This window comes from Trachemys scripta, chromosome 12 (genome assembly GCF_013100865.1).
Source record: "Trachemys scripta elegans isolate TJP31775 chromosome 12, CAS_Tse_1.0, whole genome shotgun sequence".
In the NCBI taxonomy this organism is placed as follows: domain Eukaryota; kingdom Metazoa; phylum Chordata; order Testudines; family Emydidae; genus Trachemys; species Trachemys scripta.
The window spans coordinates 37,251,366-37,323,454 of NC_048309.1; the positions used below are offsets into that span (position 1 = coordinate 37,251,366).

General features: G+C 42.1%; 1 protein-coding gene across 1 annotated transcript; it reads right to left on the reverse strand.

The window, feature by feature from the left end:
• Positions 1 to 16,258: 16,258 nt before the first annotated feature.
• Positions 16,259 to 48,657, reverse strand: LOC117885848 (olfactory receptor 5A1-like). Its single transcript, XM_034787353.1, has 3 exons — positions 48,076 to 48,657; positions 25,836 to 26,746; positions 16,259 to 16,295 (listed from the first exon to the last, which is right to left on the reverse strand). The coding sequence occupies exons 1-3, from the start codon at positions 48,655 to 48,657 to the stop codon at positions 16,259 to 16,261; spliced, it is 1,530 nt and encodes a 509-aa protein (XP_034643244.1).
• Positions 48,658 to 72,089: the final 23,432 nt, after the last annotated feature.

The window sequence follows — 72,089 nt, forward strand, 5'->3', positions numbered from 1 at the left end:
CTGGCTAGATCGTCGGGCTCAACGGGTAGTGATCAAGGGCTCCATGTCTAGTTGGCAGCCGGTTTCAGGCGGAGTGTCTCAAGGGTCGGTCCTGGGGCCGGTTTTGTTTAATATCTTTATTAATGATCTGGAGGATGGTGTGGACTGCACTCTCAGCAAGTTTGCAGATGACACTAACCTAGGAGGCGTGGTAGATACACTAGTGGGTAGGGATCGGATACAGAGGGACCTAGACAAATTAGAGGATAGGGCCAAAAAAAACCTGATGAGGTTCAACAAGGACAAATGCAGAGTCCTGCACTTAGGATGGAAGAATCCCATGCACTGCTACAGACTAGGTACCGAATGGCTAGGTAGCAGTTCTGCAAAAAAGGACCTAGGGGTCACAGTGGACGAGAAGCTGGATATGAGTCAACAGTGTGCTCTTGTTGCCAAGAAGGCTAACAGCATTTTGGGCTGTATAAGTAGGGACATTGCAAGCAGATCGAGGGACGTGATCGTTCCCCTTTATTCGACATTGGTGAGGCCTCATCTGAAATACTGTGTCCAGTTTTGGTCCCCACACTACAAGAAGGATGTGGAAAAATTGGAAAGAGTCCAATGGAGGGCAACAAAAATGATTAGGGGTCTGGAACACATGACTTATGAGGAGAGGCTGAGGGAACTGGGATTGTTTAGTCTCCAGAAGAGAAGAATGAGGGGGGATTTGATAGCAGCCTTCAACTACCTGAAGGGGGGTTCCAAAGAGGATGGAGCTCGGCTGTTCTCAGTGGTGGCAGATGACAGAACAAGGAGCAATGGTCTCAAGTTGCAGTGGGGGAGGTCCAAGTTGGATATTAGGAAAAACTATTTCACTAGGAGGGTGGTGAAACACTGGAATGCGTTACCTAGGGAGGTGGTGGAATGTCCTTCCTTGGAGGTTTTTAAGGTCTGGCTTGACAAAGCCCTGTCTGGGATGATTTAGTTGGGAATTGGTCCTGCTTTGAGCAGGGGGTTGGACTAGATGACCTCTTGGGGTCCCTTCCAACCCTGATATTCTATGAGTCTATGATTCTATGAAAGAACTGACAGGAAGGGGATGCAATGCATGACAGTTCGTTAGCAAGAGTTAGGCTAACTGTAACCCTAATAACGTGAGATTTGTAGAAGCGAGGAATGTGTGAGGCAAGTGGGAAAGAACTGTGTGAGAAGTTATTGCGACCTTGTGTAGATAATATAATATGGAATATAGACTAAGAGTCTACATTAGTGAGCAAAACAAGATATCAGAATGACCTATGTATAAACAAAATGCAGTTGTTGTTCATTATTGTCTGTAACAAAAGGTATAAATGCTTGCTGTAATTGTTTACCTGATGAGAGACCGGTTTAGCTCTCTCCCTCTATGCAATTGATAGAGAGAAAATAAAGCATCTGACTTGCTGTACCCAAACAAAAAGTGAGAACTCTGTTATTCTCCGACAATTTTGGGGGCTCGTCGGGGATGGCAACGCCAGCAGAGGTACCGGCAGCTGCTACGGATCGTTCCCCTTCGAACCCCATGGCGCCACAATAGAGGTAGGAGACCTTTTGGTAGGTAGGAGACCTTTTGAAATCTCTATTGGGGTGTCAGAGGAGGACTGTCTGTGGGGCCGTCTGTCCCTGTTGGGCTCACGCCATCCGAACTTATTGACTGTGCATCAAGGTCAGATGCAGAGCGGTTTAGGGGAATTGTTTGCCGCCCCCTGTATGCATATGTGAGGTGCATAGGTATGCACTGGTGCTGAGGGGTTGTTACCACCTCAGGAGGGGTTGTTACTGCTTCGAGTGATGCATCGAGGTACTTGGGAATAGTACCTGGAATAGAGGCCTTGGTGTGTGTGTGTGTACACCAGTGTGAATTGAGAGTTACTGGAAGATGCCCAGAGTACTCTGTGAAGTCTTTTGGCTCGTGACCAGAACTACTCTAACGCAAGCCCGGTAACCAGAGGATCTTTTAGGAGATCTGACACACGGTGGGCTAACTCGGCCTGGCATTGTCCGGCGAGGAGGCTACCTGGGTCTAGGAGTGTGTGAACACATCTTCCCTCCCCTTTTCCTCTCTGTGTGAGCCACTGACAGTCTGATCATCTCACTGGATGCAACAGAGTAAGCGGCGCCATCTCTCAGAGACTAGCTGACGCTCTTTGCTGAAGGGAGGTGTAGGAGGGTCGTGGCCATCCTTGTTAGCCTCTCCTGTGTGAGTACCCTGTAGGGAGAGATCCTTCGTTTATGTGCTGCTAGAGCGGACAGGGCATCCTCCGTGTGTGTGTGATTGGAAAATGGGTGGGGGACAGTCTAAGGATTCCCTCTCACCCCGTAAGGGTATCCCAGCTTATTTCATGTACGTACATTATGGTCCTAAAACCTGCAGGTATTTAGAGAATTGGAATCATTACATGTGTGAAAATTCATCTAAACAATGCCCACTAGAAGGTACTTTCAATCTAGTTAAGATCATACATCTCAGAGGAGATTTTAATCACCAAAAAACCTCTGACACACAATGGAAGCAATTTGTCTATTGAGGAAAGGAACAGGTTAATTTGAAATTCAGCTTGGTCCAGATATAAAGAGAAAGTTAATCTGCGTTCAAGGTCAAGAATCAATGCAGACCAGGCTAAGTACAAAGAAAAACTGCTTTCGGCCCCAGCTGGCTGTGAAAAAATATAGACATAGTCAAACCAAAGGCAATACAAGTTATAGTGCTGAGATTACATTTGCAAAGCTTAACTGTCCAGTGAGATCCAACAGTCTGCCTTTGCGACCCTGTAGCCGGCGTGCTTTGGGGATGCTGAAGAAGCCACAGGCAGCCGGCCTGGACTGGAATCACTGAAAAGACGCCCCAGAAGACCTCAGGGTGTAAAAGAACTGCCCTCCCAAGAGAGGAAGCAAGTTGGAGATTGCACATCACCTTCTCTGAACGTTATACACAGACGTGGCCAGTCTGGATGTACGTGTGTGAGTACGAAAGTGTGCCTACTCTCAGCCGCAGTAAGTCTGAGAACAGGAGAGGGATTTAGCATTCCTCTCTCCACCCCGGTTGACCGGGAAGGGTGTCAGGTGGATCTACCCCAGTCGTAGCAGGCAATAGAGAAGTTGGAGAAAAGGGAAGAGTTGTGTACTTGATAACTAGAATTGAGCAATTAAGAGCATAGATCATGAACCAGGCAGTAACTCAAACCTACACCCAGGGCAAGTTGCAAGCCTTGAGACAGGACTTCCAGGCAGAAAAGGAAGCACTGGCTAAGCAAGTACCGGTCCTTCAGGGACTTGTCAGAATTTAACCATTTGTGTTTGAATATGCTGTAACAGCAGTGTGTTTGCCACAAGAGAAAATTGAATAGTTAAACACCAATGGGCCATGTATTTTGCCCAAGTGGCAAGCCTCACGAGGGAGGACTCAGGTAGCCTTGTGAGTAAGAATGTTTAAGGGAAGAGACCAGGAAGGGTGGGGACTAATTGAGAAGCCCACCCTCCTAGTTAAATTGGTAGTGAAAAAGCCGGTGCCCATGGAAGGGATGGTTCAGCGAGAAAAGCAGGATCGGGCCCAAGCTGGCAGGCAACACATAGAGAGATTGGAAAACAGGTTGGAAACTTTGAGGGCATAGTGGAAGGAAAGGAGTAAGTAATTATAAGCATGGGGATTTCAAGTCCCCAGGGTAATAATTGGAATGGTAAAATGTGTGCAAGACAGAGTCTTTGTACCAAGGTGCAAGGCTTTCCTTTCTTCTGCTGAATAAAGCAACTCTTCCTTATCCCTGTCTGGCTGTTATTGGCTCTCAGCTAGGTGGACCCGATGTTTCGGTGACAGTTACTGGTGACTCCGGTTAATGAATTTCTGTCTTATACATTTGGGCATTAGGTGTATGGACAGAACTGAGCCTCTCATTCGTAATTCCTCAGAGTGGAAGCCATCGCGTGCGATGAAGCTCTGAGGTCGAATTGGGATCCTTCTGTCCCGTCCCCTGTAGCGGTCAGTATTAGTAGAAATTCCTGTAATAGGATCCTATTAGGCCATAATTCCCTCTGTTCTCTGTGTAATTCTCTGTTAGAGTGTCAGCAGGCAGATGGGTGGGTCTCTGGTAAAACCCTCTAAGGATAGCCCTTTGAATTATGTGTTAAGTAAATGGCCTTTACCCGGTGTTCAGAAAAGAATGTCGAAGAGACGCTTGTTGCAGCTTTGCACCCAGGATTGGCCAGCCCTGGGCACTGATTGGCCCGAATCCGGATCTTTTGACATTCCGACTTACTTAACTCTCTTGCCCCTGGTACTGGAAAACCAGGCACCAGGACAAATAAATTATTGTTTTTTGTGGGATCTGTGTTTTATAAGTTTGAGATGAATTGGTATTGTTTAAAGTTGCAAAAACCGAGAATACTTTTGCCAGACACAGGAAACTAGTGTTGTTTAATATGGTATTTAGCATTTAATCCTTAAGGTGACTTAATGCTTTACAAGATTTAAAATGTTTTAACTAAAGACCAAAGGTTGTGGCTGCAACAGGGTAGTCAAAGCCAGGAGAATAAAAGATTTGAATTTGGTTTTGGGTAACAAAATAGCAGATAAAAGAGCTGGTAAAGAGAGAGAAGGACAGTGCCCCTGGCTCTGTGTGGTCGAGCTGTCACTTTACTAAGAGTGCATGGAGATTTTGTAAGCACAAAAGAAACAGTTACACCTTGTGTAGAAATTGATATGGCTAGTGTTGTGGAAATTGAATTGTGGATAGGATGTGCATTTTCCCCAGAACATGTGCAGTGTATATTGTAGCAGAGGTAAAAGAACTGCAAACCTACCAATATAGGTTGTGTTGTCTCTTTCAGATCACTGGGTGTTTGAAAGCAGAAGTTAGAAGTAGAAGGCAATCAAAAGTCTGGGAAAGTTAATTGTGTCCCTTTTTAAGTAAGAATCTTTAAGCTGTGGATAGCTTTGGATCTGGAAGCAAGCCAGAAAGCATCTGTATTAATGCAATTTTCTAACTAATAAGGTAGAAGCCACTGAAACCTGGGCTGCCTATGAAACAAATACAAGGAAATATGGGATAATTCCTCTGTTTTGTCTAAAATCAACAAGAGTACGTGTATATAAAGGAAATATATTAAGTAATGACTAACTACCCAGAAGGGGTAGACCTCTGTTGTTTTGTCTTTCAGATCATCAGAGAAAACGGATGCCAGCTGAACAGCATTCAATGTACCATGCATTTACTGGTACAATAGGAATTATTTTTGTATTCTATGTCCTGTCTTGTGGTGTTTGTCTTGTGGCCAGAATTGTTGTGTTTAATATTTTCATAAGACAGTCTAGTTCAAAATTAAATAGAAGGGTTAAATCAAAAAGCAGATACTTGTTTTATTCAACTTGGAATACAAAGTGTTTGGATAAATCAGGAAAATGTGATACACTAAAGTCTAATACATTTGCTTAAGTAAGAAAAAGAAACTTCATTGGCCAGATTTTTTTAATTGAAAAATTGTTGTTAAAATTTGCATACCAACAGTCTTTGGAAGCAAGGACATGGAAGGTTAACTCACTCCCCATATTGCCCATGGGATCCTTCTGGCTACCTCAGATTTCTAGCCAGAGGGCTGGGGAGAGAGGAAAGCTATTGGACACCAGAGGTTGTACCGAGTGGACTCCTCAAAATGGGTGTGCTTGTCCTGGTTTGTTGCTCCAAAGCTCTGTATAGAAGTTATTTTACTGGAAGTGTGTATATGACATATATTGAATAATAAGACTAATGTACTGTATAATGGCAATGTGTATGTGTTCATTGTTGGGAAAAGGTGTATAAGTGAAAAGTGGAAGTTTCCTTTGTAGGTTAAAAGAAACCAAGAAGGGAAAAAGGAAAAAGAACAGAACGAGTTAACTGGAAAAAATAGCTAGCAAGCTCAGTCCAAAGATAAGACGCTGGCCTCATCCAAGGACACTGCCCACAGCTAAGACTTGGCTGACAGCCAAGAAAAAGGCGGGGCCTGAATGTGCCCAAGCAACTATGAGATCTGAAAAACACTGCCAGGCATTAATGAAATGTGTTAGGTTTCTTTTCTCACAGATAAAAGAAATGCTACCCAAAGACCCTAGCAGCCCTGCCATTCATTGAAACAAGGAAACTGAGTCTATGTAAAGTCCATCAACGAAAAACTGCTTTGATTCCACACAGGAAAGGCCCTTTCCAAGTCCTGTTAACCACCAACATCACTGTGAAGTGCCAAGGACTACCTGCCTGGACCCATGCTTCTCACTGTAAAAAGACCCCTCCACCTCGGGAGAACTCTCCGAATGGTGATAAGCCTATTTCTCCTTCTAGCACTGCTGTGCCTTCTGGACAGCAGGAAAAAGGAAAAAAGACAAGGTGAAGTGCTAGTAACCTCTCCCTTGTCCACTGACAGACCTATTGTGCCTTTGGATTTTTCTATAAGAAGCAAAACCATTACTGGGTGATGTGCTAGTAACCTCTCCCCTGTATAATGCTAAATCACACTGTTTCAGGAAAAGAGAAGAAGGAACACTTGCTTCATTGAAACCACAAAGTCCAGGGATTCCTGACTACAAGAGACATTAAGAACTGACCCTGGTGAAGAAACAAAGAATTATATACTGGCAGGAAGAAACTTGTGGGACCTATGCTTGGGAACGTGGTATTGATTGGATTTTCGGGTTTATTCTACGGGCTGCACCCTGTGTTTTGGATAAGTCCTCCAGCATGTATTGCCCTCCCTAACTGGATTTTAAATTATAAGTACCAAAGGCACCTTGTTGCCATTGCCCCTGCCATCTCCTCCATTACACTATTACCCCTGTAACACATCCAAATACAGACAATGCCATATATTTGATAAAACCAATAACTAAGGCCTTCACACTTTAGTGATTTATTTAAATATTGTTTAAAAAAATATTTTTAAGGTTCAGGATATCCCATATAAGCGAACAATTGAATGGATCAGTGGAGATAAAAGTATATGATATCACTACCAGTGAACCCCAAGAATCTGTAATTACAATTGATGGGTTCTATAGCGAATGTTCCTGAAATTTGCACTGTGTTAAATGAGAGAGGCCCTTATTGTTATTTGGTCACCCAATTAGTGAACAATTAAACGAATACCCAGAGTTTGTTTTGCCACTGGAAATTTTACCTGCATAGAAATTATTCCAGTGACTAATAATGTGACCTGTACCTTATTGCAATACACCCCTTCTTATGCCATTAATATCAATGCCTCCCGGAAGTACTAAAGGTGTTCAACCAACAGATGTGGTATAGTACTACACCAAAGAGAGATGTATTAGGATATCAATGGACTGTGATTAACACTATACTAGGGACTGTTAAATTTTCATTGCCCTTATCCAGTTTCCAGATTACCTCTACATACCCAAATTGCTCACAGGAGGCTGCCATTAGATTAGCACAACAGAGGGCTTGGGTTATTTCTTCTAGGAAGAGAGACTTGAGCGGATCCCTGTGGGATGGGGCCAATAGTGCAGCAGCAGTTTGGAATATTTTTAAAAACCAAGAACATGATGAGAAATTGGGGCAACTAGAGAAGGCCATTGGCCTTGTTTCTGGAGCACAACTAACCCAGGTACAGGCTGGAGTTGGTGAGTTACCTGTTATTTCAGCCCTTAGTTCTATGACCCAGAAGTTGCTGACAGAGATGGTATTGAATATCACTGAAGCTGGGAAGGTATTGCAGTGGGATCTAGCATGTTCAGAAATTCAGGATTTCCTGAAAGACCAGCTAATGGCCATTCGGAATGATGTAGAGCATCAGGCTTGGCCCACTGCCCTTACAGACACATCAGGAGTACCATCTGATCTGTGGCCATGGAGACATACTTGGAGACTTTCTGGGTGGAAGTGCAGACATTCTCTGTGCTCCTTCCAAGCATATGGACCGGTTGGGGGGGGGGGGCTCCCACATACCGAATCCTGCCAGGTTCTCGGGGAGGATGCATGTGGGTAATTCACTGAGACATCTGGGAAATTAGACCTCCTGGTATGCCCAATCGATCTTTAGTCAGTGCTCCTAGGATTACATCTGACATTTGGATGGGGTTAAGGAGTCAATGGACGTTAGAACCCCCACAGCTTCAGTGTATCTATAAACTGAACCCAGGAGCAGTTGTTACTCTTCATGACTATGTTTGCTGGGAGGGTAGGGGACAAGGAACTACCCTGACAGGACACTTACTTTTTCAAGCTAATGATAGCTGTGTGTATGTTAAAGCCACCACACTGCAAGACATACATTCTAATCTCATTACCACTGCAGGCAATCATATTATTTACTGGCCTGCAAATAGAATTTTGCAAGTAGTCCTTAGGTTCCAGATACCCTTTAATTGGACTAGTTTAGGACCTGATCGATTTCAAAATTTGCTTTCACTGTTACTAGACGTTCAGAAAACCTCTGAAATACAAGGGCAAATTCACATGCTTCAATATATGTATATCAAGTTGAAAAGTATGCCTTTCAGACAGCTTATAGAGTGTCCACCTTATGTACTAAGTATGATGTATTTTGTTTTATGACTAAGACTGTACAACAACCCCATCATATTATCACTATGGGGATGTTATTGCTTGTGTTGTTGTTAAGAGTATGTTATTGTTGTTATAAAGAACATAATAATAGTAATACCTTTCATGTCCATGCTCATCATGCATTGTCATTATATCCAATCAAAACCCCTAAGGTTGAAGCATCTGATATAGAATCTGAATTCCAAGACTTAATGCAAATAGAGATTTGAAAATGTTTGTTGTACTAGTAGTACAAAAGGGGGGGTTGTGGAAACAGAGAAAGAACTGACAGGAAGGGGATGCAATGCATGACAGTTCGTTAGCAAGAGTTAGGCTAACTGTAACCCTAATAACGCAAGATTTGTAGAAGCGAGGAATGTGTGAGGCAAGTGGGAAAGAACTGTGTGAGAAGTTATTACGACCTTATGTAGATAATGTGTAGGTAATATGGAATGTAGACTAAAAGTCTACATTAGTGAGCAAAACAAGATATCAGAATGACCTATGTATAAACAAAATGCAGCTGTTGCTCATTATTGTCTGTAACAAAAGGTATAAATGCTTGCTGTAATTGTTTACCTGTTGAGAGACCTGTTTAGCTCTCTCCCTCTATGCAATTGATAGAGAGAAAATAAAACATCTGACTTGCTGTACCCCAACAAAAAGTGAGAGAACTCTGTTATTCTCCAACAGTACTTACCTGAGCACAACCATTACAGTAAATGCAGAGCTGGTTGGAAAATGGAATTTTCCACCTCCTAGGAAATTCCAATATTTCAATATTTCTTCTCATCCTGAATTGATATGAAAAGTTGAAAGAGTGAAAACCCTAATTTTGTTTCAGAAGAATCAAAATGAAATCAAATTGAAAATTAAAAACTGTCATCAACATCAACATTTTCTCATGAAAAACATCAGTGATGATAAAATCATTTTTTCAAATGAGATTTTAATTTTTTTATGTAAGTATTTATTTATTGGCTAACATTTGGACCAGCTCTAAATAAATTGAGTAATTTACTCACCATCATGAATAAGGTTTGTACAGATTTTTGTAGCTGGCAGTTGAGTCATATTTTCATAGCTGATTATGTTATCTCGATGCTCAAATTATACACAGGATAACATGAAAGCAACTAAAGAAACACACATTATGTGGAGGGAGGGTTGAGGTAAATTCAGCTAAAAGAGACCATCATTTAACTCTTGGGCACTAGGTGCAGAGTATGCTCAGTGGTGGGATCCTAGGTGTGAATTCTATTATTAGAAGAGATCAGACTGAGCCCACCCAACTGACTGCATTCAGAGCCACATCAAGAAACGACAAAATTTCCCATCAGATTCAATGGATGATGATGAGCTTTGGGGAACAGAGAGTAGTAAGGAGGAGATGAGGGAGAAGCAAGAAACAACAACAACAATAATAATAATAATAAATTAATAAAATCATGGCATGGCATAGATGATGATTATCTATCATTCTGCTAGGCACTGTGGAAATATGTAACCATATCTTCAGCTGGTGTTAATTAGCATAACTCCATTAGATGAAGACAGAATGATAGATTCATATACCAAGAAATCAGTTGGTATACAGATAGATAGATAGATAGATTAGATAGATGTGAACACATACACAGCCCATGTGCTCAGACTCACACTAAGGTTCTTCGTTCATGTATGGAAAATTCAAATGAAGAAACCAGTGACATGATCTTGCTCCCATTGCAGACTGGAGCACATCGTCCATGGACTTCAATGGGAGAATGACTGGAAGCTTAAGTTAATCATTCATAGCCTAACTTGTTTAAAAAGAGTAGTCCCCTCTCGTAGCTGAAAGCGCTAAATATGTTGAAGGAAGCAAAAGTGTTTATATTTATATTGCTTGTGGGACCTAGTCCCTGAAGGAAATTTCTTACAATATTCCTCAGAGGAAGAACAATACGATTTCAAACTACAACAAAATGAAATTCACTAGATCAATCATTTTATAGGAAGTTGTATAATCATCATCATTATCATCATGGTGTGTGTTTTTAGATGAAAGTCTTAATGTGATTTACTAACCGTTGTATAGTCGAATAAAGGCACTTCAGTGTCTAGAAAAACAGAAACATGAGGAGGAGGAATGACTTGTCCAAAACAATGCAAAGAGTCAGCAACAACACCCAAGGCTCATGACTCCATTCCCTGTTGTTCAGACTGTGTGCCCCACTCTTGTCTCCAAGCCACAATGAGAACCCAGGAGCTCTGACTCCCCGTCCCAACTGCTCTAAACATTAGACCTCACTCCCCTCCCAGAACTGGAAATGGGACCCAGGAGTCCTCATTCTCAGACTTCATTTCCATAACCTTAGAGCCCATTTCCCTCCTAGAAAAACAGATCCAAAGCCCACAGAAGTCAGTGCAACTATTCTCTTTGACTCCAGTAAGTTTGCAGCAGGACCAGAATCAGGATTGGTCCCCAGAAGTGATAGAGTTAACTCTGTGTGGAAGCAAAGTGTTGCTAGGGAATAGTGTGCTGCAGGGAATGGGATGATGGGCTCAGCTGGGAGCACTCTCATTTCTTAGACAGTGCTGACCCCATTACCCCATGGACATAGGGGGCTGTGCTACCAGGAGTGGGGTGGGAAGCTCAGTTTGAAGCACTATTTCCCCTTAGTCAGTGCTGCCTGCAATGCCTGAGCATGGCACTAAGGGGTGCTGAGGGTCAGGGATGGGCCTGGAGGCCTCTATAGGATGTCCTCAGGGTTGATCCCAATGTCCCAGCTCAGCAATAGGGGTTGCTGTACTTCAGGGAACAGGGTGTAAGACTCATTAGGGGACTAACCCCAGTGCTCCAGTGCAAAGAGCTGGGTGGGGCCTCACTTAGGGATGTCACCGAAATATCGGGTCCACCTAGCTGAGAGCCTATAACAGCCAGACAGGGATAAGGAAGAGTTGCTTTATTCTGCAGAAGAAAGGAGAGCTTTGCACCTTAGTACAAAAACTCTGTCTTACACACATTTTTCAGATCCTTTATACATATTCAGACAAAGGCCCTTGCCGTGTTAACACTTGATTGGTGGTTGTCAGACCCGTGCTTTTGCTATCTGGTCAGTGAAAACTGGTTTGGGACCAGCTCCAACTACCTTAAGGCCTTGGAAGGGAAGACACTTGAAAAGTTCAGGCTACTGTGTACTTGAGGTGTCTGCTTCCCCCTAATGGCTGCTGGCTGACATAACGGCTGCTAGCTGTTAAGGGGGGTCACTAGTAACTTTCACAGGGATCACTGTTCTCCCTTGGTCCATGATGAGCCCCTGTGCCTCAGTGTGGCACCAAGTGGCCCTGTGCCACAAGGAGCAGGGTGGGGGTCTTGGCAGTGGAAATGCTCCCATCAGAATCAGTGTTTGCCACAGTGCCCCAGCATGGCACCTGGGGATGCTGTGCTGCAGGGAGAGGGTAGGGTGGCTCAGTAGGGGGCAGTCTCCCCTCGGAGTTAGTGCAGACCCGCAGCAGCCCATCACTATGGTATGGAGTACTGTTTCTGGTGGACATTATATGTTTTGGATGAGCTATAAATGAAAGATCTTTCCTGACCATCTGTGGTCATCAAAGTGTCTGTGGGGCTGTTCACAAGTGCAGGGGTTAGCAGTGGCATGTACATATATACTGAGTGGGGCTCATTCCCTCCAGCAGGGGGTGACAGTCACACACACACACACACAGAGCAGTGTTCATTCTCTCCAGCAGCGGTGACAATCACACACACACAAAACGGACAAGGCTCATTCCCTCCATCTGGGGATGAGAGTCACATGCACACATGCACCCACTGAGCAGTGATTGTTCTCTCCAGCACGGGGTGACAATCACTCTCACACACACAGTTTGTATTTCACATAAGGTCTTCTTTCCTTCCTTTGTTAATCATCTGTTTAACAATGTTGCATTAGATTATATGCTGTGCACCCCATAGGTGCCTGCATTTCAGTGGTCAGTTACAGGGTCTACAAAGTATATTTCTTGTTTACATTCAGTTTCATTCATTGTTAAAGTGTTCTGTGTGCTCACGTTGTCTTGGGTTTCATATTGTCTGATGAAACCCAAGAGAATAGATAGAGGTGAGATAGGGGAGGCCAGACTAGATAATCTAATGTTCCCTTCTGGCCTTAAACTCTGACTCTTTGACAATACTAAATATATCAGTGATATGTGACTGTAAGTGTTTGGGATGAAGCAAGCACAAATATGGTGGAAGTGAATCTTAAAGACAAACAAACACAATCTCTTGAAGCCCCAGAAGAGCAGATACAAAACAGCACCAACTCTGTAGGAAAATGTCATTAGGAGACAGCTAAAGGCCATTGCATCATCCTTGTTGCTCTATGTGAAATGTTTTTTCAGGATCCTAGGATGGATAGGTTCTGTTCCCTCAGATTAATTCTTTGTGTCCTTATTCTCAAAACACTATTTAAACCCTCGGGTCTAATCTACAGCAACATTTGACTCCTGCATCTCCCACTGAAGTCAATGAGACCTCAGCACCTTGAAAATGATCAAGGATCATACGAGATCCAGTCATGTCTCCTACCCTGGTCACACTCACAAGTAGGGCAAAAAGCTCAACAAAACACACAGGGAGATTTTGTTTTAGCCATAGCAATATTTACACTGTTGCGCAGAATTAATGTTCTGGGCAGAATTTCCTTTTTCCCTGCAGAATTTGTGCTCAGAAGTACTGGACAGCACTTAGGCGGACCCCACAGAGCCTATCTCCCTGATTCCCAAATAGAAGACACTGCCGGCATGCTCTGAAGGAAGGAGGCAACATGAAGGAAACACCATACAAATCCGGGACCTAGCACCAGTCTGTTTCTTCCTCTGGATTACTGGGCTCTAAGGGTTGAGGGGGTGCATGTGAGTATCTGGGGGTGCCATGCAACTGGACTCTGGGGGGAGAGGGTCTGGGTATCTGGCCCTGTGTCTGGGCTCTGGGGGGTGGGAGGAGGCAGAGAAATAGGAACTGGGTTGTCATAGGGGTTTAATTAACTCTCTACTCCTGGCTGAATCTTTTCAGTTGTCTGTATTGTTACAGACATAGTTGTTGACTGTTATTTTGAAATAAATTACCAAAATAATTGAAACTGGTATTATTATATAAATGTTATTTTGACAAATAAAGTATGCAGAATTTTAAAATATTGTGCATAGAATTTTTATTTGTTTAGTGTAGAATTCCCCCAGGTGTATATAATGTCGATTACGAAGTAGAGCCACCCCCTTTTTAGTCTTTATCTGATGTTGTCTATTAGTATAAATTATAATTTCTCCTTATCTTTTACTGCCCCCTAGTGCCCATTGCACACTCAAGCTATCCCTTTCACATCCCTCACCCTGTTTTTCACCAAAAGCACATTATAATAGGGCTTCTGTTTTTTCAAAATTTCTTAATTTCATTTTTTGAGGTTTATCTTCAGCAACTTTTTATTTCTTTGCAGATGATCAAAAATGGGGGAATGCAGCTTTCTAGAAGAGATTAAGAAAGCTGTTAGCCAGATGAGTTCAGGGAAAGCTCCTGGAAAAGATGGGATACCAGCAGAGATATATAAAGCAGCAGGTCCAGCAGCACTAGCAGCATTCCACAGCATGATCCTCAACATCTGGGAGGATGAAAACATACCACAGGACCTTCACGATGCTACTATTGTCTCTCTTTTCAAGAACAAAGTCAGCAAAGCAGAATGTGGAAACTATAGAGGCATATCCTTCCTCTCTGTTGGAGGGAAGATCATTGCCCGCATCATCTTGAACCGCCTAATAGCCAGTATTTCCAAGGCAAATCTACCTGAAAGTCAATGTGATTTTTGACGTGGCCGGAGCACAGTCAACATGGTGTTTGCTGTCAGACAAATACAAATGCATTGAACAGAACATGCACCTGTATGCTGTCTTCATAGATCTGACAAAGGCATTTGATACCGTCAACAGAGAAGCCCTTTGGACCATTCTAACATGACTTGGCTGCCCAAGAAAATTTGTCCAGATTATACGCCTTTTTCATGACAGCATAACAAGTGAAGTATTGTCTGATGGAGCCATATCAGCCCCCTTTAACATCACCAATGGCATGAAACAAGGATGTGTTCTTGCTCCTGTCCTATTTAAGCTGTTTTTTGCATGTGTCCTTAACCATGCACTGAAAGATCTGGACCGAGGTATATACTTGAAATACCGGCACGATGGTTCACTTTTTCACCTCCGTCGCCTGAATGCAAAGACTAAGACAGTGCAGAAACTCCTTCTTGAGGCACTCTTCACTGACGACTGTGCCCTCATGGCTCACACTGAAAATGATCTTCAGCACATTGTCAACAAGTTTGCTGAGGCCTCGCAACTTTTCGGACTAACTATCAGCCTCGGAAAGACAGAAGTTCTCCATCAACCTGCACCCAGATCAAATGCTTCTGTCCCGAGTACCTCCATCGATAGCACTCAGCTGAAAGTAGTGGAGAACTTTAAATATCTGGGTAGTGTCATATCCAGTGATGGATCACTGGATAATGAGATCAATGCATGAATATCCAAAGCAAACCAGGCATTTGGCTGTCTGCGTGTCAAAGTTTTAAATCACCACAACATCTGGATGTCAACAAAACTGCTTGTGTACAGAGCTGTTGTTCTTTCATCTCTTTTGTACAGGTGTGAAACATGGACACTATATAGGCATCACATCAAGCAGCTCGAAGCATTTCACATGTGCTGCCTTCGCATCATCATGAAGATCCGCTGGCAAGACAAAGTGCCCAATCTCGAGGTCCTCGAGACAGCCCAGATGACAAGCATCGAAATGATGATCACGAAGTCACAGCTACATTAGACCAGTCATGTCAGCCACACGGATGCCAACAGAATCCCCTGCCAGCTTCTGTATGGTGAGTTCTCCCAGGGCATACGGCATATAGGTCATCCACGGAAACATTACAAGGGCACCATCAAAGCCAATCTACACTACACAGTATCAAACCTAGGGACCTTGAGGACACCGCCAGCGACAGAACACAGTGGCGTGCAACAGTCAGAAATACCTGCATTGCCTTTGAGGAAGACCGCTGTTGGCATCTACAAAAGGCACACGAATGACATCACAGAGCATCAGCAGTGCACAATCCACTGACCGCGAACTTCCCTTGCACCATCTGCAGCAAAATGTGAACTTCTAGAATTGGCTTGTACAGTCACCAGAGTGCATACCATAAGACCAACAACTGATGATCTGCTCAGATTTGTCATCATTGGATTCGATGGACTACCAAGATACAGTAATGAACAGAATATTGTGTGTGCACCAGCAGGACCTATTTAATAGATTTAGTAGATTTCAGAGATTCCAAGGCCAGAAGAGGGCATTGGGATAAATGGTCAATTTTCAGAATGGAGATAGGTAAATAGTGGTGTCTCCCAGTCCTATTCAACATATATATAAATGATCTGGAAAAAGGGATAAACAGTGTGGTGACGAAATTTGCAGATGATTCAAATCTACTCAGGATAGTTAAGTCCAAGGCAGACTACAAAAAACTACAAAAGGATCTCTCAAAATTAGGTGACTGGTCAACAAAATGGCAGATGAAATTCAGTGTTGATAAATGCAAAGTAATGCACATTGGAAAACATCATCCCAACTATACATATAAAATGATGGGGTCTAAATTAGCTGTTACCACTCAAGAAAGAGACCTTGAAGTCATTGTCGATAGTTCTCTGAAAACATCCACTCAATGTGCAGTGGCAGTCAAAAAAGGATGTTGTGAATCATTAAGAAAGGGATAGGAAATAAGACAGAAAATATCATACTGCCTTTATATAAATCCATGGTAAACCCACGACTTGAATACTGCATGCAGATGTGGTTGCCCCATCTCAAAAAAGATATATTGGAATTAGAAAAGGTACAGAAAAGGGCAAGAAAAAATATTAGGGGTATGGAACAGCTTCCATATGAGGAGAGAGTAATAAAACTGACACTTTTAAGCCTGGAAAAGAGACTACTAAGAGGGGATATGATAGAGGTCTATAAAATCATGACTGGTGTGGAGAAAGTAAATAAGGAAGTGTTATTTACTTCTTCTCATAACACAAGAACTAGGGGTCACCCAATGACATAAATAGGCAGCAGGTTCAAAAGAAACAAAAGGAAATATTTCTTCTTAAAAGACACAATCAACATGTGGAACTCTTTGCCAGATGATGTTGTGAAGGCCAAGACTATAACAGGGTTCAAAAAGGAACTAGACAAGTTCATGGAGGATAGGTCCACCAATGTCTACTAGTCAGGATGAGCAGGGATGGTGTCCCTAGCCTGTGTTTGCCAGAAGCTGGGAATGGGCAACAGGGGATGGATCACTTGTTGATTACCTTTTCTGTTCATTCCCTCTGAAGCACCTAGCATTGGCAAATGTCAGAAGACAGGATCCTGGGCTAGATGGACCTTTGCTCCGATCCAATATGGCCATTCTTATTGTGATCACCTAGTCTGACCTCATGTATAACAAAAGCCACAGAACTTCCCCTAAATAATTCCTAGAGCAGGTCTTTTAGGGAAAAAAAATCCAATCTTCATTTAAAAATTGTCAGTGATAGAGAAACCATCACGACCCTTGGTAAATTGTTCCAATGGTTAATTACTCTCACTGTTAAAATGTATGCCTAAATTTGTCTAGCTTCAACTTCCAGCCATTGGATAAGCAGCCCTTATAAATACATTTTCTATGTAGTCTATTATAGACTCCAATCTAGTCACTCAACTTCTTGTTAAGCTAAACAGACTGAGCTCTTTGAGTCTATCACTGTAAAGTAGGGTTTTTAAGCTTTTAATCATTCTTGTAGCTCTTCTTTGAACCCTCTCAAATTTATTAACATCCTTCTGGAATTGTGGACACCAGAAGTGGACAAAATATTGAAGCAGTGGTCAAACCAGTGCCAAATAAAATAACCTCTCTATCTATACTCGAGAAGCCCCAGTTTATGCATCCTAGGATCACATAAGCAATTTTGGCCACAATGTCACATTGGGAGCTCATGTTCAGATGATTATCCACCATTCCCCACCCCAATCTTTTTCAGAGTCACTGCTTTCCAGCATAGAGTCTCCCAGCCAACATTTTTTGTTTACAGGTGTTTACATTTAGCCATATTAAAACATGTATTGTTTGCTTGTGCCCAGGTTCCCAAATCAAACATCCAAAGTAAACTCTGATAGCAAATTATCAAAGTGTGTTGCATACACAGATTGCTTTGTATTAGTAACCTGTTCTATTCCTTATTTAACACTCCCACTTCTTTTTTTTTTTTTTTTTTTTGTCTTCTTCAAACTTTATCAGTGATTATTTTATGTTTTCTTCCAGGTCACTGATAAAAATATTAAATAGCATAAGGTAAATAATAGATCCCTGATGGACATCACTGGAAACAAACCCACTCTATGATAATGCCCTGTTTACAGTTACATTTTGAGACCTATCGGTTAGCCAGTTTTTAATCCATGTTAATTTTATATTGTTCTAGTTTTATTATATCAAAAAGTTTTGTGGTACCAAGTCAATCATCATAGAGAAGTCAAAGTGTATTACTTCCACACTTTTATCTTTATTAACCAAACTTGTAATTTCATCAAAAAATATCAATTTAGCTTGATAGAATCTTTTTTCCACAGTTTTAAGTTGATTGGCATTAATGACATTACTCTACTTTACTTCTTTATTAATGGAGTCCCATATCAGCCACTCCATTATTTTGTCAATATCATCCCGTTTAAACTTTCTAAAGGTTGGCACAACATTGGCTCTCTTTCAGTATTCTGGAACTTCCCCAGTGGGCCAAAACTTATTGAAAATCAATATTAACATTGAATGACCTCCTCAGCCAGCTGTTTTAAAACTTTTGGACGCAAGTTATCAGGACTTGCTCTTTTAGAAATGTAGCAGCAGTTTATCATCCTCCAGAGATACTAGTGGAATGGTAAGAGTGCTATCATCACCATATGATGAGACTACATAATCTGTTTTTCCCCTTTAAAAACAGAACAGACATATTTATTTAACATTTCTGCCTTTTCTGCATAATTATTGATAATTCTACCAACTAGTGTGTAACACATTGGGACACCTAAAAATCATGCCCCCATAATCCACATTATTGCTTCGGTGTAAGCAAGCCCTTAGATACAAGCCAGGGAGCTCAGATATTGCCTATATAAATAAATTGCATAAGGAAAAGAGGTAATGTCAACAAGAACTGAGTAACCATTTCTGGTGTTTTTCTTTTGTTCATTAAATAAACATAATTTTTTACTTTACTATATTTATCTGGTTTTGTATTGGGGACATTTTATTAGTGTTTATCAGTTAAAATCTAAAACCAGAAGCCCTAATTATATAGTATTGCCACCCCTTTCCCATCACTTACTCTCTGCTACCCCCTATGGCCCATTTTATGTATAGCCACTTCTTTCTTAATCCTTACCTTGTATCCCTCATACAAATCAATATACCCTATAGAAACTTGTGTCCCATCTCTCACTTTCTGTGACCACCTTGTGCACATTTAATACCTTTCTCATCACACACTCTGCTGTTGCCTTCCCCCCGTTATTTTATCTCTCACATCTACGGCTATTAAGTGTAATGCCAACATACCCCAGTTGTCAGGATCAAACTTGGGAGCTCTGGAGCTAAATGTATATGCCCCTACTGCATGAGCTAAACACCACATGCTCTTAGCTAAGGCTGTAGAAGACTCATTAATCTCTAAGTGGTATTGGTGCCACTAGATGGGACAGAGCGCCACACCCAGGAGGTGTGTGGGTTACACAAGCACCCATTAAAGACTATAGCTCCATATTCCCATCTCTCACCCTCTGCTTCTCCTAGTGCACGTTATACAGGATAACCACACCTTCCCCACCCTCTGCTGCCCCTAGTTCCCATTATACACTTTAGCTACCCCTTTCTAATTTTTAACCTCTGCTAGCGGCCCTTGTTTACTATAGCCATTCCTTTTCTGGTCCTGTCTCTCTGCTGTTCCCTAGTGCCTGCTATACTATATAGCTCCCTGTTCCCTGTCGTTCACCATCTACTGCCTTCTGCTGCCTATTGTTGATAAACTGAATAGTCAATTGATTGACCACACTTTGGTTCGGTATGAAATATATTCAGGAGATCAAATAAACAATGTCAGTCAGGTTTATTGCTAAAAGTCAATAATAATATAGTGCAGAATTAGTTCCGTGTAGTTCTGAACCTCGCCATCCTTACCTTTGTTTTCAACACAAGCATTCCAGGTACTGGTCTGTGAAGGCACCAAGCTTGTATGAATCAACCTTGATTTTGACAAGTTTCATATCTGCTTGTGCTAAATGCTCAGTTCTACTATTGCAGGGTAGTGTGAGCTGTAGCTTAGCATGAGTGACCAGAACTCTGGGGGGGGGGGGAAACATAGACCAATTCGGCTCTTATAACTGCCAAACATTTATATAATATGGTATGTACTAACGTAACCTGTATGTGCTGGCTAACAGGCCCCAATTGGTTGCTCTGATTATTATATTACCAGGGTGACACCTTTGCTAAAATAGTGAATGAAGCAGACATGAGGGAACTTATGTGGTACATATCCTGTTTTAGCAAATTGTGTAAGTGGCTGTTGAGAGTGTATAGTGGGAAACTGAGTCACATATCCACCCAATATAGGCTTAATCAATTTAGCCTTTATTTAATACAATTTCAGATAGAATTAATGTGACATAAAGTGTGGGCATACATTTATGCAAAACAAGGAATAACAGACAAGACAGAATAGGTAAGTGGGCCCAAGTTTCCACATTCCAGGACACTAAGAAGTCCTTCCTTCCTCAATGGTGGTCATCCTCCCAGGATCTCCTGGTCTGGTCTTTCAGTCTCATTGCTCAGTTTCTGATCTGGCATTTATCCAGCTTTGGGCCCATTTTTATATGTATTCTGATCCTTTTTTCACATTTTTCATTGCTTAATTTTCCTCCAGTCTGCATGCAATACATTATCCATTGGATTTTACATAACCCAGATATTACCCATGCACTAGCCTTAATCACCTAATGTCTTCAATTTTCTTGCTGAATTTACGGTTTCTAAGTCTTGTTGCCATGGGTCACGCTGCTTCCAAGTTTCCTAGAGAAAAGACTTTTGTTTATTACTACATATTTGTATTACTTACTTACATCTTCCAACAGGACACATTACTTACCTTGCCAACAGTATCATTTTAAACAAATCAGCAAATGATATCAGAGAGAAATGAACAGAAATAGCCTCATGCAAGGCAAATCCCTGGCCTGCATATTACCTTATCTATACTTCCTCAATATGCAATGTATTAAAAATATGGCTAGCAAAGCATTTAATCATCAGCAATTCTTTATTTCAATGTTATAGATCAGTTTGTATGTTTCATAAGTATCTTATCCTCCCCATTAATCCATTAAAAGGGGGAGTTTAGAGAGCACACTATTATTATTTAATGTCAACATTTCTTATCTTCTTCAAACACAAATTTGTCAGTTTATTATTATTATTATTTTCCTCAAAATCCAAAACGTTGTACTTTTGTGTAGTCAAATCTTATCCACGTTTTTCCTGATAAAGAAAGTTCTCTGTTTTTTAGGCCTGTGTTTTTATCCAATTTTAATGGGACCCCAACAAGGATATTCTGATGTGGGGCTCCCTAAGTCTCTCCTGTTGAAGCTGGTGAACTGTCACATATTATGTGATACTTGTTGATGAAATTGCTCACTCATCTTTTTTTTTCTAAGTGCAACTTTGTGGGACAGAAAACACTGCCTCAAAATATCTTATCTATTCAATTGTAGAAAAAATAAATATTCATTTTATATCATTTCCTAAAATGTCTTTTTTTATCAAATCCAATGTGCATTGAATTTTATGAAGCATTTCCTTTTGATTTAAATGGGAAATTTAGACCTTATCTACACACAAGTGTTGTACTGCTTTAATTATATTGGCATGGTGCCATTCTCAGAGAGATGAAGCACCTGTGAAGTTCAACATTGAGAGAATGCATGACTTTTCCTGTAAGCTCTCTCATTCCAGGTGATAATATGTGCTTATTGATGTTACAATTCCTCATTCTTCTTCTTCTTCTTCTACTACTACTACTACTACTACTATTACTACTACATCTTTGGGACACAGAACACTGTAGCATATTTGAACTGTAGAAAGGATAAGTGCTTAGTGTACACTATTTCCTCCATGTCTTCTTCTCAGATCCAATCCAATGGCCATTGAAGAAAATGGACACTTTCCCTTTGATTTCAAAGGGAAACTTACTCCTTGTCTGCTTTGGTATACCATCATAGTTAAAACAGTACAACCCCCATCCTGTCTCCAAGTGTGGATGCAGCTATACCAGAATAAATGTGTTTACACTATTAGTGCTATTGCATGCTGGAAGGGGAATAAAGACATGCTGATATAAATTGCCTTTCTACTGGAATAGCTGCATCCACTCTAGAGGTGGTACAGGTATGATTATATAATTAAAAACAGATCTCTAATCAACATAGTTATTCTGGTACTATAATATGATGAAGACCAGACCTTGAAGAGTATTGATTATTGGAGATAGTCAATGGTCTTCTAGCATTTTTAAAGGCATTTGGGCACACAGTAGGATGGGTGCTAGCTGCCAAGATGTTTTTGAAATCCCTTTGTGTACCTCAACACTTATAAAAAAATCTTCTGGTCTTTTTAATAAATTTGAAGTGCTGAAAACTAAACCTCCAAATATGAACCTTCCCAATCCCATCTGTTATAAAGGACCTGGTCCAACACCACTTCATTATCTCAGCTTTACACTATGAATTTCAGTGGAATTGCAAGGGTGGTCAGTCAGATCCATTGGTGCAGAACCTATAAAAGTGAGTAGTATTGCTGGAATCAAAAGGCTACTCTAGGAGAAATAAGAGAATTAATCTCACCCACAGTGAATTATTTGGGGTCAGGTTCTAGCCACAGTCACACTAGTGCAATGGTTCCCAGACTTTAACAACCTGTGAACCCCTTTCACTAAAATGTCAAGTCTCACAAACCACCTCTTAAAATTAACATTTCCAGGGATTTTCTCCTTTACCTGAGTATAAATTATAAAAGCAGTGATCTTGGAAATACACAATTTGTTTTTATGACATGCTTATTACACACTATTATTAATTATTATTTATCATTACAGTATTTTGATTACATTATGAAAATGGCAACACTCTTCCAAGATCTCACTTTCATAGCTTGTATCACTTTGAATAAGCCTGTTATAAGACAAGGCTCCTATGTTTCATCAAGGAATACCAGATGTGAAACAGCATGAAGGTATTTAAGAAGCCAACTCAAAGAGTTCCTCCTATACAAGCGTTCAGGTCTTGAGCAGTCCACGCAAACAATGCATGTTACAACAAAGCTTAAACTTGTTCTTCATAATCATTTTAAAAACAAGACTAGCTGCCTATTTAATTTTAAAAAACATCAAAAAATATCCACCTTCACGAACCCCAGTTCGGGAACCACTGCACTAGTGTAAACCTGGAGCAATTCCAATGAAAGGATAGAGTTAATCCATATACCTGAGGACAGCTAACAATGCTCTTTACTGAGGATGTTTGTTATTCAGAATTATTCTCTTACTAGTCTCCATCAGTAATTATGGGTACATGAATATGCTCTCACTTGCACTGCTATAAATCAGTAATAACTTCATTGGTGTCACTGAAGTAAATGAGATCACCACTGTTTGTGGCTAAAAGCCAGATGCTAGCCTCACACCAAATTAAGACCACATCTATCTGTCTACCTATCTCTTCATTATACAGAATCTGATGTGTTGGTTAATTTTGATTGAACAGAATTGTAACCATTCTTTTTGTTATCTAACTGAAAGAGTGTGATGCTTCAAATCTCTCTCTCTCTCTCTCTCTCTCTCTCTCTCTTTTAATTACACTTTCTTGCCACTTAATTTAATCATGGGATTAATTCTAGTAAGCCTTTGTGTAGTTTTCTTTGTGTTGACCCCATATATCACAGACTATGAAGCTATGGGGGTGGAAACACAATGACAATGGCCCATTTTGTTATCCTGGGCTTCCCAAGCCTCCTAAAGCCGCAGCTCTTGCTCTTCCTTGTGGGCTTATCTGGACACATCATCAAGATCACAATAGTTTGCATTGGCTCTTGCCACCACATCCCCATCTTCTTTGTCTTCAGTAACTTCTCATTCCTGGAGATCTGTTGCACCTCCAACACTATCTCTATGGTGTTGGAGGTCTTCCTGGCCAAGGACAAGTACATCTCATTTGTTGACTGCATCACCCAGCTGTACTTCCTCTATACCTTAGGGACTGCTGAGAGTTTTATCCTGGCCATAATGGCCCTCAGCTACTACTTAGACATCTGCAACACATTGCACTACCTGACCCTCATGAACAACAGGGTTTGCTGTTTGCAGGCCGTATGCTCTGGGGTAGGTGCCTACCTGGTCAAAGTTCCACCTTTGGTCTCACAGTGCAAGTAGCCATTCTGTGGAGCCAACAAAATCAGCCATTTATTCTGTAATACGCTAACCTGGCTGAAACTCTCCTGCATGGACCCAGATGAGGCAAAGAAAGTCTATTCATTATGTCCACCAGTGTAATTGTGAGCTCCTTCTTCCTGATCTTGGTCTTGTACCTCACCATCATCACAATCCTGCAGATGCCCCTAGGCCACAGGGCACCAGAAAAGCTTCTCCACCTGTGGATCCCACATGGCTATGGGATGACATGTTCCTGGACATGTGGATGACTTCCATGTGCTCCTTTGACTCAGTGTACTTCAACAAGGTGGTGTCCATGTTCTACAGGGTGGTGCCCCTCCTCCCCATGCAGAACCCCATCATATACTGCCTAAGGAACAAGGAGGTCAAAGAGGTACTGAAGAAAGTGATGAGAGTGGCTGGGAATTTCAAAGTCCCCTAACATCAAAAAGTAGGGTGACCAGATGTCCCGATTTTATAGGGACAGTCCCGATATTTGAGGCTTTTTCTTATATAGAAGCCTATTACCCCCACCCCCTGTCCTGATTTTTCACGCTTCCTGTCTGGTCACCTTATCAAAAAGTCAATTGAAAGTCAATTGGAACTGAACATTTCACTTCATTGCAGACCTCTCAGAGTCCTAGCCAATATCTGTATCTAAGTTACTGCATCTCCACTCTAATCACTCCTTCTCTGAAAAGATGTAGCTGAAATAGAAGAGGCCCATATGTATGTGAAATCGATGAATAGAGCCAAAGAAAGATTTCCATGTGAGGGGAAATTGAAATGTGTAAGCCTGTTTAGTATAGAGAGGAGATTGTTAAGAGGGGGCATCATAAAGGCACATAAAATAATGAATGATGTAGAAAGGTTAACTGCATGCTCTTATTTACAGTTTAATAGAAATCAAGCTCAAAGCAACGACTAGTGAAATTGAAAGGAAACACATGTATAAAATAAAATAAAAGGAAATATTTCCTTACACAACTCATAATACACCTATTAGAGACATTGTCTCAAAGTGGAATTCATCCAAGAACTCAGCAGGATTCCAAAAAGCATGATATGTGTATATGGCTGAGAACTTTCTCTGTTATGTTAGATAAGATGGAATTAAATATATAAGGGTTATAAACCCTCATGCTTCTAGGCATAAGGGAAGGGTTTTTCCAAAGCTGCTATAGGAGTTAGGCACCCAAATGTTGCTGTGCAATGGTTTGGGGTACCTAACTCACTTAGGTTAAGCATCTTAGCCCACGTGAATGAGGCTGGGATGATCATATGTCCCTTATAGGCATATAATTTTCCACCTTGAATTCATCAATATAGGATTTCTTACACTTTTCTGTGAGATACCTTCCTGTGAGGCATCCCATTAAGGTATTAAAACTATTTGGACCATTGGTCTGAAAGGTGTGACAATACCTATGTTACTAAAATGAACACTCAATCATTTACACAATATCAGGTTATCCAGTGTAATATTTATGCCATCAGGATTTAAAGCTGTGATTTTCAAAAGGGCTTACATCAATTAGACACCGTGATCCCATTAAAATTAAATGGTAATTGGGCAGCCAACTCCCTTAGCAACTTGGAAGATCTCAGCCCAGTTTTCTTCAATTCTACATGCTTTTACTAACATGCTATTTAAGGAGTTCTGACACTGAGAAACGTCTGACTTACCCTAAAAGTTTCCATGCAGCTGTTTTCACCTCCTTGTTTTTCAGTGTGTAGATGACAGGGTTTAACATGGGGGTTAAGATGCTGTACTGGATGGAGACCAGTCTTTCCAGATCTGATGAAGTCTTTGAGGTAGGCTTCATGTACCGAAAAAAGGCTGCTGAGTAGAACAAACCCACTACAATAAGGTGGGAGCTGCAGGTTGAAAAAGCTTTATACCGGCCTTCCACAGAGTGCATCTTCAGGATAGTGGAGATGATGTGAATGTAGGATATCAGAGTGAGGAGGAATGAGCTCAAGCCAAATAACACAGCAGAAGAAAGAAGCACCACCTTGTTGGTGAAAGTCTCAGTGCAGGAGAGCAGTAGAAGTGGAGGCAGCTCACAACTGAAATGATTGATCTCAGTAGGTCCACAGAAGTGTAACTTTATCATGGGAAGAGTGTTCACCAAGGAATATAAGAAGCCCATTGTCCATGCACCACCCACAAGGAGAATGCACACCTGCTTCTTCATAGTTACCAAGTAATGCAGTGGGTGGCATATGGCAGCAAATCGGTCATAAGCCATCGCTGAGAGCATGAAAACTTCTGCACAGCCTGACAAGAGAAAGAAGAAGAGCTGGACAATGCAGCCACCAACAGAAATGGTTTTCCATTTTGCTAGGAAGCTCACCAGCATCTTAGGCACTGTGACCGTGGAAAAACAGATATCAAGGAAGGATAAATTACTTAGAAAGAAATACATGGGGGTGTGGAGATGAGAATCAGCCCTTATCACCAGCATGATCAGCATGTTCCCCACCAGGGTAATAAGGTAAATGATTAAAAACACCACAAAAAGGAAAATCTGGAGCTGCGGATCACTTGAAAATCCCAAGAGAATAAACTCAGTCACAGTGGTTTGGTTTTCCAACTCCATGTATTTGGCAAATATTAACCTGAGGGGAAAAATTGCAATGAAATTACTGGAAATATAATACAGTTTATTAAAGGTTTAAGTAGTTATGTAAACTATATGCTATTTCATCATTATCATCATCCCAGGTTTCCCAGGCCCCATTTCACTACCCTATCACTACTTAAGTGACAACAGTAGGAGGCATACATTCGAAGGTGATATAGTGCTTATGAGCCTGAACAGATCTATTACATACTCTGTTATAGGTATAAAAGAAGTAACTGTTTCCAGGACTGGGATTCAAACTAAAACAATAATAATAATAAAAAAAACCTTGAAAAAAAATCACAGAAATTTCTCTAGGGTGAAGGAGACCTGGATTCTGGCCTTAGCTCTGCCACAAACCTGGGTGCAACTTTGTGGGACAGAAAACACTGCTTGGGTACAGTTTTCAAAGTGTGTGAATTAGGGGCCTAAATCCCATTGATTTTCAATGTGTTTTTGGCTCTTAAGTGCCATGGGGCCAGATCTGTAAAGCTATTGAAGTGCCTAAAATCTCAATAGAAGTTAGATACTTAAATGACCTTTAAGAATCTGGCCCTTAATTACTTTTGGAAATGAGATTAAGGCTCCTCAGCTCAGACCCTCAAAAGGATGTATGCAGCTAACTCCCTTTGAGGATCTGGGCCTTAAGCATACATCTACACAGCAAAAAACCCCAGGATAGCAAGTCTCGGAGCCTGGGTCAACTGATTTGGGCTTGCTGGGCTTAAACTACAGGGCCAAAAATAACAGTGTAGACATTGAGCTGGAGCCCAGGCTCTGAAACCTAGCAATGGGGTGGCTCTCAGAGCTCCGTACCCTTAGTCACTTAGGTGCTTTGGAAAATGTTACTCTCAGTCTCTCTGTGCCGTGGTTCCCCATCTGTAGAAAGAGGCTCATGCTTCCCATCCTCATAGGCATGTTGGACAAATAAATTCATTCAGTCACGTTTGTGAGATGCTCATATACAGTGGGAGTGCAGGAGGTTATATAGGCACATGAGCAGCTGTATAATCATAGACACTTTCCCAAGGTCAAACAGGAAATCTGTGGCAGAGATGGGACTAGGACAGAACTCCTGATTTTCCCTGCAGTGCCTTAACCAAAGGACTTTCAAAATATGCATTATGGAAGAAAGAAAATGGACAGCTATTGAAATTTTGGCCTGGGTTGGAAGCCAGTACCACTTGGATTTGTCTTAAGTGGAAGCAGGCTTCAGCTGCTCCCATTGAAGTTAATTGCACAATAGGCAGAGCGATATCAAGAAAAGGATAAAGCATAAATAAAGCACGAATGCAATTGGTGTGGCAGTACACTCTTTATCCTTTGCCTGGTGGAAAGATGAAAATGTAGGTCATTAGTATGAACTGATTCACAAAAAATATGTTTCAGATTTCTTTTGATTTTCATAGGATCAGGAATTATTGGGGTGGTATGAGATTGTATCTACCCAGATATTTTTAATATGGCTCCCGTCACCATATGATCAGAGAATCTCACAACTTTCAATGAATTAATACCTATATAGGACCCTTGAGGCAGGGAGGTATGACTGTCCCCTTTACACCAACGGGGAAGGAGAGACCAATGGAAATCAGCTAATGTAAGTAAATGAATGAATGAAACGTTCACAGAATTCCATTAAAATGTTGCTTTTGTACATTTTACAATAAAGAAAATAAAAGAAAATAAATTACTTTCCCATATGTCCAGCATTTATAAGGAGTGAAATAATGTAAAGGGGGCAGGGAAGCTAGAAAATAATGGAATCATGAACTGTATATGGCATTGTGAATGTAGAAAGTTTGAAACATGACAGCTAAAGCTGAGGCTTTCTGTAGACAAAATTAGAAAATTGGTGGTTGCATAGAATTCAGGAATACTTGATACTTATATGGATTAGTTACTTTGGAAATTGGAGAGAGAGAGAGAGAGAGAGAGAGAGAGAGAGAGATAGTGTCTCTGAGCTAAAAATTCTTTTCTAAGCACATGGATGAACCTCTAGATCTTACATTATGCAGCCAGGTAGCTAGAGTTAAGTGATTAGATAGATAGAAAGGTCTCTCAAGCGATGCATATGTTCTTAGCGAATGTATGATGTATGAATGGATAGGTAGACAGCCTCTCATGAGAGGGACAAAAAGGCAAAGAGTTAGACTAGATATAGATAAGAATAGTTAGATAGTTCTGAGTATAGCTTGACAGTAGATTTTAACATCAATAGCTAGATATATAGACTGAAATCCTGACTCCACAAAAATCAGTGGGAGTTTTTCCATTAGTCCTGAACATTTTCCTATTTGTTCCATCTGGCTAATTTGTTCCTATTTGTTCCATATGGCTAATTCATCATTTCAGTTGATGAAGTGCTAAGGAAACAAACACATTCTGTCCATTCTGATAAATGAATCAGATACTTACATGGATTTGCCAGAAGGCCAGAGACTGGGTCCACCAGCTTGGAAGACTCACTAACACCTCTGGTGGACAGAGTATCCTTTAAAGAGCTGATACGGTTTGTATTAAGAGCTCACTTCTATTTTCATCTCCTTCCTGATGTTCTTAGGGTTTAATTAGCAGAATCTCTCAGAGGACCCTGCGGCAAATACAGCACTAATTACAAGGACATGTCAGACCCTGCAAGGAAAGAGTTTAGATATGGATATTATCCTAGGGGATAATTACACCTTCTCTCTGGGCATTATATTCTTCAGAGCAATGATCTGAGGTCAGATCCCCTTTGCTGATGCTTATGGATCTATCAATGACATCTATCATCTTTAATCACTTCATTCATAAGGAAGGACCTGCATCTACACCACTGATCACTGAAGCAGGTCCTGCTTCTCCTGACCCACTTTCTCACTTCCCCACTGCAGCTTTTGTTGCCCATTCAGTGTATAAATTATACCCACTCACACTGGCTTATGCCAAAGTTTTGAGGTGTAGCTTGCTTCAACATCTATGCAGGTCCTGGCAAAAAAAAAAGATGGTGTTTCTAATCACTTGTCATTGTTTGCATTGTGACATAGAGCTGGTGGAAATTTTTAAGCTAAAACTGTTTTTTAAAGGAAATTTGTGTTTGGGACAATATTTTTAAATGTCTTCTTTCCATAGAAAATTTTGGCTTTTCATTGGAAAACTGAAAACTGAAGGTGTTTTGGCTGAAAATCTCCATTTTCACTTATTTATTTGTAACCTCTGCTTGTTCAAAGTGGAGCTCTGTCCTTCTCCAGTGGTGGCTAGTCCTCTGGAGATTGATGAGGCTACTACAGCCTTTGGTAAGAGAGTGGTATCTTTTAGCTCACACAGAAGCAGCAACTCATGGATAAGCCTCCAAAGGTCCCAGATTTGATCCCCACTGCCAACATTGTGTGTGTTGGCATTCCATATTTATTTATTTTTTAAAAGTCAAAATTTTCCATGGAAAATGTCAATGAAAACTTTTTTGTTTGTGTTCATTGAAGTTGTTTGGGGCGAGGAGTGGGGAGATCACACGTTCTGACTAGCTCTACTGATATATCTTTCCATGAGCTCTTTCCCATGCTACCATAAAGTAGATAAAGAGTTAACTCATTGTGTCCAGATGAAATTATTGGACACTTTGGGTGCTCAATAGCTCTAAAAATCTGGCCCATTGTTTGTTCTGTGTTGGAGCTGTCTGAAAATGTTCAGAAAAAAACAGTTTTAGCATCAGACAATACTGTTTGATGAAACCTTTTTCAGCAAAAGGAACTACTTCATTGTTATACAGGTCCTCATGGACCACAGAGGCTGATTTATGAGTGTCAGGGTCAGCTGCACTGGGAAAGTTCATGAGGCCAGAATTTTTTGCCTTTCGGGATTCTACATTCATGGACAGGCTGGGGCACTTCCCACAAAGTGACATGGTCATCAATGGAGTTATGGTTCCCATAGTTATTCTGGGGGACCCTCTTTTGCATTGTCTTATGAAACTGTACCTGGATTGCAGAGGCCTTGGTTTAATTACACTCTCAGCAGGTGCAGAAGGGTTGTGGAATGTGCTTTTGACAAATTGAAATCCAACTGGAGATGTCTACAGACCCAATTACAAATGGGTCTGTAGACATCTCCTATGGGATTTCAATTTGTCAGTGTCATTGAGCTGTCCGGATCATTGTGGTTCGCTGTGCTCTTCACAATCATTGTGAGGCCAGAGATGAGACATTTTCCCCTTAGCAGACCTGTGACATAGAGAGGCTACTGAATTGGTATACTCAGCCAGCCAGTGCACTGACCACTGCTGGAGTGTTGTGCACCCAGGTAACAGAAATTAGGTATGCTTTGTGCACCCACATTATAGATTTGCATGGCCCAATGAAAGAGGAGGAACAATACCTCTATGAATATGCTTGTGTGGGGCAGGTTCAGTTCTTGGCAGAGGCAGGGGTTTGATTACCACACCATGTATTTATGAATGACATGATTAATTATGAATTGGGGGTGGGGGTGAGGGATGATCCACAGTATGGATTCATATAAGGAAGTGACTAAAGTGTGGAGTGCTGCACCTAAATGTACAGAGGAATAGTGTTTCCTTAGTAATTGCAAATTGTTCCTGATCATGTGCTTAGCTTCTTTATTCCAAATCATGATTGAGCAATGAGACACAGTGATAGCAATAAGTTTTCTTAATAACATAAAGGGCTTTATTTTATTTATTAAAATTATACAACGGCCACCCATTGCCAGCCAGGCCAGCTGTCATGACAACACCAAACTCCAGTTACAAATGAATATTTTCCAAACCAAAACAACAACAAAAAAGTGCATGAACCAGTACAAACACAATAGAAATCCCCTACCACTGCATGTCCCCTGCCCCCTCTCTCTCCCCACACCTCTGGTTCTCCTTGCCTTCCTTTCCTTGTTTTCAATACATTTGGTACCAGGGCAGAGGAGTGGAAATATCCACAGTAGAGGAGATCAAGACACAGATATGCATGGGGTTTAGTTGCCCTGCCCAGATGCTCATGGGGCCTTATTGCATGGATCACCCAGACGTGGAGTTTTCCTAGCTGTTTCTGGACTGAGGGGATGCTTCAGGGGAACCAAGTCACGGTGTCGGAGAGGCACCAGGAACTGGTAATCTTGCAGCCATGACTGAGATAAGCCATTCAGACAGTTATCTCTCCTCCCTTAGCTGCCATTCCTGTCCCAGGATCAGTTCCAGGAACTTTGTTGCATGCATCTGTACCTGTGCTGAAACCAGTCCTCCAACTGCGTGTCAAGCCTCAGACTTTCCTCTGGCATCTCGGCATGCATTTTCTCCAGTCTTAAGTCCCTCTGCTTCTAGTACTGTACCTGCTTGTGGCCCTCTCAAGAACTTTGATCATAAGTTCATCATGGAAACATTTTCTCTTGGAACAGTCCATAAGGTTGGGCAAGGGTTGTACTGCACTGGGATTGAGCTGTGGAGGTACGGCAGATAGGGGAAGTCCAGGAACCTGCAATAGGACAAGACATACAGGATTATTATCTCAAATAGCTCAGTGGAGGAGCACAGAATTAATTCTTGTGGAATTTCAAGGACGTAAAATGTTACATTTCAACTATATTGTGAAAGGGATGATGTGATCTACAAATTCTTCCTGGACACAGTATGGTTAATCATATTTACAGTAATGCAGAAACAATGGTAAGTTAAAATTTCTAAGCTGTTTGTCTTACTTTTACCATAAAGCAACTTGACATTGATTGAAGTGGAGAGTTTGTCAATCCCAGTTAAGTTTATAAGCTGCTGTGTACTGTCTCTTTAAAGGAGCAGCAAAGTTGGTTCAGGTTTGTGAGTGCTATAGTAGGAGTGCCTGAATACAGTGTTAAGGCATTGTGGGGGAAAAATTTGCTAGGGCTTAAACTTTAGTTGGCTCGGGCCTGAACTTTGGGTCAGACCTGAACGTTAGTTAAGTTTATTGGAGAAGAGGGGTTCTTAGAGGCAGGATGAAGAAAAAGTACAAAAGCAGAACTATCTATAATCACAAGGTCTATGATTCATAATGGCTCACTAACAGTTTCGGGGGAAGCTTGGGAACCGCAAAGGGGCAGATTGTGAAAAACAGGAAAGCTTGCTAAGCTATATTCCCTTTTTGGGGAATGTATTCCAAATATGTCAATAATGTTGATAAGAAAGTATGCATTACCTAATTGTGGTTTCATGCTATGTAAGCTATTTGAAAATCTGTAGTCGGGGGGATTGCCAGTTCACTGGTACCCCCCGTGCATGCATGAAAATGAAGAGTCCTCAGACGATTCTGATCCAAACACAACATGTGGTCATTTTTCCACAACAGCATCTTTGGGGAGAACTCAGACCTCAGAAGGTGCTGGGATCACCCTAGCTTCCACAAGACAGGGTGAGGCCACTGTGCTGTGGGCAAACTGTTGGTGTTTATGGTTCTGAATCTAAGCGGCAAGGCATAGAGGCACCCAGTGTTTCAGGGCAGGAAGTGACAAAACCCCTTCTAGCCTGTGTGGAACCCCAGAATGTCACAGTCCCTAAGTATCTTAGGTGCATTTGAAGACCCAACCCAAGGAGTTGGATTTTTCAAAACACTTAGGGTGAGTTTTTCAAAGCCACCATAAGGCAGTTAGGCACCCAAATCCCATGGACTGCTTATGGGAATAGGGCACCTAACTGCCTAGTGCCCCTTTGAGACACTCCCCCTTCATATTGATGTAACTCTGATCCCCTTGAAGTCAATGGGAAGTATACCATTGGCTTCAAGGAGAGAAGAGTTAGGGCATCTCTTGTTGCTTTTGAAAACACCACCCAATAATTCTTCATAGCTGTCTACTGGGGTAAAGGATTTTGAGGGGATTAAAGAACCAGAATCCTGTAGAGTGAACAACACACTCTATTCCCCTAGGCTACCATACATCAAATTGCTTAAGCACATTCTTAACTTTAAGCATAAGAATACTCCCAATGACTACCCTTGTGCGAAAAGTGAGATACATCCAAAATTACCCAGCTGAATCAGGGCTTAAATTTTGAAGTCTTTGAGACTTAAGGATAAGATTTTCAAAGCCACTTGGGCTATGTGCACATCAAGGTCCTGTTGGACATCAATGGTGACTTTGAAAGACTCAGAGTAGAATTCCAGCTATTCTGCAGGTGTCTCTTGCCCTAGAGGGACAATTGCATTGGATATCCTTTGTATTTTGTCATCATCGTGGCAAATCCCAGAGGGATGTGGCCTCATAGAATCATAGAATTTGAGGGTTGGAAGAGACCTAAAGAGGTCATCTAGTCCAATCCCCTGCTCAAAGCAGGACCAACACCCTCTAAATCATCCCAGCAAGGGCTTTTTTCAAGCTGGGCCTTAAAAACCTCTAAGGAAGGAGATTCCACCACCTCCCTAGGTAATCCATTCCAGTGCTTCACCAACCTCCTAGTGAAATAGTGTTTACTAATATCCAACCTAGACCTCCCACACTGCAACTTGAGACCATTACTCCTTGTTCGGTCATCTGCCACCCCTGAGAACAGCAGAGCTCCATCCACTTTGGAATCCCCATTCAGATAGTTGAAGGCTGAAATCAAATCCCCTCTCACTCTTCTCTTCTGTAGACTAAATAACCCCAGTTCCCTCAAGTATCAGGGGGTAGCCATGTTAGTCTGTATCTACAAAAACAACAAGGAGTCTGGTGGCACCTTAAAGACTAACAGATTTATTTGGGCATAAGCTTTCGTGGGTAAAAACCTCACTTCTTCAGATACAACCAGTTCCCTCAGCCTCTCCTCGTAAGTCATGTGCCCCAGGTCCCTAATAATTTTTGTTGCCCTCTGCTGGACTCTCTCCAATTTGTCCATATCCCTTCTGTAGTGGGAGGGACCAAAACTGGATGCAATACTCCATATGTGGCCTCACCAGTGCCGAGTAGTGGGGAATAATCACTTCCCTTGATCTGCTGGCAATGCTGACAACAAGGGAACACTGCTGACTCATATCCAGCTTCTCGTCTACTGTAATCCCCAGGTCCTTTTCTGCAGAACTGCCTCCTTGCCGATCAAGCACCAAGATTGATCTCTGGCAAAGTGCTTACAGGGGTTTAGCTGTATATTCAGATTATGTCCATCACCAGCACATTCACATCATGAGGTGTCTATATTGAATCTGATTACCTGTGACAATCTGGTCAGTTGTCCTTATATCTGAAATGGCCAAGGGTTTCTATGCCTCTGAGCCTGAAAGTACCTTGAAAAAGGGTCATTGAATAACCTTGAGATAATGTAAAAATATAAACACATCCTCCACTGCATGAACTTCTAAGTGTTTTTCAAGCCCACTTAGGGTTTGTAATACTAAAATAGAGGATGATGTTTATGATTTCAGGACTATATCTTTGTCTTGAGGATTTTTTTGGTTCAATTGTTGTTTTCTATAATCAAGAATAGAATTTATCTAACATTAAAAAACAATAAATAAATAAATAAATAAGCCCCATACATACCTGTATGTAGAAATCACATCCCTCAATGAGGGACTGATACATAGCCTGTAATAGTCAGGGGAAAGGCTTCCATTGACTTCAGTTGGCTTCAGTTCAGACCCTTCGTGATTTTCACCTAGTCAGAATGTTAAGGATTTTAGTAATCTTAGAAACTGGGGAACTTTTTGGGAAGGAGGAGCCTATACAGGAAAGATGGGCTCCACCTAATCCAAAATGGAACCAGATGGCTGGCATGTCAAATTAAAAAGTTCAGAGAGGAGTTTTTAAATTAAGGGCTGGAGGAAAAGCGATGAGTGCAGAGATGAATGCATTTTGCATAGAGACTTTCCTTAGGGGAGGATTTATTAAATGGGATTCTCTATATCCTAGTAAACAGGAAAGGATAGAAAGTTGATAAGGTACAGGCAGGAACTGAAAAGAAACAGTGAAACAAAAAAGTCCCTTTCAAAAAGAATACATGATGGCAGACAACTAAATATTGACAAATTTGATAAGTGCTTGTATACAAATTATAGAAATCTAAATACTACGATGGGTGAACTTGAATACCTGATATTAAATGAGAATATTGATATAATAGGCATCACAGAAACTTAGTGGAATGATGATAATCAGTGGAACAGGGTTCAAAAAAAAGAAGTAGATGAATTAATAGAGAATCAGTGACTCTTAGCCAGGATGGGCAGGGATGATGTCCCTAGCCTCTGTTTGCCAGAAGCTGGTAATGGGTGACAGGGGATGGATCACTTCATGATTACCTGTTTTGTTCATTGCTTCTGAAGCATCTGGCATTGGTCACTGCTAGACGACAGGATACTGGACTAGATGTAACTTTGGTCTGACCGTTCTTATGTTCTTATGGTAATAGCAGGTTACAAAATATATACAAATGGCAGTGTAGGTCATTCTGGTGGGTGTGTGTCACTACAATTGAAATGATTAAATGTCTCAAACCGTACCATATAATCTCTATGGATAGAAATTCCATGCCTGAATAGAATCATAGAATCATAGAAAAAATATCGGAGTTGGAAGGGACCTCAGGAGGTCATCTAGTCCAACCCCCTGCTCAAAGCAGGATCAATCAACAACTAAATCATCCCAGCCAGGGCTTTGTCAAGCCTGTCCTTAAAAACCTCTAAGGAAGGAGATTCCACCACCTCCCTAGGTAACCCATTTCAATGCTTCACCACCCTCCTAGTGAAAAAAGTTTTTCCTAATATCCAACCTAAACCTCCTGCACTGCAACTTGAGACCATTATTCCTTGTTCTGTCATCTTCTACCACTGAGATCTGTCTAGATTCATCCTCTTTGGAACCCCCTTTCAGGTAGTTGAAAGCAGCTATCAAATCCCCCCTCATTCTTCTCTTCTGCAGACTAAACAATCCCAGTTCCCTCAGCCTCTCCTCATAAGTCATGTGGTCCAGCCCCCTAATCATTTTTGTTGCCCTCCGCTGGACTCTAATAATAAGAGAATAGCAGTAGGATGGTGAAAGAGATTGTGAAGTGCTCAGGGAGATTAGAGAGAACAGAAAATTCAACAATTATGCGTTATTTTAGCTATCCCCGTATTAACCAGGTACATGTCAGCTCAAGATGGAATGCAGAGATCAAATTTCTAGACACCATTATTGTCTTCTTCTTGGAGCAGCTAGTCCTGGAACCTTCAATGAAAGAGGCAATTCTTGATTTAGTACCAACTGGCACACAGGATCTGGTCCAAGAGATGAATATAACTGAACTGCTCTGTAATAGTGATCATAATGTAATTAAATATTACAACCCTTGTAGGAGGAAAATACTAACAAAACCAACCAAAGTAACATTTAACTTCCAAAAAGGGAACTACACAAAAAATAAGGAAGCTAGTTAAACCGAAATTGAAAGGAACCGTCATAAAAGTGAAATGCCTGCAAGCTGTGTGGAAACTTTTAAAAACACTGTAGTAGATATTCAAACTAAATGTATACACCAAATAAATAATAAAAAAACCACCAAGAGTATGAAAATGCCACCATGGCTAAACAACAGATTAAAAGATGTGATTTGAGGCAAGAAGACATCTTTAAAAATTGGAGGTCAAATCTGACTGAGGAAAATTGAAAGGAACATAAAGTGTAAAAGCATAATTAGGCAGGCCAAAAAAAGAATGTGAAGAGCAGCTAGAAAAAGACACAAAAACTAACAGCAATTTTTTTTATAAGTACATCAGAAGCAGGAAGCTTGCCAAACAATCAGTGGTGCCACGGGATGAATGAAGTAATAACGGCGCCCTCAAGGAAGACAAGAGCTTTGGCTGTCTGCTAGAATGAGTGTGGTCTACTCCATCTCCATCTTTGTGTATATGTGTCACTTACCCACTGCTGGAGGGAATGAGACCTGGTCCTGGTGCATGTTTTTGTAGTTTCCAAGGCTTGAAAGAACCATTGTGATCACTTAATCTGACCCTCATGTGTAGCACAGGTGAGACAACATCCCCAAAATAATTCCTAGAGAAGAACATTTAGAAAAACATCTAATCTTGGTTGAAAAATTGCCAGTGATGAAGAATCCAACATGACCCTTGGTAAATTGTTCTGATGGCTAATTACTCTCACAGTTAAAAATTTATATCTTGTTTCCAGTCTGAATTTATCTAGCCTCTACCTTCAGCCATTGGATCATGTTATACCTTTCTCTGCTAGACTGAAAAGGCCATTATTAAATATTTGTTCCCCATGCAATTTCCAATAGACTGTGATCAAGCTGTGACGTTGCATTCTATATGATTTTATGAAAATATGCTAACGTAACTGGAATATGCTTTATGCAAAAGGTCTCTTGTAAGGTATCATTAGAAAGCTTATAATCTAGAGTGTGATCATCCTATTTGTATAAATGAACCACTCTTATATCTGAAACTAGAAATATGAAATATAACTCTGAGGGCCTATTGTAATTATGCAAAGTGTGGGTCATTAATGGTGGTTTGAAATCTTGATGACTCCCATTAACCAGGACAATTGACTGCAGATGGCTCTGTTTTACCCTTAAATCTTCCTGTATACGTGTGCTGGCAAGTGGGTAATGAAGTCTTACAGTGACATGTGATCATGTCACCTGTACTGGAATCTATCTGGGATTCTGCCTGTTCCGAGGGAAGGGCAGCAAAGGGCTGATAGGATTGTGAGAATAAATAGTTGGCTAAGGGAGTGGTGCTATAAGGAGGGCTTTGGGATGTATGGCCACTGGGAGGCTTTCGGGGACAGACACTTGTTCTCGCGGGATGGGCTTCACCTGAGTAGGGAAGGAAATAGACTTCTGGGAGGGAGGCTGGCTCATCTTATCAAAAGAGCTTTAAACTAGGAAGTTTGGGGAGAAGGTTGGGAAATGCACAGTTAATCTCCACGCCAGATTCCAGTATTGAAAAGCTGAGTGAAATAAGAGGAGACATAGCCGGGGAGATGAGATTGGACATAGGAAGGACAGGGGGGACGGACACAAAGAGGTCCGCAACATACAGTGCTACTAATGGGAGACAGGCTAAACGACATACATTAGGGTGTTTGTACACCAATGCGAGAAGCCTAGGTAATAAAATGGAGGAATTGGAGCTCTTGGTCCGAGAATTGAAACCGGATATCGTAGGAATAACTGAAACGTGGTGGAATGGCAGTCACGACTGGAACACAGGTATGGAGGGGTATGCGCTGTTTAGGAAAGACCGGGATAAAGGTAAAGGTGGGCGGGTGGCATTGTATGTCAATAGTGAAATAAGCTGTAAAGAAATAATAGTGGATGGAATAGATAACACGGAGTCTGTCTGGGCAATACTCACACTGGGTAAAAGGACTACTAGAGCCTCTCCGGGGATAGTGCTTGGGGTGTGCTATAGACCGCCGGGATCGACCCAGGATATGGATAAGGAACTATTTAATGTATTAAGGGAAGTAAATACTAATAGAAACTGTGTAATTATGGGGGACTTTAACTTCCCGGATATAGATTGGGGAACAAACGCTAGTAGCAATAATAGGGCTCAGATGTTCCTAGATGTGCTTGCTGATCAATTCCTTCATCAAGTGGTAGCTGAACCGACGAGGGGGGAGGCCATTTTAGATTTGATTCTGGTAAGTAGTGAGGACCTCGTTGAGGAAGTGGTAGTGGGGGACAACTTGGGCTCCAGTGATCATGAGCTAATTCGGTTTAAACTAAATGGAAGGAGTAACAGAATTAAGTCAAAGACTAGGGTTTATAATTTTAAAAAGGCCAATTTTAACAAATTAAGGGGACTGGTAAGGGAAGTGGATTGGGCAAACGTATTAAGGGATCTAAAGGCAGAAGAAGCCTGGGATTACTTTAAGTTAAAGATGCATGAGCTGTCAGAGGCCTGTATCCCCAAAAAGGGAAAAAGATTACTAAGCAAAAGATTTAGACCGAGCTGGATGAGCGACCGACTCAAAGGGGCGATTAGGAAAAAAACAGAAAGCGTACAAAGAGTGGAAGAGGGGAGGGATCAGTAAGGAAACTTACCTTAGTGAAGTCAGAGAATGTAGAGATAGAGTGAGAAAGGCCAAAGGCCGTGTAGAGTTGGACCTAGCGAGGGGAATTAAAAGCAATAGTAAAAGGTTTTACAGCCATATAAATAGGAAGAAAGCAAAGAAAGAAGAAGTGGGACCGCTGAAGACTATAGCCGGAGAGGAGATTAAAGATAATCTAGGCATGGCACAATATCTCAATGAATATTTTGCATCGGTGTTTAATGAGGCCAATGAAGGTACTAGGGATACTAGCACCGTTACAGAGGGGCATACAGGATGGGGGATTACCGCATCCGAGGTAGAAACAAAACTTGAACGCCTTAATGGGACTAAGTCGGGAGGACCGGACGATCTTCACCCGAGAATATTGAAGGAATTGGCGCGGGAAATAGCAGGCCCATTAGCGATAATATTTAATGAATCTGTAAACTCGGGGGTGGTCCCGTTAGACTGGAGAATAGCCAACGTGGTTCCTATTTTCAAGAAAGGGAAAAAAAGTGATCCGGGTAACTACAGGCCTGTTAGTTTAACATCTGTAGTGTGCAAGGTGCTGGAGAAGATTCTGAAAGAGAAACTAGTTGAGGACCTAGAGGTTAATGGCAATTGTGATAAATTACAGCATGGTTTTACGAAGGGTAGATCATGCCAAACGAATCTGATCTCCTTCTTTGAGAAAGTAACGGACTTATTAGATAAGGGAAATGCGGTGGACCTAATATACCTGGATTTCAGTAAAGCGTTTGATACTGTACCCCATGAGGAATTATTGGTTAAACTGGAAAACATGGGGATCGATATGAAAATCCAGAGGTGGATAAGGAATTGGTTAATGGGGAGAATGCAGCGGGTCGTATTAAAGGGTGAACTGTCAGGTTGGAGGGAGGTTACTAGTGGAGTGCCTCAAGGTTCAGTTTTGGGACCCATTTTATTTAATCTATTTATAACTGACCTCGGAACCGATTGCAAGAGTGGGCTGATAAAGTTTGCAGATGATACGAAGGTGGGAGGAGTTGCAAATTCGGAGGAGGATAGGGATATTCTGCAGGGAGACTTGAAAGAGCTTGTGAATTGGAGTATCAGAAATAAGATGAAATTTAATAGTGAAAAGTGTAAGGTGATGCACTTGGGGATGACTAATAACAATTTTAGTTACAAGCTGGGGACGCATTGGTTAGAAGTAACGGAAGAGGAGAAGGACCTAGGGGTCCTTGTAGACCGCAGGATGACTATGAGTCGACAATGTGACGTGGCGGTGAAAAAAGCCAATGCGGTCTTGGGATGTATTAGGCGAGGTATATCTAGTAGGGATAAGGAGGTCCTGCTTCCGTTGTATAAGGCGCTGGTGAGACCTCATTTGGAGTACTGTGTGCAGTTCTGGTCTCCCATGTTTAAAAAAGATGAACTCAAACTGGAACGGGTGCAGAGAAGGGCGACTAGGATGATCAGAGGAATGGAAAACCTGTTGTATGAAAAGAGATTAGAGGAGCTTGGGTTGTTTAGTCTGACAAAACGAAGGCTGAGGGGGGATATGATTGCTATCTTTAAATATATCAGAGGGATAAATACAAGGGAGGGAGAGGAATTATTCCAGCTTAGTACTAATGTGGACACGAGAACAAATGGATATAAACTGGCCGTGGGGAAGTTCAGGCTTGAAATTAGACGAAGGTTTCTGACCGTCAGAGGGGTGAAATATTGGAACGGCCTTCCGAGGGAAATGGTGGGGGCGACGGACCTGTCTGGTTTTAAGATTAAGTTAGATAAGTTTATGGAGGGAATGGTTTAATGGTAAAACATAGTAGCCAAGGAAAACCAAGCAATGGTACGTAAATAGCATAATGGCCAACAAGGGTCAGGCTAGAGACTCTTGCCTACATGCTCGGGGTATTACTGATCGCCATATTTGGGGTCGGGAAGGAATTTTCCTCCAGGGTACATTGGCTGAGCCTCTGAAGGTTTTTCGACTTCCTCCGCAGCATGGGGCAGGGATCACTAGCAGGAGGGTCTCTGCCGATTGAAGTCACTAAAACACAGGATTGGGGACTTCAACGGCAGAGTCCAGGGAAGGGTCTTGTGGCCTGCAGCATGCAGGGGGTCAGACCAGATGATCATAATGGTCCCTTCTGACCTTAAAGTCTATGAGTCTATGAGTCTATTTAACCTAGGGCTTTTCCATTGGAGGGGTAGGGGAGGAACCCAGAGGGACAAAGGAAGTAAGTTTTGGCTAGTGCAATTAGGGAAACTGTCAAGATTAGGACAGATAGTGCTTTGTCAGAGCAGCAGATAGGGAGTTGCTCTGACAACCTGGACTGAAATGTTCCAAAGGAAGAGGATTGTCTAGGCCTAGTACAAACCTAAGACATGCCTTTGTACCCTTTGGTACCTGAAATACATGTTGTCAAAACAAAGAGATATGGGATACACCATGCTGCCAGAAGAACAAGGTAGAAAGCTGATTGGTTAAATGTAATTTCAGATTACTTACATAGTACCTTGTACTTGCAAATAGGTTGGGTATAAAAAGATGGCTTTAAGGGTACAACTTTGACAGTACAGCTTCTGCATAATGTGAATGTAACAGTGCTGTGTGATACGGCTTCCTGAGACTGGCATTGTATTGAACCTTTGTCCTGTACTTTATTATTATTGGTTTATAGCAATCAACCTGACTGGTGTTGCTGAGTTGGTCTCTTGAATATATTACATACCAAACTAAAGTGTGGTCAAGCAACTGAGTGAACAATTTATTCCCAGGCATTTATTTCCAGGCATTCAGAGTTGGAGGGTATGGGATAGGGGGTAGGGCTGGGACAGCAGGGTGTCTGTGGGTTGGGATTGAGGTGCAGCAGCAGAGCTGTGTGTGTTAGCCCAAAAATTGCATAGAAGGCAGGGGCTGCAAGTCAAGATTAATGGGCATCGGCAGAGCTTTAGGAGGCACAGAGGAGCACAGGACTGGGACAACAAGAGCCTGTGGGTTGGGATTGAGGGGAACTGGCAGAGCTATGGGGTGGGGGCTTTGCAGGGCTTTGACAGCTGGGGACTATAGGGTCAGGATTGAGGTGAGTGTGTATGTGCATGTGCACCACTCAGTGATGAATAGCATTAGGTGGAGGGGGCTGTGGGTTAGGACTGAGGGCACAACTGGGGTTCATGGTGGGCAGAACAGCAAAGCTTGTCACAGTCAGGCAGGTTTACTGATCTCTGTCACTGAGGCCTAGAATACTGGAATTGCCTTTCACTCACTGCACCTGGGCCTTTCTGCCTTGGCTAACCCAGTGGGAATCTCTGGTTTGTTTACATGTCATTTTCACAGCACTCCCTCCTCCCCGTGAATCCCCTCACTAGTGAGACTCTGGTGGAATTTCTGAAGGAAGGGATCACCTGTCACAGGAGCTGGCTTGACTCCTTTCACTTTACACATCAGGGGGCTATTTGACATAGGAACAAACCCTCCTCTACTTGAGCTACATTGATGACATCTTCATCATATGGACACACGGAAAGGAGGCCCTTGAAGAATTCCACCTGGACTTCAACAATTTCCACCCCACCATCAACCTCGGCCTGGACCAGTCCACACAAGAGATCCACTTCCTGGACACTACAGTGCAAATAAGTGATGGTCACATAAACACCACCCTATACCAGAAACCTACTGACCTCTATATGTACCTACATGCCTCCAGCTTCCATCCAAGACACATCACAGGATCCATTGTCTACAGCCAAGCCCTAAGATACAACCGAATTTGCTCCAACACCTCAGACAGAGACAAAAACCTTTATCAAGCATTCTTAAAACTACAATACCCACCTGGGGAAGTGAGGAAACAGATTGACAGAGCAAGATGGGTACCCAGAAATCACCTACTACAGGACAGGCCCAACAAGGACAATAACAGAACACCACTGGCCATCACATACAGCCCCCAGCTAAAACCTCTCCAGGGCATTATCCACGATCTACAACCTATCCTGGAAAATGATCCCTCATTCTCACAGACCTTGGGAGGCAGGCCAGTGCTCGTTTACAGACAACCCCCCAACCTGAAGCAAATACTCACCAGCAACTACACACCACACCACAGAAACACCAACCCAGGAACCAATCCCTTTAGCAAACCTCGTTGCCTACTCTGTCCCCATATCTACTCTGGCGACACTATCAGAGGACCCAACCACATCAGCCACACCATCAAGGGCTCATTCACCTGTATATTCACTAATGTTATATATGCCATCATGTGCCAGCAATGCCCCTCTGCCATGTACATTGGCCAAACTGGACAGTCCCTTCGCAAAAGAATAAATGGACACAAATCGGACATCAGGAATGGTAACATACAAAAGCCACTAAGTGAACACTTCAATCTCCCTGGTCATTCTATTACAGATTTAAAAGTCACTATCATTGAACAAAAAATCTTCAGAAACAGACTTCAAAGAGAAACAGCAGTACTAAAATTCATTTGCAAATGTAACACCATTAATCTGGGCTTGAATAGGGACTGGGAGTGGCTGGCTCATTACAGAAGCAGCTTTTCCTCTCCTGGAATTGACACCTCCTCATCTATTATTGGGAGTGGACTACATCCACCCTGATTGAATTGGCCCTGTCAACACTGGTTCTCCACTTGCAAAGTAACTTCCTGCTCTCCATGTGTCAGTATATAATGCCTGCATCTGTAACTTTCACTCTATGCATCTGAAGACGTGAGGTTTTTACCCACAAAAGCTTATGCCCAAATAAATCTGTAAGTCTTTAAGGTGCCACCAGACTCCTTGTTGTTTTTGTAGATACAGACTAACACGGCTACCCCCTGATACTTGACTCCCCTTCCTTTGTCTAACATTAATCAATGCCTCTGATTTTCCTTGCTAATCAATCCTGCTGGGACTGCCACTGCGACCTGAATTTTCCAACAGCATTTCCTGTCTAATGGCCCTCCACAGAACCCCTTAAAATGACTAGTAACTTTGCTTCTGCCACTGCCCCTTAATTCCTTGAGAGGTTTGACAAATCTCCAGGCAGTGCCCAGGTCTCAGCTGAGATTTCTCAGAGTGCAGATTAAGGCATGTGAAATTATAACAACCTGTGTGTTCTCTTATAAATCTCTACAGAGTTATGGCTGCTGCATGGCTGATTGGAGAGATTTCTTTTTGGTGGCTGTGTTACTAACAGGGTTGGTTTTAATGAGCACACAATGAAGCAAGGATTTAAAAAAAAATTATCCTAAGCAAGAGTCAGTGAAATTAACATGTTTCAAATGAAATTGATCAGGGTTCCTTCATGTTGCCAGCTGTCACTCCAGATCTGGGATCAGACATATAGAAACAGTGGCATCCTTAAGGTCAAGCACCTTACACCCTATGGACAGATTCTTCATTGCCACTTCTTTGATCAGCCAGCAGGGACCAAAATAACTGTTGTTAAAGTTTATCCCTTTGCCACAGTTGCCCTTAGCAGAGTGTTATAGTCATACTGAAAGCCTCTTGTCAGCTCCAATTCCCATATACTTTGACTGTGAAATTAGCTGCAAATGGATTGAGAAGGAATATATTTCACTTACCAAAAATCATGATATATTTTTCAATTGAATTTAATGTCTGTGACTCTGAAATGTACCCACTCAGTAGCCTCTGCCTACATAAGAACATAAGAAGGCCCATCTAGACCAGTATCTTGTCTTCCAACAGTGGCCAGTGCCAGATGGGTCAGAGGGACTTGAACAGAACAGAGACATCCAGCGCATGGGGTTGCATCACTGACCATCTTGGATAATAGCCATTGATGGTCCTATCCTCCATGAACTTATCTAATTATTTTTTGAACCCAGTTATACTTTTGGCCTTCATCACATTCCCTGGCAACAAGTTCCATGTGTTGGTTGTGCATTGTGTGAAAAAGTACTTCCTTTGTTTGTTGTAAATCTGCTGCCTATTAATTTAATTGGATGATCTCTGATTTTTTGTGTTATGTGCAGGGGTAAATAACACTTCCTGATTCACTTTCTTCTCATCATTCACAATTTTATAGATATCTATCATATCCCCCCATAGTAAGCTCTTTTCCAAGCTGAAAAGGCCCAGACTTTTTAATTTCTCCTCATATGGAAGCTCTTTCATACCCCTAATAATTTTTGTTTCCCATCTCTGTACCATTTCCTATTATATACTTTTTTTGATATGGGTGTGATACTGGCAGACCAGATGCCAGCTCGTGTCCAAGCCTAAGGTCAATTCACTTGTGTATTACTATAGATCAAAGTCATTGTTAAATGTATCAGAGTATTTGGTGTTTAAGCTTCATGAAAACTAAGGGGATGTTACATGCATTGTTTTCACTTATCTGAATCCTGTTATAATGTAGTAGTAAACATTTACACTGTGTATACCCCTGTAACTAAATAACCTATCTAGCAAGAAAGAACCCTTGTGGAATGCAAATGATGACCATTAATACAAAAGTGCTAATTTCCATTGTAGTCATTGTGTGTAATGATCGGAGGTCAAAGACTTAAAATGCATTCCTCAATCTCTGTTATCAGAGGAAAAGCCCACACTGTCACCTTCTTTTCTGTGAGAAGAAACTGTAAGAATGGATTAAAGGAAAGATCCTTCATCTCTGGCCTATTTGGATTCTAAAATGGCAGAATAACTGACTGAGAAAATGGAAATTATTCTGAGTAGTCCCGAGAACCTTTTTGGAAACTTGCAGATTACTACATCTCTGCTACCATTTGGAATTACAAACTGTGACTCACCTGTGCCTATATTTTACATGCTTTAACCACTCAATAATTCTCATTCTTTTTTCTTAGCTAGTAAACGTCTAGTTAGTTTACTATAGAGTTGGCTACCAGCATTGTCTTTGGTGTGATATCTAGAGAACCAACTGATCTGGGGTCTCTGACCTGTTTTCTGATAGTCTGCCCAGTGGTAGGTACTTGCACTTGTGAGCCAATCCAGACATTGTGACAATGGGGAAACCAGAACGGCACATAGTATTCAAGGTGATGGGGTATCATAGATTTGTATAGTGGCACTATAATATTTACTGTCTTATTATCTATCCCTTTCCTAATTGTTCTTAACATTCTTTTCAATTTTTTTTTTTACTGTTGTTGCACATTGAGCAGATGTTTTCAACGAACTATCCACAATGACTCCAAGTTCTCTTTCTTGACTGCCAGCCTAGCAACTGGCAGGCAAGCTGCCAGGAACAATACCTGTCTAGGTCCCAGGAAACTTGCTGAAAATTCAGCCTCACTGGCTCCACAGCACCCCACTTGGTGGGCAGACACTCCCCAACTCTCTGGACAGCTACCTCCTTGACTACCTGGGTAGCCATCAATTTGACTTCTTGGACTACCTAGACAGCTCAGTGACCCACTGGGAAATTTCCCCTTGGTTTTCCTGAAAAGGCATTTTTTGATACTTTCCCTCCTGTGAACACTTTTTGTCCCTGGTCCCTGTTGACTTGGGATGCAAATTTGTTCAAACAGCCACAGGAGGAAAGCTCTGTTTTCCAGGCAGTTCTAATCCCTGCCTTGTTCATTGCAGAAGCTGGAAAGAGTGTAATCAATGGTGCATAGGCCTACTGGAAGAGAAGGGATGGTCTGGTGGTGTCAGGCCAAGAAAATTGGTTTCCAGTCCTGGTTTTGCTACAGATTTCAGAATGTCTGCTGAGTCACTTCCATCAGAATTTTCCTGGGTGACCAGTAACTGTGTGCTCCTCATTGCCTAGGTACACAACAAAGAGAAGGGTTGAGTACTGATAACAACAGCAGAGGTCACTGGGAGTACCAGGCCATCCTCAGAAATCAAGCCCTAGGAGTCTCAGTTCAGTTACTAAGGCAGCCAAAACTAATGGGTGCTTCTGCAAATTCCCCCCACCCCACCCCCCAGCAGTGTGATTATTCAAAAGTCACATTCTTTGAGGCAGAACAGGCTGGAAAAGCTGCCACTCAGGGATAGCAGGGAACCATTTTGTGCCACATATGTCTCCTCAAGGCTGTTTGGATTTCCCTGTTCCTTAGGCTGTAGATAAAAGGATTCAACATGGCAGGCAAAACAGTGTAAAACAGGGAGAGAAGTTTACCACTGTCTGGAAACTCACTGGACCTGGGTTATAAATAAAGGATAATGCCAGAACCATAGAATAAAGCCACAACGATGAGGTGGGAGGAGCAGGTGGAGAAGATTTTCCTCTTGCCCTCAGCTGATGTCATCTTGATGATGGTGGCAATGATCCGGATGTAGGACAAGAGAATCAGGGCAAAGGGCACCATTCCAAAGAAAGTGACCACCATGTAAGTCAAGGTTTCATTCATGGATGTGTCAGCACAGGCCAGCAACAGCAGAGGGGCTGAGTCACAGAAGAAATGGTTGATCTTTTTGGAGCTACAGAAGGGTAAGGTGAACACCAAACTTGTCTGCACTACCTGGGCCGGGATGCCGATAGTCCAGGAAGTGGCTGCCAGCAGGACACACACCTTCTTGTTCATAATCATGGGATAACACAGGGGGTTGCATATTGCCACGTAGCGGTCATATGCCATGGTGGCCAGAAAAGAAGATTCTGTGATCCCAAAGCAAAGGAAGAAGAACATTTGCACGGCACAGCTGGTAAAGGAAATGCGTTTGTCCCCTGAGATGAGGCTCACCAGCATTTTTGGGACAGTGACCGAGGTGTAACCAACCTCTAAGGCAGACAAATTAGAGAGGAAAAAGTACATGGAGGTATGAAGGGTTGGATCCACCAATGTTACAAGGATAATGAGGAGGTTTCCCATCACAGTAACCAGATAAATGGCTAACACTGCAACAAAGAGTAAAAACTGCCTCTCTGGAGAGGTAGAAAATCCCAGGAGAAGGAACTCAGTCATCACCGTTTGATTCAAATTCATTGTTTCTTCATAGGTTTTCAACTGGAAGACAAACATAGACAAGCATAACATAGTGTATCTCTAGCTCTTATATCAATTAAGACTGGATGCCTTTCTGGAAGATAGGTGGGCTGATGGGAAACCTAGAGTTCAAGGGTCTGCCGCTCTAGGGCAGCCCAATGGGGCACGCTGCCCTAAAAACGGGGCTCCATTCCCTTCTACAGAAAATGTCAAAAATGGTGGTTTTCATTCTGAATAAAACCCACTTTTGAAATATTGAAATCTTTCATGAAACAGGATCACGTTTCTCCGGCATAACTAGAGCTGGCCAAAGTATTTGTTTTAAATCACACTGTTACGAATGAACATGAATGAAGAGGGGAAAAAAGGGCCAAGTATCAGATTCTACCACTCTGGTCAATGATACCTTAGTCACTGATGAGTGACACTGATTTCAAAAGAGAGATTCCATTACCCTTTCTCTCAGGCTGGGATTTTCAACAGAACCTAAGAGGTTTATGCTTTTAAATTTCAATGAGATTTGGGCACCTCATTCCTTTATACACTTGGAAATTCCAGTCTCATGCTGATTTAAATAAGACCATTCAAACATGGAGGCACCAACTCAACATGTATAAGAATGCCAGCCTTTGCAATGAAGATTACTTGAGACACAAATCCCATTGACTTGGATCATTATTTTCTTGGGTCTAATACTCGAAAAATCATAAATATTTCATACTAAATGTACATACACTCCATTTCTCAGGCCCTGATTTTATAATCAGATTCATGTGGATTTTCCTGTATGCCCATGTGGAGATCACTGAAGTCAATGTTTTCTCCCTTTCCCCTGCATTTTATCTGTCTTGTCCAGTTAGAGTAAAAGTTCTTTGGGGCAGGGACTTTCTTTTAATCTATCTTTATACAAAAACAACAAGGAGTCTGGTGGCACCTTAAAGACTAACAGATTTATTTGGGCATAAGCTTTCATGAGTAAAAACCTCACTTCTTCGGATGCAAGTATCTAGCACTATAGGGACTGTTCTAGGTTGGCCCCTAGGTAGTAGCATAACAAATATAGTAATTGCTACTAACAATAATGTTACTCTGCACAGACACAGGAGAGTGTTTGCATGAATCCTGTTTCATAGCTTCAGCTAGATGGTTTGATTGATAGAACCCATTTGGAAAAAAATGACCTATTAATAATGATTATCACGGTTCAGGTATAGCTGTATTTCGCAGACCTCTCAACGTCTCCCTGAGTGCAACCCATTTCAGAGACAGGCCTCTTGCCGTCACCTCTCTGGTGTGGAATCCTACAATTCTTCCACTCTCAAATGAGGCTACAGCCTGCTGGGTACCAACTGTGTTTGCTCCACAGGCCCAGATGGATTTAGCTGCCCTGCAAGGCTTCCCTTTAGGATCTAGGACTACTGGCGAACACAGTGAACACAAAGCAGCCTTTTCAAAAACAAGTATTGTTTAATCTCAGCAGCAGGAATCAAAGCATAACAAGAGAAGAAGGTTAAACAATAGAAGGCTGGCGTGCACCTGTTTTACTTAAAACACCCATGCTTCTGGGACAGGGGTTCAGTCTGCTTCCCCTTTCTCCCTGCTCTGAACTCAGAGGCTTTGGTTTTCATCAACAGCAAAAGTTGTTTGATTCAGTTTTCCCACTTGAAACTCTTCCCACACCCCTGTACTAAGCTGGGAATTATGACTCAGTATGGTCAGAGGTAAATTTCAAAGGAATTGACACTTGAATTGTCCTGATAAGTATTGGTGAATGATGCTATATGAAACTTATACCTCCCTTCCTGTCTACCTGCTGTCCACTTGTGTGAGAGTTAATCTCTTTGTAACAATATAGCAACCACGAAAAACACAAGCAAACAAATAGATGAAGGAAGAATATTAATAAAATAATAGAGGCATCGCCCATGTCCCGCACAATGGTAATAACTTTATTTACCACTGTCAACTTTGGCAATTATCAGCAATGGGAAATCTTACTTTTACATATAAAAAGAAATGAAAAATACCTAGAAATACTGGTAGCTTTTATTGAAATGACAGCAATAGATTAACATTTACAGTAATCAAACAGTTTGCCCAGTTGTTTAATTTAATTATTAGAGATGAGATAGATAGATAGATAGATAGATAGATAGATAGATAGATAGTAATTGTCATTATGTCTTAAGCTTTTTTTTTCTTCTTTCATGGGATTTCTATTCTTTTTTTATATTGATTATAAAAAACAAAGGCAAAAAATACCATATTTTTTATCCTTCTATATAATTTTACATTAATTATCCCAAACACTTCAGCTTTATTATAGGGATACTGCAATATTTTTGGCTATTGCTCTTGAACAGAATATTTAACCCTATTTCCTAATACTGTATGTTTAGCTTCCGATACCACCTACTCACCTTTCCCTTGTTATTGATGTTGATATATATCGTGACCACAGAAGTCTCTGAAATCTCTGCTGGGGAGGAGACCTCTGTGGACTAGAGCTGGTTGAAAGTTTTTCAGTATAACAGTTTTCCATCAGAAAATGACGACTAATAAAAAATATGAGAATGTAGCAATTTTGACAAATTTTTGACTGAAAAGTATCAAAATGTATAATATAATATAATATAATATAATATAATATAATATAATATAATATAATATAATATAATATAATATAATATAATATAATATAAATGTTGACATGATAAATCAAAATAAAGGGCTTCAAACTTAAAAATGAAATGCATTGACCTGACTGAAATACGTTTTGGTAAGGTTGTTTCAATATTTCCAAAATGAGGGGATTTTTAGAATGTTAGTTTCATGGGATATTTCAAAATTATTAGTTTTTCTTCCAGATCAGGATGAATAAAAGTTACAAAATGTCAGAATTTCTAATTTGACAAGCTCTGCTATCAACTTTATATGGTCTACAAACAGACCAATTCTCAAGCCATGTGAGCTATATGTAGCATTTTCTGTACATTTATCTGGAGCCAGATAAAAACATTCCCAAGGAAGAGTGGGTTACAAAACATATATTTACTCAGTCTTCCCAGCCCCCTACTTGGCTATACATAGTACAAGTAGTAATAGCTCTAGAACTGTAGCATATAGTGTCCTAATCAGCAATCAGTTCCCTGTTGTGCTGGGTGTTTCACACATACGTAGTAAAGACAGCATCTGCCCAGATAACTTACAGGCAGGATGCAACAAGTAGACCAAAAAAAAAAAAAAGAAGTTTAAGTATCAATGAGTAAAGAAAGGAAGAGGTCCCCACGTCCCTCACCCTTTTTTTTGCAACCCCTCCAGGTACACCAGGTCTATCACCAGCTAACACAAAACATCTTCTCCCAGGCTGCAAGGCTAAAATTTTCAAAGCTGCCTGAAAGTTTGGGCACCCCATTCCTGTTACATTTTCACTGGAAGTGGCAACCCAAATCCATGAGCTGCCTTCCCTGAACCAGTTCTGCACAAAACATCTCTCTCCTCCTTCATTTCAGTCTTCGGAACAATGCCTTATTTTAGAATCACTCCACCAATACTTCCAGTTAAGAAAGAAAGAAACTAGGCTGTCTGTGCTGCTAGCAAACCAACACTCATTGTCCAGTTGAGTGCATTCTGTCCATTGCCTGTTGTTATGTCCCCTAGCATCTTGACTTGCCAGGATCATCTGAGTCAATAAAATCTTAAGAGCAAGGACCATGTCTTTATTCCCATTGTAAAGCACTGTGCACCCCAAATAGCTCTCAATACACAACTTAAAGAACAAGGTGAGATAATATTGTTATCAGTTCTCTAATAAAATCAAGAAAGTCTCTCACCTGCCTTGAGAACAAAGGGCTGTTTCTTTGGTGACTCATCAGGCTGCTATAAGTGTGAGCCAGTGAACATGTCTAGGGATACTAGGCCCTATGGGTGATCTCACTGATCTCAACAAACAGCTTCAGCCTCCCCATGGCATTGTCTGCCTTGAACACCGGTGTGAACAGGTGGGGATCTGTGAAGTTTAACATAACCAGCTAATGTTTCAGCACTCAAGTGGATAAATCTTCCTCTAACAGTTAGTCTCAGAGATCTCCTGATCTCATCAGCAAGGATTACGCATTGCCCAAAATAATAAAGGTTGCTATATCTTTCATAGATTCATAGATTCATAGATTATAGGACTGGAAGAGACCTTGAGAGGTCATCGAGTCCAGTCCCCTGCCCGCATGGCAGGACCAAATACTGTCTAGACCATCCCTGATAGACAATTATCTAACCTACTCTTAAATATCTCCAGAGACGGAGATTCCACAACAGCCTAGGCAATTTGTTCCAGTGTTTAACCACCCTGACAGTTAGGAACTTTTTCCTAATGTCCAACCTAGACCTCCCTTGCTGCAGGTTAAACCCATTGTTTCTGGTTCTATCCTTAGAGGCTAAGGTGAACAAGTTCTCTCCCTCCTCCTTATGACACCCTTTTAGATACCTGAAAACTGCTATCATGTCCCCTCTCAGTCTTCTCTTTTCCAAACTAAACAAACCCAATTCTTTCAGCCTTCCTTCATAGGTCATGTTCTCAAGACCTTTAATCATTCTTGTTGCTCTTCTTTGGACCCTTTCCAATTTCTCCACATCTTTTTTAAAATGCGGCACCCAGAACTGGACACAATACTCCAGCTGAGGCCTAACCAGAGCAGAGTAGAGCGGAAGAATGACTTCTCGTGTCTTGCTCACAACACACCTTTTAATACATCCAAGAATCATGTTTGCTTTTTTTGCAACAGCATCACACTGTTGACTCATATTTAGCTTGTGGTCCACTATAACCCCTAGATCCCTTTCTTCCGTACTCCTTCCTAGACAGTCTTTTCCCATTCTGTATGTGTGAAATTGATTTTTCCTTCCTAAGTGGAGCACTTTGCATTTGTCTTTGTTAAACTTCATCCTGTTTACCTCAGACCATTTCTCCAATTTGTCCAGATCATTTTGAATTATGACCCTGTCCTCCAAAGTAGTTGCAATCCCTCCCAGTTTGGTATCATCTGCAAACTTAATAAGCGTACTTTCTATGCCAATATCTAAGTCGTTGATGAAGATATTGAACAGAGCCGGTCCCAAAACAGACCCCTGCGGTACCCCACTCGTTACGCCTTTCCAGCAGGATTGGGAACCATTAATAACAACTCTCTGAGTACGGTTAGGTTATTACTGCCTCAGGAGGGGTTTTTACCGCCTCGAGTTATTCATCGAGGTACTTGGGAATAGTACCTGGAGGTACTTGGGAATAGTACCTGGAATAAGGCCTTGGTGTGTGTGTGTGTACACCAGTGTGAATTGAGTGTTACCGGAAGACGCCCAGAGTACTCTGCGAAGTCTTTTGGCTCGTGACCAGAACTACTCTAACGCAAGCCCGGTAACTAGAGGATCTTTTAGGAGATCCGACCCACGGTGGCCTAACTCGGCCTGGCATCGTCCGGCGAGGAGGCTACCTGGGTCTAGGAGTGTGTGAACTCATCTTCCCTCCCCTTTTCCTCTCCGTGTGAGCCACTGACAGTCTGATCATCTCACTGGATGCAACAGAGTAAGCGGCGCTGTCTCTGTGAGACTAGCTGACGCTCTTTGCTGAAGGGAGGTGTAGGAGGGTCGTGGCCATCCTCGTTAGTCTCTCCTGTGTGAATACCCTGTAGGGAGAGATCCTTAGTTTATGTGCCGCTAGCGCAGACAGGGCATCCTCCTCCCTGTGTGTGTGATTGGAAAATGGGTGGGGGACAGTCTAAGGATTCCCTCTCACCCACTAAGGGTACCCCAGCTTATTTCATGTACGTACATTATGGTACTAAAACCTGCAGGTATTTAGAGAGTTGGAATCATTACACGCGTGCAAATTCATCTAAACAATGCCCCCTAGAAGGTACCTTCAATTTAGATAAGATCATACATCTCAGAGGAGCTTTTAATCACCAAAAAGCCTCTGACACACAATGGGAGCAATTTGTCTATTGAGGAAAGGAACGGGTTAATTTGAAATTCAGCTTGGTCCAGAGATAAAGAGAAAGTTAATCTGTGTTCAAGGTCAAGAATCAATGCAGACCAGGCTAAGTACAAAGAAAAACTGCTTTCGGCCCCAGCTGGCTGTGAAAAAATATAGACATAGTCAAACCAAAGGCAATACAAGTTACAGTGCTGAGATTACATTTGCAAAGCTTAACTGTCCAGTGAGATCCAACAGTCTGCCTTGGCGACCCTGGAGCCAGCGTGGTTTGGGGATGCTGAAGAAGCCACAGGCAGCCGGCCTGGACTGGAATCACTGAAAAGACGCCCCAGGAGACCTCAGGGTGTAAAAGAACTGCCCTCCCAAGAGAGGAAGCAAGTTGGAGATTGCACAGCACCTTCTCTGACCGTTATACACAGACATGGCCAGTCTGGACGTACGTGTGTGAGTATGAAAGTGTGCCTACTCTCAGCCGCAGTAAGTCTGAGAACCGGAGAGGGATTTAGCATTCCTCTTTCCACCCCAGTTGACCGGGAAGGGTGTCAGGTGGATCTACCCCAGTCGCAGCAGGACTGGGCAATAGAGAAGTTGGAGAAAAGGGAAGAGTTGTGTACTTGATAACTAGAACTGAGCAATTAAGAGCATAGATCATGAACCAGGCAGCAACTCAAACCTACGCCCAGGGCAAGTTGCAAGCCTTGAGACAGGACTTCCAGGCAGAAAAGGAAGCACTGGCTAAGCAAGTACCGGTCCTTCAGGAACTTGTCAGAATTTAACCATTTGTGTTTGCATATGCTATAAGAGCAGTGTGTTTGCCACAAGAGAAAATTGAATAGTTAAACGCCAATGGGCCATTCGTTTTGCTCAAGTGGCAAGCCTCACGAGGGAGGACTCGGGTAGCCTTGTGAGTAAGAATGTTTAAGAGAAGAGACCAGGAAGGGTGGGGGCTAGTTGAGAAGTCCACCCTCCTATCTAAATTGGTAGTGAAAAAGCCGGTGCCCATGGAAGGGACGGTTCAGCGAGAAAAGCAGGATCGGGCCCAAGCGGGCAGGCAATAGATAGAGAGATTAGAGAACAGGTTGGAAACTTTGAGGGCATAGTGGAAGGAAAGGAGTAAATAATTATAAGCATGGGGATTTCAAATCCCCAGGATAATAATTGAAATGGTAAAATGTGTGTAAGACAGAGTCTTTGTGCCAAGGTGCAAGGCTTTCCTTTCTTCTGCTGAATAAAGCAACTCTTCCTTATCCCTGTCTGGCTGTTATTGGCTCTCAGCTAGGTGGACCTGATATTTTGGTGACAGTTACTGGCGACTCCGCTTAATAAATTTCTGTCTCATACATTTAGGCGTTAGGTGTGTGGACGGAACTGAGCCTCTCATTTGTAATTCCTCAGTGTGGAAGTCATCGCGTGTGATGAAGCTCTGAGGTCGAATTGGGATCCTTCTGTCCCGTCCCCTGTAGCGGTCAGTATTAGTAGAAATTCCTGTAATAGGATCCTATTAGGCCATAATTCCCTCTGTTCTCTGTGTAATTCTCTGTTAGAGTGTCAGCAGGCAGATGGGTGGGTCTCTGGTAAAACCCTCTAAGGATAGCCCTTTGAATTATATGTTAAGTAAATGGCCTTTACCCGGTGTTCAGGAAAGAATAAAGATTTGAATTTGGTTTTGGGTAACAAAATAGCAGATAAAAGATCTGGTAAAAAGAGAGAGAAGGACAGTGCCCCTGGCTCTTTGTGATCGAGCTGTCACTTTACTAGGCGTGCATGGAGATTTTGTAAGCACGAAAGAAACAGTTACACCTTGTGTAGAAATTGATGTGGCTAGTGTTGCGGAAATTGAATTGTGGATAGGATGTGTATATTGTAGCAGAGGTAAAAGAAATGCAAACCTACCAATATAGGTTGTGTTGTCTCTTTCAGATCACTGGGTGTTTGAAAGCAGAAGTTAGAAGTAAAAGGCAATCAAAAGTCTGGGAAAGTTAATTGTGACTTCTTAAGTAAGAATCTTTAAGCTGTGGATAGCTTTGGATCTGGAAGCAAGCCAGAAAGCATCTGTATTAATGCAATTTTCTAACTAATAAGGTAGAAGCCACTGAAACCTGGGCTGCCTATGAAACAAATACAAGGAAATATGGGGTAATTCCTCTGTTTTGTCTAAAATCAACAAGAGTATGTGTATATAGAGGAAATATTTTAAGCAATGACTGACTACCCAGAAGGGGTAGACCTCTGTTCTTTTGTCTTTCAGATCATCAGAGAAAACGGATGCCAGCTGAACAGCATTCAATGTACCATGCATTTACTGGTACAATAGGAATTATTTTTGTGTTCTTTGTCCTGTCTTGTGGTGTTTGTCTTGTGGCCAGAATTGTTGGGTTTAATATTTTCATAAGACAGTCTAGTTCAAAATTAAATAGAAGGGTTAAATCAAAAAGCAGATACTTGTTTTATTCAACTTGGAATACAAAAAGTCTTTGGATAAATCAGGAAAATGTGATATACTAAAGTCTAATACAGTTGCTTAAGTAAGAAAAAGAAACTTCATTGGCCAGATTTTTTTTAATTGAAAAATTGTTGTTAAAAATTTGCATACCAACAGTCTTTGGAAGCAAGGACATGGAAGGTTAAACCACTCCCCATATTGCCCATGGGATCCTTCTGGCTACCTCAGATTTCTAGCCAGAGGGCTGGGGAGGGAGGAAAGCTATTGGACACCTGAGGTTGTACCGAGTGAACTCCGCAAAAGTGGGTGTGCTTGTCCTGGTTTGTTGCTCCAAAGCTCTGTAATAAAGTTATTTTACTGGAAGGGTGTACATGGCATACATTGAATAATAAGACTAATGTACTGTATAATGGCAATGAGTATGTGTTCATTGTTGGGAAAAGGTGTATGAGTGAAGAGTGGAAGTTTCCTTTGTAGGTTAAAAGAAGCCAAGAAGGGGAGAAGGAAAAAGAACAGAATGAGTTAACTGAGGAAAAAAATAGCTAGCAAGCTCAGTCCAAAGATAAGACGCTGGCCCCATCCCAAGAAAAGGGGGGGCCTGAATGTGCCCAAGCAACTATGAGATCTGAAAAACACTGCCAGGCATTAATGAAATGTGTTAGGTTTCTTTTCTCACAGATAAAAGAAGTGCTACCCAAAGACCCTAGCAGCCCTGCCATTCTTTGAAACAAGGAGATTGAGTCTACGTAAAGTCCATCAACGAAAGACTGCTTTGGCTCCACACTGGAAAGGCCCTTTCCAAGTCCTGTTAACCACCACCACCACTGTGAAGTGCCAAGGACTACCTGCCTGGACCCATGCTTCTCACTGTAAAAAGACCCCTCCACTTCGGGAGGACTCTCCGACTGATAAGCCTATTTCTCCTTCCAGCTCTGCTGTGCCTTCTGGAGAGCAGGAAAAAGGAAAAAAGACAAGGTGAAGTGCTAGTAACCTCTCCCTTGTCCACTGACAGACCTACTGTGCCTTTGGATTTTTCTAGAAGAAGCAAAACCATTACAGGGTGATGTGCTAGTAACCTCTCCCCTGTATGATGCTAAACCACACTGTTTCAGGAAAAGAGAAGAAGGAACACTTGCTTCATTGGAACTACCAAAGTCCAGGGATTCCTGACTACAAGAGACATTAAGAACTGACCCTGGTGAAGAAACAAAGAATTATACACTGGCAGGAAGAAACTTGTGGGACCCATGCTTGGGAATGTGGTATAGTACTACACCAAAAAGAAATGTATTAGGATATCAATGAACTGTGATTAACACTAAACTAGGGACTGTTAAATTTTCATTGCCCTTATCCAGTTTCCAGATTACCTCTACATACCCAAATTGCTCACAGGGGGCTGCCATTAGATTAGCACAACAGAGGGCTTGGGTTATTTCCTCTGGAAAGAAGAGAGACTTGACTGGATCCCTTTGGGATGGGGCCAATAATGCAGCAGCAGTTTGGAATATTTTTAAGAACCAAGAACATGATGAGAAATTGGGGCAACTAGAGAAGGTCATTGGCCTTGTTTCTGGAGTACAACTAACCCAGGTACAGGCTGGAGTTGGTGAGTTACATGTTATTTCCGCCCTTAGTTCAATGACCCAGAAGTTGCTGACAGAGATGGTATTGAATATCACTGAGGCTGGGAAGGCATTGCAGTGGGATCTAGCATGTTCAGAAATTCAGGATTTCCTGAATGACCAGCTAATGGCCATTCGGAATGATCTAGAGCATCAGGCTTGGCCCACTGCCCTTACAGACACATCGGGAGTACCATCTGATCTGTGGCCATGGAGACATACTTGGAGACTTTCTGGGTGGAAGTGCAGACATTCTCAGTGCTCCTTCCAAGCATATGGACCGGTTAGGGGAGTGTGGGCTCCCCCTTACCGAATCCTGCCGGGTCCATGGGGAGGATGCATGTGGGATTGGGTAATTCACCGAGACATCTGGGAAATTAGACCTCCTGGTATGCCCAATCGATTTTTAGTCAGTGCTCCTGGGATTACATCTGACATTTGGTTGTGATTAGGGAGTCAATGGACATTTTGGCCATTACAACCCCCACAGCTTCAGTGTATCAGTAAACCGAAGCCAGGAGAAGTTGTTACTCTTCATGACTACGTTTGCTGGGAGGGTAGGGGACAAGGAACTACCCTGATAGGACACTTATTTTTTCAAGCTAATGATAGCTGTGTGTATGTTAAAGCCACCACATTGCAAGACATACATTTTAATCTCATTACCACTGCAGGCAATCATATTATTACTGGCCTGCAGATAGAATTTTGCAAGTAGTCCTTAGGTTCCAGATACCCTTTAACTGGACTAGTTTAGTACCTGATCGATTTCAAAATTTGCTTTCACTGTTACCAGAGGTTCAGAAAATTTCTGAAGTACAAGGGCAAATTCACATGCTTCAAAATATATATCAAGTTAAAAAGAATGCCTTTCAGACAGCTTATAGAGTATCCACCTTATGTACTAAGTATGATATATTGTGTTATATGACTAAGATTGTACAACAACCCCATCATATTATCACTATGGGAATGTTATTGCTTGTGTTGTGCAGAAGTATGTTATTGTTGTTGTAAAGGATGTAATAATAGTAATACCTTTCATGTCCATGCTCATCATGCATTGTCATTACATCCAATCAAAACCCCTAAGGTTGAAGCATCTGATGTAGAATCTGAATTCCGAGATTTAATGCAAATAGAGATTTGAAAATGTTTGTTGTACTAGTAGTACAAAAGGGGGGTTGTGGAAGCAGAGAAAGAACTGACAGGAAGGGGATGCAATGCATGACAGTTCGTTAGCAAGAGTTAGGCTAACTGTAACCCTAATAACGCGAGATTTGTAGAAGCGAGGAATGTGTGAGGCAATGTGTGAGAAGTTGCTGCGACCTTGTGTAGATAATATGGAATGTAGACTAAGAGTCTACATTAGTGAGCAAAACAAGATATCAGAATGACCTATGTATAAACAAAATGCAGCTGTTGCTTATTATTGTCTGTAACAAAAGGTATAAATGCTTGCTGTAATTGTTTCCCTGTTGAGAGACCTGCTTAGCTCTCTCCCTCTGCGCAGTTGTGAGAGTTAATAAAGCATCTGACTTGCTGTACCCAAACAAATAGTGCAAACTCTGTTTTTCTCTGACAATTGTCACATCTGTCACTCTGTACGCATACAGTTTCATTTCCTGGCTTTGCCCTCCTCCAAGTCAATTGTATATGTGTCCCTAGTCGCTCTCGCCCCAGACAGCACTCCACTCTTCAGTAGACCCAAATCTCTGGGTCATATGCTCATGCTATGAAGTTCCATCTCCATCATCATGCTTGTGGGTCCCCAGTGCAGAAAAATATTTTTTTCCTGGGGGTGGGCAAGTAGTTGAGACACAATAAAAAATGATGGCCCCAGATTGCAGTCTGGATGGCTTTCAGTGACGGTCCTCTATCTAGAACCTTACTTGGATAAGGCAGCTGCTGGAATGCAGCCCAATGGGCTACCATTGAGCAAGTGCAGACCAATGAAGTCGTATGGCCTGTAATTCCACACATACTATAGCCTACACTGTATGATTTAATTCTGTCATAACCCCCCTTGTCCCACAAGCAAACAACAAACCAAAAGTCATTGTACCCAAAGCAGAGTTTGTACCCCCCAAAAGGAGATGAACCAAAGTCCTTGTGAAGTCTAATAGGTGGCAGTAGAAAAAAATCTTACCTCAACACATTCTGATCTTATTTACACTGGTGCAAATCTACAATATGTCTATTGCCTTGAGTGGCATTTTTGCCACTGTAAAGACCACTTTGTGCATAGGGATACTGCATAGCACATTCTCATGGAAACACAAAATCAAAGAGGAAAGGTAGGCATTTTATTTTTCGAGATTAGCCTCAATCCCATTATTTTCCACAGGGTAGCTTTGATCTCCTTGTTCCTCATGCTATAGATGATTGGATTCATCACTGGGGGCACCAGGGTGTAGATAACAGCCACCACGAGATCCAGAATTGATGCTGAGCTGGAGGTGGATTTCAGGTAGGCAATGGTGCCAGGGAAAATAAACAAGGAGACCACAATGAGGTGGGGAAGGCAGGTGGAGAAGGCTCTATGGCGGCCCTGCTCAGAGGGGATTCTCAGTACCATTTTGAAGATTTGAACATATGACATAATTATCAAAACAAAGCAGCTAAAGACTAAGCATGAACTTAAGGCAATAGTCACAGTTTCACTGAAGTATGAGTCAGAACAGGAGAGCTTTAGTATCTGGGGGATTTCACAGAAGAACTGATCCACCATGTTGCCTTTACAGAAGGATATTGCAAACGTGTTCCCAGTGAGCATTGCAGAATTGAGAAGACCACTGATCCAAGCACTGGCTGCCATTTGGACACAAGCTCTCATGTTCATTATAGTATCATAGTGCAGTGGCTGACAGATGGCGACATATTGACGGTGAGTAAGGCAACATCAGCTAAACCAAAGAACATGAAGAGAAAGACTTGGGCAACACATCCAGAATAAGAAATCAACCTGGTGTTCATGAGGGAATTGATCATGGATTTGGGGATGGTGACAGAGATGGAGCTGAGGTCTAGGATGGACAGATTCATCAGGAAGAAGTACATGGGGGTGTGAAAATGGTGGTCTAGGGTTACAGCTGTGATGATGAGAAAGTTCCACCTCAGGGTTGCCAGGTAAATCACTAGAAACAGCACAAAGTGTAAAATATACATCACCCAAACATCCGAGAATCCCAGGAGAAGGAACTCAGTAATAGCGGTTTGATTGGACATCATGTCCTGCCCGTGGAGGAATGGAGAAGGGTAACAGTCAGCATTAGAGTGACGGAGGGAAGAAACCTGATTCCCTCCAGGGTATCTCATGATGTGAATGTCAAAGGCTTTCAGCTCTTGTCACTTCCATCGGGCTAGTCAGGTGTGTTATCAAACTAGTGTAAATTGGCCTAGCCCCTTAAATATAATAGGGCTGCATCAGTTTACATCATCTGAGGATATGGCTCGATATGTGCCTTGACCAAATGCATTAAAAAGAGGAAAATGTTACAGCTCAGACCCAACAGACCTAGCAAAGACGGTCCCTCAGTTCTGACAATAAACATGTCAGATTCTTAAAATCTGAGCATGACACAAAAATGCTAATACATCAACACAGCCTGATTCCCATGTTCAGAGAAATACAAAGGCCTCACCCAGTGTCATACATGCCAGCTTACCTTAATGATTCCTTCCCAAGCTCTGTATATGGATGACCTGCAACCTGGTTACAAAATGTTTTATGGCACCAATACCATCTCTAGCTAATAATGGACTAGTAGCATCCATCTGCCCTTCTATGTTGTATCGTTTCCCTATGTAACTTGCTGTCTGTGCCGAGTGGGTCAGTGGCCATTTGGCTGTGTTCTGTCCTTGGCTCAGCCATAGACCTGCTGTGTGACATCGGGCCAGACACTTCCCCTCTCTGTTTCACCTCCCTCCCTTTCTTTGCCTTGTGAGCTGTGTGCAGGATGGACTGGGACTTACCATGTGTATGGTAAGTGCTACCAACACTTTACAGTCTTTGTGCTCAATGGGCAGCAGTGTTGCACACTGGATATGGTGATAGTCCAGGAGGACTGCATACTTGTCCTGTCTTGTGGGTCCATCTGCATACAACTGGGAGCATTCTTCCAAGCTCCAGTACACAAACTTGCTCTATCTCTGCTGGTGTTAGTGCACTAAACATGCCTGTGTAGCAGGAGGTAGCATGGGCATCAGCTCAGGCTGTACTGCTGTGTATGTGCCCACAGAGTTTGGGTAGGTTTATACACAAGTGCCTAGCCCAAGCCACCTCTATTGCTACCCCCAGCTACTAGTGCTAGTGTTAGTCCGCTTCTTTAAGCAGAGCTAGTGCATGTCTGCGTACCTAGGCTGGGAAATACACTCCCAGCTGCATTGTAGATGTACTTTAATGTTCTTGGTCAGAGTCTAGATAGATAGGCTGTGACTGCTTAGTCCCACTCTGAACCTGAATTTCAAGGTGCTAGTAAGTATAAAACATATTCCAGGGGTTATTATCTCTGCTGTTTTCTCAGTTTCCCCATCCTGCAGCTGTGTCTTGCAAAAAGATATAAAAATGAGTGTTTGAAATTATGGTATCATTGAACATCCCCACCCTGCCAGAGAGCTATATTTCCAGCTGGGGATGTTCAGAAAAGTTGTGCTTAAACTGCTTTTAAAAAGGTAACTTCAGTTTTCTGTTAAACAAACGTTTCTGGAAATTTTAATCTAGCTATCCAAAAACTGAAATCTTTTTTTTAATTCGGTGTAGAGGGGATTTTGGATGAGAATTTTCAGTTTTCAGCAGAAAATATTTAGTTCTCTGTTTTCTTTGTTGCCAAAACCCCAAATTTGAGGATTTTGGGGATTTTTATAAGAAGTTAATATTCTCTACTGAATAAAACTCTGACTAGCTCTAGGTTTGCCTGAATTGAAAGCAAATGTCTTAAGAAGTTTCAGTTGCAACTTATATTTCTGTTCTTAAATCTGCATTCTATTTTAAGACACTAACAGTTAATTGAAAGAGCAAACTTACTGTGATGGTATTTCTGGATTTTTCCCCAGCTTGCAATGATTTGATCCCCCAGTGCTGAGAAACATTGGTCATTATCTATCCATTTGTCTATCTAAATGCACACAAATCCATCTTTTAATCTCTCCTAGACCCATCATTGTAGTATCCAGCAGCCCATGACACTGTCGGATTCCCTCAGTTGCTGAGTCTCTCTGCAATTCCTAGCAGAGAAGGATCCACTCCACAGATGGGTGCTCCCTGCTCCCCTCCTAGGACAGGCTTGGATGACAGGTGAAGGAGAAAATGGGATCAGCCCCTCGCTCCTCTAGAGCTGATCTTGGCATATGCTGGCTTCAGATACAGTTACAAGCGGCTATACACCAGCCCTGGAGCTAAATAGCTTAAATGGATCTCCAGGGCTGTGAGCCCAGCACTGATCTCACCTCTAAAGCAAACCACCCCAACAACCTGCCCTAGATAAGCCTATCCTCATGGAGGGGGAACAGCACCTGCCATGTAACACACATGATGGCAGCTTCCCTAGATGGATCCTTGGCTAATAACAAGGCAGGGCTGAGCAGAAAGGGTGTCTCAAAATATCTACCAAATCAAACATATATGTATAGCACAGACATGTGACCTACAATAGCTCAGACCGTAGTGGCACCAGAAGCTCAGATTAAGTTAGATAAGTTTATGGAGGGAATGGTTTAATGGTAAAACATAGTAGCCAAGGAAAACCAAGCAATGGTACGTAAATAGCATAATGGCCAACAAGGGTCAGGCTAGAGACTCTTGCCTACATGCTCGGGGTATTACTGATCGCCATATTTGGGGTCGGGAAGGAATTTTCCTCCAGGGTACATTGGCTGAGCCTCTGGAGGTTTTTCGCCTTCCTCCGCAGCATGGGGCAGGGATCACTAGCAGGAGGGTCTCTGCCGATTGAAGTCACTAAAACACAGGATTGGGGACTTCAACGGCAGAGTCCAGGGAAGGGTCTTGTGGCCTGCAGCATGCGGGGGGTCAGACCAGATGATCATAATGGTCCCTTCTGACCTTAAAGTCTATGAGTCTATGAGACCTGGGATAGCCTGTTCCTTCATTAACTCCACACAATTACCTCTGGGGAGCAGAGATGTTTTTCTCCTGCATTGCATCAGCAGCTCTTGGGATGCAGCCACCAGAGGAACCCACAGCTCAGGCTGACCCGGCTGCTTAAAGTTAGTCACTGAGAGGTACCCAGAGGCAAAGACTGAAAACTAAGGGTCATGAGATGAACTCATGTCAACTGCTACAGTTCCATTGATTTCACAGTAGGTAGGGCTAAAAAAACAAAATGAGGACCTGGTCTTTTGATTTACACCAAATATGGATCTTGTCCTCTACATGGTCTCAAATTCTTTGTCTTTCAATTTAAACTAAAGAGAAGACAAAAGTTCTTAGGCAGTCTGCACTTTCCTAGCTTTTTGACCCGTGGGAATTATTACAAGAGTGTAAGGGCTTGTCCACACATAATATGCTGCTCCAGTTGCACTTTTATAGGGCTTCAGTGAAGATAGTACCTACACCGAAGGGAGGGGTTCTCCCCTTGGTGTAGGTAATCCACATGCCTGAGATGCAGTAGCTAGCTCAATGAGGGAATTCTCCTGTCCACCTAGCATTATCTACACCAGGTCAGTTTAACTGTGTCCCTCAGTTGTGGATTTTCACAGCCCTGAGCGACGTAATTATGCTGACTTCATTTCTTGATGTACATAAGGCTAATGTTTATGGTTACAGACCAATCTATTACCATTCAAGACAGAACTTTGGAGGAATTCAGTGTTTCAGAAATTCTGTGTACCTGATGTTCAACTTCTGTTGGGATGGATGGCCCAATCTTTCTTTCTTTCTTTCTTTCTTTCTTTCTTTCTCAGCAATTATATTTTCCTCTCTCTACAGAAAACACATAAAATGAGCTCATTCTGGTGCAGGTGCAATGCTGCATGATACTTTAAAAATATTGAATTCACTCTGGTTATAGCTATGTCAGAGAAATATGAAGGGCCAGATCCCGAGCTGGTGTTAATCAGCCATAGCTCCATTAAAGTAAGTTAGGCTGCGTCCTCAGCTGGTGCATATTGGCACAGTGCTGTGGAGACATGCTAGTTTAAATCAGCTGAATATCTGTACCATGATGCCCCTCTTTATATTTTTTTCCTGTTTCTAAAATCCTCACAGCTCAGTACCACTCTCCCATTTTAATACTCATAGAATGGTCCAAGATCTTTATTAATAGACAGCAATCTGCACAATGTGTTCCAAGCCAATAAATAAACTTATGAATATTAGTCTGGCATGGATGCACCATTATAGCTACTGTTGCATCATGATTACTATTTGAAGGTCAATCTTTCCAAGATCCCTAACATCAACATGTTTAGTTGGATTCCTTTGATATTCCTCAGAAAGGTTCAGGGTAGTGTTAGTGATCCAGATTTGGAGTCAGTTGAACTGAGATTTGCAGAGATATAAGCCCTGGAATAAAATAGTCATTTAAAAATGTTTTTGTTTGTTTGTTTTTGCACAGCTCAAGAGGTCAAACTATTGATGTCATCTGTGTCAAAATGGTTACAACCTGTCATAAGAATTGCCATTCTCAGTCAGATCAGATGTGATCTAGCTCAGTATCCTGTCTACTAACAGTGGCCAATGCCAGGTGCTTCAGAGGGAACAAACAGACCAGGCAACCATTGAGTGATCTATCCCTGTCTCCAATTTCCAGCTTCTGACAAACAGAGCCTAGGGACACCATCCCTGCCCATCCTGACTAATAGCCATTATCATAGAATCATAGAAGATTAGGGTTGGAAGAGATCTCAGGAGGTCATCTAGGCCAACCCCCTGCTCAAAGCAGGACCAACACCAACACTGAGGGACCCATCCCCCATGAATTTATCTAGTTCTTTTTTTAACCCTGTTACAGTTTTGGCCTTCACAATGGAGTTCCACAGGTTGGCTGTATGTTGTATGTTCATTTTAAACCTGCTGCCTATTAATTTCATTTGGTGACCCCTAGTTCTTGTGTTAGGAGAAGGAATAAATAAAACTTCCTTATTTACTTTCTCCACACCAGTCATGATTTTATAGACCTCTACCATATCCCCCCTTAGTCGTATCTTTTCCAAGCTGAAAAGTACCAGTCTTTTGAATCTCTCCTCAGATGGAAGCTGTTCCAAACCACTAATTATTTTGTTGCCCTTTTCTGAACCTTTTGCAATTCCAATATATCTTTTTTTGAGATGGGCGGGGGCAACACATCTGCGTGCGGTATTCAAGATGTGGGCGTACGATTTATATAGAAGCAATATGATATTTTCTGTCTTTTTATCTATCCCTTTCTTGATGATTCCCAACATTCTCTTCACTTTTTTGACTGCAGCTGCACATTGAGTGGATGTTTTCAGAAAAATATCCACAATGATTCCAAGATCTCTTTCTTGAGTGGTAACAGCTAATTTAGACCCCATCATTTTATATGTCTAGTTGGGATTATATTTTCCAATGTGCATTACTTTGCATCTATCAACACTGAAATTCATCTGTCATTTTGTTGCCAAATCACCCACTTTTGTGAGATTCCTTTGTATCGCTTCGCAGTCTGCTTTGGACTTAACTATCTTGAGTAGTTTTGTATCATCTGCAAATTTTGCCACCTCACTGTTTATCCCTTTCTCCAGATCATTTATGAATATGTTGAATAGGACTGGTCCCGATACAGACCCCTGGGGGACACTACTATTTACCTCGCTCTATTCTGAAAACAGACCATTTATTCTTACCCTTTGTTTCCTATCTTTTAACCAGTTACTGATTCATGACAGGACTTTCCTTCTTATCCCATGACTTCTTACTGTGCTTTATAACCTTTGATAAGGGACCTTGTCAAAGGCTTTTGAAAATCTAAGTACACTATATGCACTGGATCTACCTTGTCCACATGCTTGTTGACCCCATCAAAGAATTCTAATAGATTGGCATGATTTCCCTTTACAAAAACCATGCTGACACTTCCCCAACAAATCATGTTAATCTATGTGTCTGATAATTATTTACTTTATTATAGTTTCAGCTAGTTTTCCTGGTACTGAAGTTAGGCTTAGCAGCCTGTAATTGCTGGGATTACCTCTGGAGCCTTTTTAAAAAATTGGTGTCACATTAGCTATTTTCCATTCATCTGGTATAGAAGCTGATTTAAATGATAGGTTACATATCACAGTAAGTAGTTCTTCAATTTCATATTTGATTTTCTTCAGAGCTCTTGGGTGAATACCATCTAGTCCTGGTGACTTATTACTGTTTAGTTTATCAATTTGTTCCAAAAGGTCCTATAATGACAACTCAGTCTGGGACAGTTCCTCAGATTTGTCACCTAAAAAGAATGGCTCAGGTTTAGGACTATCCTTCATATCCTCAGCTGTGAAGACTGATGCAAAGAATTCATTTTGTTTCTCTGCAATGGCCTTATCCTCCTTGAGTGTTCCCTTAACAATTTGATCATCCAGTGGCCCCACTGGTTGTTTAGCAGGCTTCCTGCTTCTGATGAACTTAATTTTTTTTGCTATTACTTTTTGCGTCTTTGGCTAGCTGTTCTTCAAATTCTTTTTTGGCCTTCCTAATTATATTTTTACACCTCACTTTCCAGAGTTTATGCTCCTTTCTATTTTTTTCAATATGATTTAATTTACAATTTATAAAGGGTGCCTTTTTGCCTCTCACTGCTTTTTTCACTTTCTTGTTTAGCCACAGTGGCACTTTTTTGCCCCCTGATACTTGGCAATTTTTTGTTTCTCTTACTATGTTGTTTTTAAATTTGGGGTATACATTTAATATGAGCCTGTGTTATGGTGTCTTTAAAAAGTTTCCATGCAGCTTGCAGGGATTTCACTTTTGGCGCTGTGTCTTTCCATTTTTGTTTACCTAAGTTCCTCATTTTTGAGTAGCTTTTTCCACATCCTCGGTCACTAGGTAGCCTCCCTGATTCAGTAAGGGACCCACACTTTCCTTGATTTTCTTCTTGTTGCTAACATACCTGAAGAAACCCTTCTTGTTACTCTTAACATCTCTTGCTAGCTGCAACTCCAAGTGTGATTTGGCCTTCCTGATTTCACTCCTCCATGCCTGAGCAATATTTTTATACTCCTCCCTGGTCATTTGTCCAATCTTCCACTTCTTGTAAGCTTCTTTTTTGCGTTTCAGATCAGCAAGGATTTCACTGTTTATCCAAGCTGGTCACCTGCCATATTTTCTATTCTTTCTACACATCGGGATGTTTTTTTCCTGCAACCTCAATAAGGATTCTTTAAAATACAGCCGGCTCTCCTGAACTCCTCTCCCCCTCATGTTATTCTCCCAAGGGATCCTGCCCATCAGTTCCCTGAGGGAGACAAAGTCTGCTTTTCTGAAGTCCAGGGTCCGTATTCTGCTGGTCTCCTTTCTTCCTTGTGTCAGGATCCTGAAGTCGACCATCTCATGGTCACTGCCTCCCAGGTTCCCATCCACTTTTGCTTCCCCTACTAATTCTTCACGGTTTGTGAGCAGCAGGTCTAGAAGAGCTCTGCCCCTAGTTGGTTCCTCCAGCACTTGCTCCAGGAAATTGTCCCCTACACTTTCCAAAAACTTCCTGGATTGTCTGTGCACTGCTGTATTGCTCTTCCAGCAGATATCAGGGTGAGTAAAGTCTCCCATGAGAACCAGGGCCTGCGATCTAGTAATTTCTAATAGTTGCTGGAAGAAAGCCTCGTCCACCTCATCCCCCTGGTCTGGTGGTCTATAGCAGACTCCCACCACGACATCACCCTGTTGCTCACACTTCTAAACTTAATCCAGAGACTCTTAGGTTTTTCTGCAGTTTCATACCGGAGCTCTGAGCAGTCATACTCCTCTCTTACATACAATGTAACTCCCCAACCTTTTCTGCCCTGCCTGTCCTTCCTGAACAGTTTATATCCATCCATGACAGTACTCCAGTCATGTGAGTTATCCCACCAAGTCTCTGTTATTCCAATCACATCATAGTTCCTTGACTGTGCCAGGAATTCCAGTTCTCCCTCCTTGTTTCCCAGGCTTCTTGCATTTGTGTATAGGCACTTAGGATAACTCACTGATTGTCCCGCTTTCTCAGTCTGAGACAGGAGTCCTCCCCTCCTGCACTCTCCTGCTCGTGCTTCCTCCCGGTATCTCATTTCCCCACTTACCACGCTTTGGTCTCCTTCCCCCGTGAACCTAGTTTAAAGCCCTCCTCACTAGGTTAGCCAGAACTGCTTGCGAAGATGTTCTTCCCTCTCTTCATTAGGTAGAGCCCGTCTCTGCCTAGCACTCCTCCTTCTTGGAACACCATCCCATGGTTGAAGAATCCAAAGCCTTCTCTCCAATACCACCTGTGTAGCCATTCATTGACTTCCACAATTTGATGGTCTCTACCCAGGCCTTTTCCCTGCACAGGGAGGATGGATGAGGACACCACTTGCCCCTCAATCTCCTTTATCCTTCTTCCCAGAGCCACGTAGTCTGCACTGATCCACTCAAGGTCATTCATGGCAGTATCATTGGTGCCCACATGGAGAAGCAGGAAGGGGTGGCGATCCAAGGGCTTGATGAGTCTCGGCAATCTCTCCATCACATGGTGAATCCTAGCTCCTGGCAAGCAGCAGACCTCTCGATTTTCTCGGTCAGGGTGGCAGATAGATGACTCAGTCCCCCTAAGGAGGGAGTCCCCGACCACCACCACCCTCCTCCTTCTTTTGGGAGTGGTGATTGTGGAACCCCCATCCCCAGGACAGTGCATCTCATGCCTTCCAATCGCTGGAGTCTCCTTCTGCTCCCTTCCCTCAGATGTATCATCTAGTCCACTCTCCGCATTAGTACCTGTGGAGAGAACATGAAAATGGTGGCTCACCTGTATCTCCATTGCTGGTACATGGACGCTCCTCTTCCTTCTTCTGGTGGTCACATGCTGCCAATTTTCTTCACCATCCCTCAGTCCCCTCTGTGCAACCTGCTCCAATTCTTCAGAACGTTGTGCCTGTAGAATCATATCTTGACGTCTGTCCAGGAAATCTTCATTTTCTTGTATGCAATGCAGGGTCGATACTTGTTTCTCCAGACCTCGAACCTTCTCTTCTAATATGGAGACCAGCTTGCACTTTGTACAGACAAAGTCGCTTCTGTCCTGTGGAAGAAAGACAAACATGGCACAACCTGTACAGGTTACAACAACTGAATGCTCACCTTCCATATCACCTTCCTTCTAAGAGCTTCCTCAGCTGTTGCAGCAACTCATAGAAGCCCGTGAGATGTAAGCCTCAGTGGGCTCTCCATGAACTCCCAGGCAAACTCCCTCTGTTAACCTCTGCTGTTCACAGCTCAGCTGGTTTGCTGCTGACTGCCTTTTTATAGCAATCAGGCCCACTCAAGGCCCACCTGGAACAAAGCACTCCCAATTCACATTTCAGTTTGGTTTATAGGTTTTAAGGGCAATAAAGGGAAAACAGATAGAACTGGCAAGGGACCCTGCCCCCTTCCCACTCCCTTTCCAAACTCCCTTGCGAAACTCCCTGTTAGCAGCCCCTGTTTGCAAAAGTCTTATCTGTATGTTTCTGTCTCTCTTATCTCCTCCAGTTTAGCTTCTCTGTCCTCCAAAGCCCATACACAGTGTCTAAGGGCCCGGAGCTCCTTTCACCGAATGCACAGATATGCCACGTGCCCATAGGGCAGGTAATCATACATGCTGCATTGAGTGCAATAAACTGTCAAGTTTTATCCAAGGTATTGCATACCCCCATTAATTCTTTGGTGGTGCTAAATTTAGCACCAATAGAGTAAAAAAATCCATACAGTTTTCATTTCCACCATTTTTTTCATGTTTTGAAGCTCGACTCTTATAAGTGGCCCAGAACTGGACATGGTATTCCAACAGCAGTTGCACCATAATCAAATACAGAGGTAAAATACCCTTCTTATTTCTATGTAAGATTCCCCTGTTTATGCATCCAAGGATTTCAGTAGCTCTTTTGGCCACAACATTGCAATGGGAGCTCAAGCAAAGATGATTATCTACCATGGGCACCAAATCTTTTCCAAAGTCTCTGCTTCCCAGGATAGAGTCCCCCATCCAGGAAATATGTACTATATACTTTGTCCCTAGATGTGTACATTTACATGTAGCCATATTGAAATGGATATTGTTTGATTGCAATCAGCAAGGATCACATGCTATGAGGAACTGAGTTATTCTGAAATGTTCCATTCACCAAAGCTGTTTAAAGCTTCCCTGCTGTCACCTTGGAGGAGGAAGTGTGACCAGCTGTC

Excerpts from the sequence above, each read along its gene's own strand:
- LOC117885848 (XM_034787353.1), bottom strand. The coding sequence starts at position 48,657 with ATGACTGAGTTCCTTCTCCTGGGATTTTCTACCTCTCCAGAGAGGCAG. Across the intron at positions 26,747-48,075 it reads AAACCTTGACTTACATGGTG|TTGGAAAACCAAACCACTGT; the intron begins GTCACTTTCTTT and ends AAATACATGGAG. Across the intron at positions 16,296-25,835 it reads GCTGCATGGAAACTTTTAGG|AGAACTATCGACAATGACTT; the intron begins GTAAGTCAGACG and ends GGATGTTTTCAG.